Source organism: Pan troglodytes, chromosome 13 (assembly GCF_028858775.2).
Source record: "Pan troglodytes isolate AG18354 chromosome 13, NHGRI_mPanTro3-v2.0_pri, whole genome shotgun sequence".
Taxonomy (NCBI): domain Eukaryota; kingdom Metazoa; phylum Chordata; class Mammalia; order Primates; family Hominidae; genus Pan; species Pan troglodytes.
Window position 1 is genome coordinate 106,058,414 of NC_072411.2, and position 72,089 is coordinate 106,130,502.

General features: G+C 41.1%; 1 protein-coding gene and 1 long non-coding RNA gene across 3 annotated transcripts; both read left to right on the plus strand.

Moving 5' to 3' along the window:
• Positions 1 to 15,493: 15,493 nt before the first annotated feature.
• Positions 15,494 to 36,452, plus strand: LOC107973895 (uncharacterized). The gene is made up of 4 exons (XR_001716405.3): positions 15,494 to 16,072; positions 18,437 to 18,610; positions 20,131 to 20,257; positions 33,683 to 36,452. It is a non-coding gene; the product is annotated as an uncharacterized LOC107973895 (long non-coding RNA).
• A 1,432-nt stretch (positions 36,453 to 37,884) lies between these two features.
• On the plus strand, positions 37,885 to 45,116 carry CTLA4 (cytotoxic T-lymphocyte associated protein 4). Of its 2 annotated transcripts, XM_526000.8 has the most exons (4): positions 37,885 to 39,248; positions 41,783 to 42,130; positions 42,570 to 42,679; positions 43,903 to 45,116. In XM_526000.8, the coding sequence occupies exons 1-4, from the start codon at positions 39,140 to 39,142 to the stop codon at positions 44,005 to 44,007; spliced, it is 672 nt and encodes a 223-aa protein (XP_526000.1). In that variant the 5' UTR covers positions 37,885 to 39,139; the 3' UTR covers positions 44,008 to 45,116. The 2 variants fall into 2 exon arrangements, with proteins under 2 accessions (XP_526000.1, XP_001173441.1); XM_001173441.6 differs by lacking the exon at positions 42,570 to 42,679 and having other exon boundaries at positions 43,903 to 44,058.
• Positions 45,117 to 72,089: the final 26,973 nt, after the last annotated feature.

Sequence of the window (72,089 nt, forward strand, 5' to 3'; positions counted from 1 at the left end):
TAGTCCCAGCTACTCAGGAGATTGAGGCAGAATTGCTTGAACTCGGGCAGTGGATGTTGCAGTGAGCCAAGATTGCACCACTGCACTCCAGCCTGGGCGACAGAGCAAGACTCAGTCTCAAAAATAAATAAATAAATAAATAAGTCTTATTTTTATATCTTAAAATCTTATCTTAATTACATCTGCAAAGTCCCTTTGCCATGAAACGTAACATATTCAGAGGTTGCAGGGATTAGAGCATGAATATCTTTGAAGGGTCATTATTCTGCCTACCACAAGGATTGCTGGTTGTTCTAAGCCCTGAACTCATCCTGGGTCTGATATGAGTGAAGTCCACCCTAAATCAGCATGTTGGCACTATTCTGGCAGCCCAATACTGCATGAATCCATGAAAGAAAAATCCCACTGGTCAGCAAGAGCAATCTACTTGCCAGAACACCCTCTTGGAATGAGATCTGACTAGGATGCCTGGGACCCCCACATGGGCATGAATCCCAGAATCCCTTAGGCAATGTGGTCCACTCTACAAGTGGTATAGGGTTTGAGAACATCCCTAAAGGAAGAAACAGGAACTGAGGCCAACATAGGTCCCTGTCTAGGCTCCTGCTTGGATGGAATTGCTGATTCTGGGTGTTCCCAGGCATGGGAGAGGGATCCAGAGAAGACATTCCACTTGCAGAGGTTCCCTGAGGGGTCAGAATTGCAGCCCTGCTTGCCTGGGTCTAAGGGCAAGGTGGTACTGCTTCCAGCAACTAAGCTGGTAGGAGCTATTTTAATTTTCATGCAATGTCTCTGTAGGGTTCAATTGGCGTTGTCGGGTAGAGTGTGGGGTTTCACTCCAGCCAGCCTTGATACAAGTCCTTGATATTCTCCATAAGCTTTATACAAGTCCTGGATATTCCCCATATTGGCTGGATGATCTTGGACAAGTTACTTAATCTTGTGGAGCCTCAGTCTCTTCATCTGTACGGCAAAATGAAGACAATAACAATTAACCCTGGCCCTGAAAGGGGTGAGATATATCATAGACATTTTATACTCACATCTGCCGGTTATAATTTCCACCTTTCAATGTTGTGATGATCAAGTGAGATGGCATATCTCACTTAAAGATGGCATAAAACCACCTGGAATACAATAGGCACACCATACATTTCAACCATAAACAGTGATTGAGCCCAATGTCAGGCTGATAAATGTGAAATCACAGGTTCTCCAGGAGAGGAGGGGAGGACAACTTGTAGTGTTTGCTGATTTCCATGGTGTACATACTCCCAATGGCTCATTTCAAACAACCAGTCTGTTGTCAGTGGATGTGGAGTTGGGAAGAGCTGACAGTCAGCTCTTCCAACAGGCACGGTGTTCAGTGCTGGAGATACAGTGACAAATTTGCATGAAGCTTAAAGTAGTTCTCTTCTCTGTGCTATTTTTCCCCCAACCCAAAGTATGAGCCTCCAGAATATTTTGCAAATTAAGATGTAGTTCTAGGTAGAAAAGCGTGAACTCAGTAACCTCTCAAGGTGTCTCTCAGCATTTGCCTCAACCAGTAGAGGAAATGTTATTTCTGGCTTCTTGGCAAGCCAGCAGTCTTGTTTCCACAGAGCTGAGTTGGGTATGAATAAGGCCAGAAATGCTGCTCCTCTCATTGGTTTGGGGTTTGGTGTTGGTGGAGACATTTCATTTCCTGGAGGCCCACTCGGCAACACTAGGAGAGGAGGGTGCTGGCTCATCCATTCACGATCATGGGGACTGAATGACCCGGTGAGAACAATAGTCATTTCCCAGTTGTATGAGGTCACATGCCCTGACCATGCCCACGCTTCACTGTCCCAGAGCATTTCGATGGCGGGGATTCCATTATGACTGACATCTGGTATTCTTAATAGGAAAGCAATCTCACTGTTCTCAAAGTAGGAAAACTGTTTTTGGAAGGTTTTAGAATGAAGCAGGTTGAAAACATCTATGCAGAGTACTTGGAAATGTATGAACTGGTAAATCTAAAGAGCACGGAGATGTAGGTTGTCTCTCTCTCACTCTCTTGAGTCACTGAACACCCGTACTGTAAATTGCTTTATATCATTTCTCAGAAGGCAATCTCTTTTCTCAGGGTAAGTTTCCATGTAAGGTGATATTAAGGGTAAAAAAAAAAGCACAATGCAAGCACTGTGGTTACTGGTGTTTAAAAAGGGCCATTAAAAATAAAATTAATATCTACCATGCTTAATATTGTATCCAATTGGAATTTGATATAAAAACTGGGACCCCAGTGGAAATTTTTTTTTAGCGAATAAACATACAATTTATTTGGGAAGGTTGAGATTATTTTATTTATTCATTTTTAAAAACCACATTTGGAAAATTAAAATATGTATTAAAGTCAAGCTATATGCCCAAGCTTTGGAATAAAGAACAGACTCTCAGAATTTCAAAATGGCTCTACAATAAAAATAGAACAAATTAACACTTAAGGATAACAGAAAGACAACTGCAGTTTATTTTTGGAGCCAGCATGGGTATGGGTGAAGAGGGCTTTCGTTTCACTAATGCATAGGTGACTGGTGGCTTGTTTCTAGGTTTTTCCATTCTGGAAAACTCTAGTTAATGTCTCATGTGTCCAAGATTTAGCACTGTTAGCTGGTTTCTGCAATAACTTTTACATTTATTATAGAATAATATATCATTTTATATTATTGGAGCTTGGAGCTCTTGGGTTCCATATAGTAAATGTGCAGTAAGAATCAGATCAATTCTTTTCTGCAATTTTTCTCTTGTCCACTTTCTTTTTTTCATGAAGTCTCCACACTGTTGATAATTATAATGATAAAATTATAATAAAAGCAAACATTTATTGAGTGCTTTCTGTATAGGCATTATTACTCTCTTTCTGATGTGGACCTTTAAGGATGAAAATATATTCTAGAAGTTGGTATATTAAGTTAAAATGCCAAGATGGCATTTCTATTTTAATTTTTTTTGAGATGGAGTCTCGCTCTCTCTCCCAGTCTGGAGTGCAGTGGCGCGATCTCGGCTCACTGAAAGCTCCGCCTCCCAGGTTCACGCCATTCTCCTGCCTCAGCCTCCTGAGTAGCTGGGACTACAGGCGCCCGCCACCACGCCCAGCTAATTTTTTGTATTTTTAGTAGAGACGGGGTTTCACCGTGTTAGCCAGGATGGTCTCGATCTCCTGGCCTCATGATCCACCCGCCTCGGCCTCCCAATGTGCTGGGATTACAGGCGTGAGCCACCACACCCGGCCCTAGATGGCATTTTAAGAGGATATTATGATAGGCTTAAATACTAAGGTAAAGTGCTTATATTTAAAAATCTTCAATCATTTCCCTTTGCCTGAAAAATTAAAAGCATGGACAGGGTGGTAGTGATGGTGTGGTATGATCGTAAGTTTGTATTTTAGATATATGTAGAAACATATGAAAGGTGGATTGAAACAAGGAGAGGATAAAGACATGAGTTAGGAGTTAGGATTGCAAGATAAAATATGGGAAGCCAAGTTAAACTGAATTTCAGATAAACAAGAATTTTTTTTAGTATAAATATGTTCCATGCAATATTTGGAAAATATTTGGAACATACTTATACTAGAAAAGTATTTGTAGTTTATCTGAATAAATTCATATTTAATTGAATTTCTTGTATTTTTATTTGCTAAAACCGGCAACTCTATTTAGGAGGTTACTACAGTAGTCCAAGTAAGGGGAAACAAAGAACTAAAAAGGGTGGTGGAAGAGGAAATTGATAGGAGAGTACGGATGTGAAAGAATTGAGAAGGTAAAATTGATAGGACTTGGCAACTGATAAGAGAAAATGATGTGGCTTTAGATACCATAATGTGGAAAGAGGAGCCAGGATCTAATAGGCTAATTTTCTAATAGAAAATTTATATATTTCAAGGGAAAACAATGGGTGAACTGAACATAGAGTAGTGGTTCTGTGAATTGAGAGCCTTGATTAGTGAAATGAACATTGAAAGACATTATTGCAAGTTTAAATTAAACTAAAAATTTAATAAAAGTTACCTTCTTTAAAAATAGTTAACATTTTTGTAGATGTATTGAGCAGTTTAAATATGTTATTAATAGCATTGAGGATATCAGTCTGCCTTTTAATAACCCAGATAAATGAAAGCTCATAACTTTTATTCTTCTAAAACGTTTAAAGTTGTGTCCTAAAATCAGACAATAGCTGTTTCATTTTTGCTTAGAAAATAGTATATTAAAATTAATCTTTTATCAAGCTGGGCAGAATAACTTTTGCCTCATATCAACCAGTAGGATTAAAGGGTGTTTTATAAAATTCTGCATTAAAATTATTCGATGTTACCCCCATGCTATTTTAGCACAATAAAATAGCATGGGAGTATTTTACTGTATTTTATATGTACAGGGTACATATCCTGTATATAGTATTTTATTGTGCTAAAATAGCATGGGAGTATTTTACTGTGCTAAAATACATTTAGCATGGGCCGTTATATCTTATGACTTTGATCTCTAGATATACCTATTTCTAAACATATATGGGTATATATTTCAAGATGGTAGAATAAATTAGAAATTGTAAAGATGTCTGTTGAGACCCTTTAAACTTTTATAAAGCCTATTCTAATTTATTCAATAAATATTTATTAGATATCTATTATGGACCCAGTTTTTTACCAATAGCTTGAAAGAAAGTCCCTTTCCTCATAATCTTAAAAAACAAATCAATTATGGAGTAATCAAGTTGGGATGGAAACTTCAGATAAAAAATGATATTTTCCCATTTTACCTGCCACCTTTATCCCTGTTTGTTTCAGAGCTGCAGTAGCCACCTGTATCTGCTAGGGTCCAGGCAGAAGACAGAAACCACATCAACTATTTAAACAGAGAGAATTTTACATAAAGAGTTGTTGGCTGGGCTTGGTGGCTCATGCCTGTAATCCCAGCACTTTGGGAGGCCGAGGCAGGCGGCTCACGAGGTTAGGAGATCCAGACCATCCTGGCCAACCTGGTGAAATCCCATCTCTACTAAAAATACAAAAATTAGCTGGGTGTGGTGGTGTGCACCTGTAATCTCAGCTACTTGGGACTGAGACACGAGAATCGCTTGAACCCAGGAGGCAGAGGTTGCAGTGAGCCGAGATCGCACCACTGCACTCCAGCCTGGCCACAGAGCGAGACTCCGTCAAAAAAAAAAAAAAAAAAAAAAAGCTGTTAACCAGGCATAATGCAGTTAACTAGGTAATTGAGAAGCAAAAGGAGAATGCTAATGTATCTCGGAGGAAGCAGCTGCAGCTACTATTCCTAGGGTTGGAGGAACAAGAGGAAAAGGTTAGAATTACTAAAACTTAGAAATTTACAGGAGTCTTATAACCTGGGACCCAGACCTCCGAGGGGGGTCTCCAGTTGGCTAGTGTTGATGTCTCTGGGGAGTAGGATAAGGGGCAGTGAAGCTGGTTCCGCAAGTCTTGAAAAAATTGCAAAGTGGATTCAGCTGCTGCTAATGGACACACCTGCTGCTGCTGCTGGGGTGAAGAAGTGAGCCTAGGGTGACATCCACACAAACATGGAGCAAGTCCCTGCTTCCTGCTTCAGCCTTGCAGTTCTCCCTCTAACACCTTCTATTGACAGAGTCTAACACAGATCCAGAATACTATGCTGCTATAAAAAGGAATGAGATCATGTCCTTTGCAGGGACTTGGATGGAGCTGGAACCCGTTATCCTCAGCAAATAACACAGAAACAGAAAACTAAACACCATATGTTCTCACTTATAACTGGGAGCTGAATAATGAGAACACATGGACACAAGGGGCATGGGAACAATACACACTGGGGCGTGTTGCGTGGTGGAGGCAGGAGGGAGAGCATCAAGAAGGATAGCTAATGAATGTTGGTCTTAATACCTAGGTGATGGGTTAACCTGTGCAGCAAACCACCATGGCACACATTTACCAATGTAACAAACCTGTACCTCTTGCACTTGTACCCCAGAACTTAAAAGTTGAAGGAAAAAAAAAAAAAGCAGAAATGTAGTTTGCAGACTCCCAGGCTCAGCATCACAAATCATAGTAGTGTCTCTGTGAGCTGAGGGACCATAACTTGCTAATTGGTACACCTCCTAAATACTTCTTCTGGATTACCTCTTGCCTTCTCAAATAGGAGCTCTGCCCTGAACCAGAGTGATCTTCCCAAATCCCTTCAAAATTTCTCATGGTTCTCAGAATAAGGGCAAAGATCCTTAACATGACCCACGGGCCTGTGTGATTTGACCCCTGAACATTTCCATCCTCATCCTGGACCTCAGTCTCCCTCCGTAGCCTGGCTGGCCTGCAGTCCTTGAGGATGTCATGTTCTCTTCTCCTTCAGGACTTCCATACATACTACTCCCTGTGCCTGAAATGTTCTTCCCCTCCTCTTTGCCTAGTTTAGTTCCATTTGTTGTTGAGATTTCAGCTTAAGAACAACGACTTCTTCAGGATGGCCTCCTTCATGCCTTAGATGGGGCGATGCCTCTCTATTAAATGTTTCCATGGCTTTTGCGCACTCTTCATGGTTTGTAATTGGATTGTTGTATTTGATACTTGTTTCCCCACTATTATGAGATACATGAGTGTAGGAATAATGTCTGTTTTGTTCACCACTGTTTTCTCAGTGCCTACAAGGTGTGTGGCATGTAGTAGGTACTCAACAAATATTTATCATGTGACCAAAGAGCCAAACCAAATTATTTTGTAAGAGGAAGCGTTTATTACCATAATTTAGGATGCTGTTGTTGGTTGTAAGTACTGTCATTTTATTATGAAGAAAAGCAGTTGGTAAGGAGCACTCTGAAAACATGTCAGAGCCAAGACAGTGAGAGCAGCTGTATGCATTTATTTATTTAAACCTTTCTCAAAGCGTTTGTTGCTCCGGCTTCAATACTAACACAGATAGGGGTATCGTAGCAGAGTCCTGATTGTGTGCCACTCAGCCCGGGTCAGTCCGCTTTTACATGAAGTGAAATAAAATCTGTACATCCTATATTTTCAAGGCCTCAGCAACAGATCTGCCCATGAGTGCAGAAAACAGTGCCCCATGAGAACCAGAGCAAGTGGGCAGGCACAGCACCATCCAAGTTCATTCTTAGAAAAGAAGTGTTTCTTCAGAGGAAGCGTAGTCTGCCCACCCTACAGACAACCTTTTACATTCTCAGAAGAGCAGTTCGCTTCCTGCTGTGACATTGTCTCAGGCATCTGTATGTATGATTAGGGTCTCTGCTCTACGAATAAAAGGCCTGCTCCAGTGATTTTCCGAGAACGACAGATTGGTCTGTACCAAAGGTTTGTTTGAGTCTCTGCCTCACAAGCCAGAAAAGTGCTTACAGCCTCGAAACGATGGTTCCAGTTTTTACCCTTCCCATCAATGCTTCAAAGATGTGAAGACCAAGTTACGGGCAGGGCTTATGCTTAAAGTACCATGAGTAACATCCCCCCAGCAGTGCAAGAAGAAAGTTTCTTACACATGTGTTTATCCATTCAGTCATCCACCCATTTAGCTCTCATTTACGAGTGTTTACTATGTATGAAGTGTTGTTCCCGGCACTGGAGCTATTGAGTTGGCAGAGAAAGACCGATCACAGTTAACAAGATAATTTCAGGCAATGATAAGCGGCATGATGAAAATAGGGAGTGACTTGTGGCGCTACCGTTCGGATGCGTGATCATTGATGTGATTGATAAGATGACATTTAAGCAGAAATCTGAATGGCCAGAAGGGACCCGTCTTACTAAGATACGGGGAAAGAACATTTCAGACAGAGGGGACAAATTGTGCCAAAGCTCTGGAGTAGGGATGAATTTGGACAAGTGTGGCTGGGGTATAGGGAGCAAGGGATCTGGGAAGAGGAACCCAGTTCTGAGACAATGCATAGAAGAGTGACCTACCTCTTTCATGCTCTGTACCATGTTGCCTTTTCTGTATGTAGGGGCGAATTGCATTTTGTTATGTCCATGCACAATTTCTGCTTAGGTTCAGTTGGAGCATTCAGTTGCTCTACTACGATACACCAACAGTTAAACTTCAAATATAGATTGGGAAAATGATACAATGATGAGCTTATCCTTGGATATTTTATAAAGCAACTGCTACATTATATTCTTAGGGATGTTGGAAAATCAAATAAAATGTGGGGTCATATGTTTTGTTAGATAACACCCTCCCTAACTTAGACTGAGTTGCCTCACGTGTAGATGTTGAAAAAACCTAAATAGCAGTGAGATATCACTACATACCAATTATGGTGGCTAAGATAAAATATACTGATATCAAGTGCTGGTGAAGAGTCAAAACAACCAGAGCTCTTAGACATTGCTGGTGGGAAAGCAAAAATGGTATAGCCACTTTGACGGTTTCTTATGAAGCTAGACATACACTTACCATAAGACCCAGCAATCCCACTTCTGCACATTTACCCTAGAGAAATGAAAACTTATGTTCACACAAAACTTGTACATAAATATTTGTAAAAGCTCTATTCATAATCACCAAAACCAGAAGCAACTTAAATGCCCTTCAACAGCTGAATAGATAAACTATGAGACATCCATCCAATGGAATACTACTCATCAGCAAAAAGGAAGAAACTACTGATGCGCATAACTTGGATGAATCTCAGAAGCATTATGCTGAGTGAAAGAAGCCCATGTGAAAAGGCCGCATAGTATATGATACCATTTATTTGGCATTCTCCAAAAGACAAAACTATAGTGATGGGGAAAGACATGGGGACAGTGGCTAGGGCTGGGAGCAAGTGTGACTAAAAAAGAATAGTATGAGAGAGGTTTCGGGAATGATGGAATTGTTCAGTATTCTGATAGTGATTGTTATACGAATCTATACATGTGTTAAATTTCATGGAACTGTATACCCATTTTTAAAAGTCGATTTTGCTGTGTGTTAATTTAAAAATTAAAGCTAAAACCTAACAACAATCAAGAAATATATTGGTGTGTCTGAAGATAAAAAGGAACTGTTTAAATTGATAATAAAGAAGAGCCTTAAATTTTTGGTTGTGATTTCTGCATGTAGTAAGTTGAATTTTTCCAAACTGAGGTTATCGCATTGAATATGAATTCAGAAAGTACTAATTACTCTGTCACCAAGAAATTCTAATCCATTAGTAGAATATAATCAGATTCACATAAATTAAAAAATAAAATATAGTCAAACTTCTTTGAGCAGTCCAATTGACTGACTGCCATATGCTGTGAAATGAAGATAGTGCTGCAAGGAATGAAAAACAAGATATTGCCTTGGGCTCCTAAGGAACATACAATCTCATAGGGAGGATAAGAGAAGGAGAAAAACAATAATAATACCAAACAATTGAGAAAAGTGATTACACAAACATGCTAAGAGAAGCTCACAGTATCTCTGCATGTGGAAAGGAAGGAGAGAGGTCATATCAGATTGAGGATCACAAGTCCAACTGCACTCTTGACTTACTGATCTGATCTTTTGCAGTCTGCTTTTGAGAGAAAGAGATAAACGAGGAGAAAACAAGTTAATTTCAGAAATTTTATTAAAAAGTAAAACAGAATTATTCATACATTGTCTTGGAGTCCTTATGGAGTAAACCCCTTTTCCAGGGAAGATTGTTTTTCATGGAATACCTGATAGGCTTAAGCACACTTTGGGAAATGTTGTGCAGGGCTCAGAGAACTCTCAAAAGTGGTTTTCTGAAGGTTTGAATCCTGGTCTAGTGTCAGGAGATGAGGAGGAAGTTTGGGCTAATGCTGAGTATTGGTCCTTGTTAGAGTGAGGCTTCAGGAGAGGGAAAGGGCCGGTGGATTGCCAGCCCATAGACAGGAGAGAGGGTCCCAGAAAAGCCCATGCTCTTTGCCAACTTCCACTTCTGTTTTGGTACATGGGCTGTAGGTTACTAATCCTCTGCTAGATTTCTACAACTCGTTTCATTGTTGGATAGCTCTAGTTATTAATACAAAGAGCATCTTTCTAAATTGCACTCTGCCTCCCCTGTGGCTTCCACCCTGTGGGTCTGATTACAACCCCAGGGTCCTCACAGATGTCTGTTTCTTCCTATGTGACCATGAGTGAATAACCTAATTTCTTGAGCCTACTTCTTCTTCCTCTGTAAAACCAGGGCAATAATAACTACTCCTTAAGAATGTTGTGAGTATTGGCTGGGCACGGTGGCTCATGCCTGTAATCCCAGCACTTTGGGAGGTTGAGGTGGGCGGATCACCTGAGGTCAGGAGTTCGAGACCAGCTTGGCCAATATGGTGAAACCACATCTCCGCTAAAAATACAAAATTAGCCAGGTGTGGTTGCAGGCGCCTGTAGTCCTAGCTACTCAGGAGGCTGAGGTGGGAGAATCACTTGAACCCAGGAGGCAGAGATTGCAGTAAGCCAAGAGATTGCACCATTGCACTCTAGCCTGGGTGACAAGAGCAAAACTCTGTCTCAAAAAAAAATGTTGTATTAATGAGATAATGGACATTAGTCATCTGGCATAGTGGCTGATACAGTAGACATTCAATACATTTGTATTTCCTCTCCCTCTCTAAATAACAGCCTTTCAAATAATAGTTATTAGGTATCCCTGTTTTATTGCTCTAAGCAAAGCTTTCCCTGTGCATGCATGCATTCATTCCATTATTCATTCATCCATCTATTGATTCTACGGTTACTTATTGAGCCTCTCCTGTGTGAAAGGCCCTGTGCTGGGCACTGAGGATACCGTGGGGATCAGAGCAGACAGTGCTCCTAATTCTAATCTCGTGGAGTCTGAAATCAAGTAAATAGGTGATAATAGTTCAGTGCTGTAAGTACCCTGGGAAAAGAGGGAAAGAGAACTCTTCCAGGTTGGAGGGCATATTAGTTTCTTGAGGCTGTTGTAACCAATTACTACAAACTTGGTGGCTTAAAGCAACAAAAGTTTATTCTCTCAAGGTCCTGGAGGCTAGAAATCTGGCAGGACCACACTCCATTTGGGGACTCTAGGGGAGAATCAGTGCCTTGTTTCTTCCAGCTTCTGGTGGCTCCCCGGCATTTCTGGGTTTGTGGCTGCATCATTCCAGTCTCTGCCTCTGACTTCACATCACCTTCTGCCTTGTATGTTTCTATATGATCTTCAATTTCCTCTTTTTTATAAGGACATTTATGATGGCATCTACGATCCACCCAAATAATCCAGGGTAATCTTCTCATCTCAAGATCCTTAACTCAGTTATATCTGCAAAGACACTTTCTCCAAGTAAGGTAACATTTTCAAGTTCCAGGGATTAGGACATAATATCTCTGGGTAGCCATTATTCAACCTACTACCACTACAAGGGATAAGGATGAAAGAAGGCTTCCTGGGGGAACAGTGTATAAAATAGGACCTAAAAAATTAGGCAGAATTTTGTCAGGAGGAGAAGCAGCAAGAGTGATAGAGAATATTCCAAGCAGAGAAATCAGTGTGTGGCAAAGGCCCTGAGTTGAGGGAGTGTGGTGAATCAGAGAATCTGCACGGAGTGTGGTTATGGCTGGAGCACATAGTAGGTGTGTGTGTCAATGCATGAGGGGAGGGCTGTGGGAGGAGAGACAGGAGGTGAGTCTGGAGAGAGAAAAGCACTGGCTAGATCTTGAGGGACTTTGATAGCTATGCTAAAGTGTTTGGATTCTATGCCAGATGTCATGGAGAGTCATGGAAGGGTTTTAAGAAGACATCTTACGTGCTCAGATTTGCACCAGCCTCTGGAGAAGAGGTGAGGGGACTCATAGGAGGCAAAGACATCAATCAGAGGGCTGCTGCGGCCATTCTGGGGAGAGATGATGGCAGCCAGAGCTGGCTGATTTCTGCTTCTGCTAGAACATGATTCCAGCTCCATTGCGTTCCTTGTTACAGGGATCAGACCTCATTTCCCACTGCTATTACGGTTCCTACCCATGCTTGTCAATTAATGCGGTAATTGATTGGTCACAGGATTTATTATTTGGCTTCCAATAAGCCTTGGGTTTCCAAGTCTGACTGTGGAAAAGGAGCTTACTCAACTGAAACACTTTGTAAGTGACACTTCTCCATCCCCCTTCCTGTGGCACCCCTTCCCAGCACAAAGCCACAGACCAGGGTGAGAGGCAGTGGTGGAGGGGCAGGAAGGTGGGAGGACAAATCAGTGAGACAAATGATAAAGGAGGTTCCCAGTATGCTTTCTGATCTTTCTGGACTTTTTTTGTGGGCTAATTGAAGGAAAGGTTTAATTAACCGAACACACACATATCCAAAGCCTCTGTAAAATTGGAATTAGGTTAGAATTTTATCAGCGGACAAAATTTTCTCACAACCTGGGAGGTGTCCCTCTGTCACTGATTTGTCTCAAATGCTTGCTTGTTTTCAGAAGCAGCAGATGTGATAAGACCTGCATGTTTCTGACTGACTGTATATGTTGGCCTGTTCTATGGTTAAGAATCCGTAAGCATCAAGTCCTTTATTTTGCATCTCTTGGGTCTGGAAGTGGATTTTTATATATTTCTCTCAAAATTGGGTCAGGGCTTCCAGAGGGTGGAGGGTTGCAAATAATGAAAAGGAGTGGAAATATGCCTATAGTATTCTGTAGCTTGACCAAATGGTGATTCTCACAGTGTGGTCTTCCCACCCTCTTGTGGATGAATCACTTAGGATCTTCTAAAAAATACAGTTTCCCATGATCCCCTTTAGTCAAATGAATTCAGATTTCCAGGGATGGAGCTCAGGAGTCTGAATTTTTAACAAGTTCTTCAGGAAACCAAAACGCGTATGAAAGCGTGAGATTAACTATTAGAGCTCACGGAAAAGGAGGGACAAAGAAATGAACTATAAAAAGGAGGAAATGCCTCCAACCAGTGGGCTCAGACAGAAAAGGAATCAGTCATGTAAATTATGGTACCTCCATGTCATAAAACACAGCAATCAAATACGGTAGATGGAAATATACTGACATGGAGATAATTCGACATGGAACTATGTCTGTCATATACTGTCAAGTGCAAAATAGTGTGTATGGGATAACTCCATTTTATATGTATATATGCATAGAAAAAACATCTTAAATTCATTCATCCAAAGGATATCCACTGAGTTATCAGCTGTGAACAAGACAGCTAGGGTCCTTTGCTCATGGTTTAGTATGCATACATATATCATTGCTAACACATTATTTATGGGTATAGGAATTCTCTTGTTTATATGAGTTTCTTAAAAATTTTCTGTACTTAACATGCATAGATTTTGTAATAAAAATAACAAAAAATGAATATAAATAATCTCCTCATGGATCCATTTGGTTTTATGAGTCACATTCCTTGCGGGTATATAACTTTGTAACAGAGTGCTTTTCTGCCCTCATCTTCTTTTACACTGGTTTCTTTTGATCATGATCTAATCTTTCTTTTCTACATCCAAAGCATCAGTCTTATTCCACTATCTTTGTGTGAACGAAAATCAAAATCATTTAATTCATTACCCATATACTATGTATGGGCATATAAATACCTGCTTTCATAAGTTTTGTTCACAACCATCTTTCTTGTCTCCTCTTGTAAACATTATGGGTAATGTCTTCCATTATGGTACTTTCTTCTAGTTCAGATTACATGGTGCACAGGTGAGTAATAATTCCTGGTAAAGAAAGTAGGAGTCAATGACAACACTTATCAGTTTGTTTTAGGTAGGTCTAGAGTCTGTGAGTACCCCCTGTGATTTTATGTTCGATTCTGATTAGTCCATCTTCCAGGACCAAACAAAACTGAACAGGAACTCAAGTCACTCAAGTAACTTAAATAAGGAGGTGCCTTGAACTCAACTGTACTTGCTGACGGAGGGGCTGTAGGGTGAAAGGAGAGAAGCAGGGATTTTGTTAGGCAGCCTTTCTGGCTTCCTTTTCTCTCCTGACCAGACTTTGCTTCAAGACTCTCTTCTGTTTTATAGATGTAATTCCACTCACCCTCATAACTTTATAAGTTGTAGGAAAAATGAGCAGGTGCAAATTCTTTTAAATTCAACTTTATTGGAGCCTGAGACCCAAGGAAGTCTCTTGGGCATATATTCAGTTACTCCAGATGATGCAAATCTAGAAATGAGAAGTATGTTTTCTTTCCTTTTTTTTCCCCTCTTTTGGCTTAGCAAAGCCACAGAAACTCTAGGTTATTATGTTTTAAAATGTTTTTAACATATTTTCAGCTTACAAATGTTTTTATGTGATTTCCTCCAAGCAGATCCAATTCCTCATGCATTTTTAGGGTTAAAGTAATGGTCCACATTCAAGTACGTGACAAGATTTAGTTTTCTTCTGGACCAGTGTTAGGGCTTAGAACTGTGGAGAATAGAGGTGGTAAAAGGGATGAAGGCCTTCTCCTTGGGACTTCCCTTTTACACTCCATGCTCTTTGTTAAGCTACTTTTACTCTGGGAATGAGAGAGAAAGAGCATTGCTGCACTGTCTGCTGGAGATGGCCAGGGTTGTGTATATGTTCATGAAAGTTATAACTTCACTTCAGGTTGCTTTCACCTAAAGCTAAAAAGGCTGTGATATATGAATCTTAAAAATGGCATTCTATTATTGTTTAATCAATTTCAATCCCATTGGAAGTCTCTTTTCCATGGACATCAGGAAACCATTTAAAGCCTCCTCTTCATGCACAGCAGAGGCTCAGCAAGTGCTGTCAACTCTAATACAATTTAGAAGTTACAGATTCATAAGAGCAGCTTTGAGTCTTAGCAGCATTCCTGCTAGCATCCTAGTAAAAGTAGGGCTGTGTGTCTAGATTAAAATGGAAAGTTCTGATTTGGCATCTATATGTTTTTCAATCTAACACTGTATATCTGCATTTAAAAAAACATTTTGGTGCCTGATTATTTGAGTTTTCATTGTGATTTTTTGATACCTGCCTGGAACCTCCAAAACATGTGAACTCAGACTATTTAGGCTTTTAGGAAACCTTTTAGGCTTAGACCGTTTAATCTTTTAGGAGGGTTTTGTTGTTGCCTTATAGAAGCTAACATAAGATGGGTAGACACTTGAGTGTGCTGATTGGCCAAAGAAAAGAAATGCAAAGAGGGCAGACAAAGAAAAAAAAAAACACATGAATGTAAAGCTATGCCACTTTTTTTCCCCTCTCATAGATAATTCTGAAACACTTTATTTATTATATCTACTGTGTGCACACTTACTGTTCAAAATCCTGATGGCATAACAATAAAACCAAGGTGGTTCCTGACTTTAAGGAATAGAATATGGGGAGAAGATCTGCAAATTAACAAGGGCAATGGAATGTTGTTGATGTTGACAGAAGTAACTATAAGATACAGTCATGGCAGAAGAGTGGTTGGTAATCTACCGGGGTGGAGATGAGGGAAAAGGAAGAGGGGAAAGACTGCATGGAAAAAGTAGATCTTCATCAGGTTAATGAAAAACAGGGCAGCTCAGGCAGAAGGAGAAAATCAAAGTTTCAGAGAGCCTCGTAGGTTCACAGGATTGGTCTGACCAAAGAGCAGGGTGCAAGTGGTGGAAGATTCAAGAGGTGGACAGCAACCTTCAGAGAAACTGGGTCTTCATCCTGACCATTCTGTGGACTATTATTAAACAGTCCTCAGGTCAGCACCTCAGGTCACTGTTGTTCTTTGGTCATTTAATGCTCAGTTTTATGACCCAAAATCAATGAATAAAAACAGAATAAAACAATGAGAAAATTTTCACCTTTATTTAATTAGCAGTTTTTTTTTAAAAGATAGGTATGTTAGAAAAGTTGCAAAATCTGTAGGCTGCTGATGGGCATGTAAACTGATGCATTTTGCCTAATACTTTCTACATATATATCAAAAGCCATAACATTCTTTGACTCATGGTCCCGTTGCTGGAAATTAATCTTTTAAATATTTATTTATTTATTTAGTAGAAACGGGGTCTTGCTTTGTTTTGTTTTGTTTTTGAGACGGAGTTTCACTCTTGTTGCCCAGGCTGGAGTGCAATGGCACGATCTCAACTCACAGCAATCTCTGCCTCCCAGGTTCAAGTGATTCACCTGGCTCAGCCTCCCGAGTAGCTGGGATTAAAGGTATGTGCCACCACACCCAGCTAATTTTGTATTTTTAGTAGAGATGGGGTTTCTCCATGTTGGTCAGGCTGGTCTTGAACTCCCAACCTCAGGTGATCCACATGCCTCGGCCTCCCAAAGAGCTGGGATTACAGGTATGAGCTACTGCTCCTGGCCGGGGTCTTACTTTGTTGCCCAGCCTGGTCTCGAACTCTAGGCCTCAAGCAATCCTCCCGCCTCGGCCTCCCAAAGTACTGAGATTACAGATGTAAGCCACCAAGGCTGGCCTGAAAATTAATATTAAGATAAAACCTGGGACCAGTTTCTTTTTTAAAATTTTAAAATTTTTAATTGTGATGGATACATACTAGTTTTACATAGTTAGGGGTACATGTGATATTTTGATAGAAGCATACAACATGTAATGATCAAATCAGAGTAATTGGGATACTCATCACCTCAATAATTTATCATTTCTTTTTTTAGGAACATTCCAGTTTCACTTTTAGTTATTTGGAAATACGGAATTTCATTTCTTGCATACACATAGGAACCATGAATGACTGTGGTGCATACCCATGAAGCAGAGATTAGAAAAACTCTGTCTTGTTTGGGGAGGCTGCAAGGAAGCCTACTACAAAAGTCCACGGGGTTTGAATTAGAACTCCCTGCACAGAGTAGGTAAGCCAAACCAAGGAAATGACATTAAAAGTAGTCTATTGGCCAGGCATGGTGGCTCACGCCTGTAATCCCAGCACTTTGGGAAGCTGAGGTGGGTGGATCACGAGGTCACGAGATTGAGACCATCCTGGCTAACACGGTGAAACCCCGTCTCTACTAAAAATACAAAAAACTAACCAGCCGTGGTGGCGGGCGCCTGTAGTCCCAGCTACTCGGGAGGCTGAGGCAGGAGAATGGCATGAACCCAGGAGGCAGAGCTTGCAGTGAGCCGAGATGGCGCCACTGCACTCCAGCCTGGGCGACAGAGCGAGACTCCGTCTCAAAAAAAAAAAAAAGAAAAAGAAAAAAAGTAGTCTTTATCTGGTAAAACACATAGTGCTCCAACAGAAGCAAACTAGAAACTGCCTGATAAGAACATCTCCATACCCGAATGTCCTGGAATGTCAACAGTAAACAACTCCAGTAAGATGAGCTCACAGTAAAAAAGTCACAAACTTCCAGGCTTCCAGACCTCCAACTACAAGGAGCATAACTGACCAAAGTCCCCAGATGCTGTGTTCTGACGTCCATCCCTGTATTCGTGGTGCAGTTAAAAACTTTCTTTTCTTTTTTTTTTTTTTTTGAGGCGGAGTCTCGCTCTGTCGCCCAGGCTGGAGTGCAGTGGCGCCATCTCGGCTCACTGCAAGCTCCGCCTCCCAGGTTCACGCCATTCTCCTGCCTCAGCCTCCCGAGTAGCTGGGACTACAGGCGCCCGCCACCACGCCCAGCTGATTTTTTGTATTTTTAGTAGAGATGGGGTTTCACCATGTTAGCCAGGGTGGGTTAAAAACTTTCAAGCTTGCCATGGGCTGTTCCTAGCCAATGACTGAATGAGTCAGGGATACTGAGGCAGCCCCTTCCTGGGAGATGCAGGACTCCGTGGATAGCTGTTTTTAGCATGATAATTCTCTGGAGGCTTTTCTGAACCTTCCTCTACTACGTGGCAGTTGGGGGTGGTTCCACCCAGCCTTCCTTCCGTCTCTCGATCAGGCCTATTCTTGCATAACGGTCTGATGTCTCTCCCAGCCTTTTCCAGCTCCCTCCTCATTTTATCTCACAGACATTTCCCCTAATACAATCCTTGCATGTTTAATCCCATTTTGGCACTTGTTTTTCAGAGGAAACAGGCTGTAAGCTGGGAATTTGGGACTGGCTTTTCCACCAAACAGCAGGTGAAAAGGACACAGTCTTGGCTAGCAGGCGACTACAGATTGTCCCTGGCACAAATTGCTAAATGTTTCACCACTGGTGGCCCGTGAAAATGTTCAGGTGGAGGGTAGTAGTGAGTAAGGTGCAGCGATCCAAGATATTAAAAAATATGGAGGGAATAATGCATACAGAGACAGTTTCTTTAATGCCCCACAAAAGGATGTTGGCAGACTAAGGAGTGGAGGCAGTTTATTGCTAAGTTTGTGAGCCAGAAAACCTCTGTGATCACCCTCAAAGTGGCCCAGATCCCCAGCAGTAGGATAGATGTAGCTGAGGGGCAGAATGAAGACTCAATTGTTAGAGTCACAGAGCTTCAGAGATGTTTGAATGCTCAACCAAAGCAGGTATATTATGCAAAGGTCAGGGACCTGGTGGGACCCTGTTGCAGAATACTGCAACATGGGATGGGGACATCTGGATGGCACCCTGAGGATGTTCATTCTTCAACCCCCTCAGATCCTCTGGGCTTGCAGATGTGGCTCACCTTCCATAGTAAAGGCTAGCAGTTCTACAGTGCTGGAAGATGCTATAGAAATCTCACCCCTGTAAGAGGTGCCACTTCAGAATCTGCCCCCACCTCCTCTCTTGCCTGCCAAGCCAATAACTAGGATTGAGGTCATGCTGGGCCTGGTAAGTTAAGAAAGAGACTCTATGCCTAAGGAATTGCAATAGTTTGCCAGCATTAATTGGCAGAAGCCAGGGGAATACTCCTAGGATTTGATTTTGAGGGTGCTTGATCAAAGAAGCTAAAATGTAAGACTAGATAAGCAAGAATTCATTGACCTAAGGGCACTTTCTTGAGACCTGATATTTAACACCCTAGAAAAGTTGTTGGGTGATAGGGCAAACTTATTGCTGGGTGGCTCTTAGAAGGCTGGATAAAAAAATAGCCAACTCTCATGAAGTGGAAGTGCCTGAATTACCGTGGCAGATGGTAGACGAATAAAGGGACTGAAGAGGTAGACATGCTGGAATGGATATATTATGTGAGACCAGAATACCCACCAAGAGGAGGTTGATGTTCCATGACAGGGACCAGAGGGAAAATCATTCACTAGGGTTATAAGGAATATGCTGGTGAGAGGGGCACGAGCACCACAGTGGTTTCCTCCTTTGCAGGTAAGGGATTATGGCAAGAGAGGTAGTCACAGAGTTGAGTTTGTTGACATCTATGAGGATGATGGAGCTCTGGGAAGCCAGGAGGCTGACTGTAAAAAGAAAAAAAAAATACAGGTAAAAGCAGAGGATCAGGAGACTGAGAACAACTGCTCCAATAAAAAGCCACAATCCTTCGTGCAGTTCCTGAACTTGAGCCAATTTTCAGATTTGTAACCCATTGACTGAAGAAGTGGCCTGGTACTAGGAGGAAAGACCCTTCAGCACTATGGCAAGAATATACTGAGATAATTCCCTCAGTCCTTCCCCAAGGGACTTATGATCCCTTACACGGATGAGGAAGAGGGGAACAACCACTCATGTTTGGGATTAATGGACACAGGGTCTGAGCTGACATCAGTACTTGGAGACCTAAAGTGTCATCATGGCACCCCTTGTTAGAATGACAGCCTGTGGGGGTCATGTAATAGATAGAATCCTAAGAACCCATCCAGAGGTGGTTGTTTTCCCTGTCCCTAAATGTACAATTGGAGTTGATATATTTGGAAATTGTAGTAACCCCCACATAGGTTTCCTGGTCTGTAGAATATGAGCTATTAAAGTAGGCTAAATTGAAACTTTTCAAATTGTCCAACATCTTTCTCACTTCATTCAAGATAATAAATCCAAAATATCATATATTTTGGAGTGAGAGGATGGTGAAGATAAATGCCATCATTAAAGGTCTAGAGGATGCAGGGGTGGTGGTTCCTACTTTATCTCTATTTAATTCACCAATCTCGTTCCTTAGAAACTGAACAGATTCTGGCGGTCCTCTAGACTGCCATAGACTTAATCAAGCATCAGCCCAAAGAGCAGTTGCTATCCCAGGTGTGGTATCATTCCTAGAGCATTTTAATAAGGCCTCAGGTTCACGGTATGCAGACACTGATTTGGTGAATATGTTCTTTTTCATTCCCATTAGAAAAGACGATCAGAAACAGTTTGCATTCGTGTGGGAGGGACAACAATATTCATTTACAATTTTGTCTCAGGTCTATGTTTCTGCCACCCTCTGTGATGGTGAGTCTGAAGGAACTGGACTGCCTGAACACCCCACAGAACATCACTCTGATCTATTACATTGACAACATCACGATGATTGGACAAGTTGAGCAAGAGGTGACTAGTGTGTGGTGTCTTGGGAAAACATATGTGCTCTAGTGGTTGGGAAGTTTCAGTGAAGACTTTTAGAGGTTCAGTAGTCATGCGCATGCTGGGATATCCCCTCCAAAGCAAAAGAAAAATTGCTGCATCTTATATCCCCTATCACAAATAAAACAACATCTGGTAGGACTCTTTGAGTTCTGGAGGCAACACATCCCACATCTAGGGATATTGCTTCCACCCATGCTCCAGATGATATGGAAGGCTGCTAGCTTTGAGTACTGTTCAGAGCAGGAAAGGGCACCACAGCAGGTCCAGGCTGTGGTGCAGCACCCTGTGCTATTTGGGTCATGTAATCTGGCAGATCCTATTGTGTCAAAGGCATCAGTGGTAGAAAAGATGCAGTGTGGAGTATATGGTAAGCTCCAGCAGGAGAATCATAATGAAGACCTTTGGGATTCTGGAGTCAGGCCCTTTTCAACAGGGAATAATATGTCCTTGGAGAAAAAGCTCTTGATTTGTTACTGGACCATGATAGAGGTAGAACCCTTGACCACAGGACTCCAAGTCACTGTGCATCTGGGACTTCTCATTATAAACTGGGTTCTATTGGCTTCACCAAGCCATAAAGTCATATGGACCCAGAAACAGTCCATCATAAGGTGGAAATACTAAATCTGAGATGGATCCAAGAAGAATGAGAGGATATGAGCAAGCTAAACAAACAGGTGGCCCAGACTCCCACATCACCCACCACAATTGCACCAGGGCCCCTCCCTCAGCTTGCGCCTATGGCCAAATTTGGGATTATAATTGGTGTTTCAGCTGACCAACTGAAAGAGGAGGAAAAAGCCGTAGTTTTGTTTACAGGTGGCTTGGCTTGGTACTTGGGTACAAACTGAACATTGACAGTAGCTGCATTATAGCCTAATTCAGGGGCGGCCCTGAAGGCAGTCAGGTGGAAAAGTGTTCCCAATGGACATAGACATGAGCCATGTACCCGATCATCCATTTGTGTGGAAGGAGAAGTGGCCTGAAATGAGAATATAGATCCTGGAAGGTGACCAATGGCCTGGCCATCTGGTCAAGAACCTGGAAGGAAGGTTAGAGAAAAGGAGGTCTTTGGAATCTTACGGCTAGACATATGGAAGTGGGCACAAAGTGCAAAGATTTTGTATCTTACATTAATGCCCACCAGAAAGCATCCACTATGGAAAAGGCGCTGAACAACCAAATGAACAAAGTGATTTGGTCATTTGACATTAGCCAGCCTTCATTACTGGTCACCCCAGAACTGATATGCTGGACATATGAATACAGTAGAAGAGATGGAAATGACATTTTGGCTCAGTAGTATGAATTTTCACTTACCAAAGTAGATTTAGTGACTTATTTTAATGAGTGTACAAATTGTTAGCAACACCAAGCTTCTCATATGGCACAATTGGGTGACAGGTTGATTACACTGAGACCTTTCAATTTTGAAAGGGCCAGTGGTTCATCTTCACAGGGAATGATAACTATTTTGAGGGTGGATTTGCTTTTTCTGCCTTTGGGGCATCATATCAACACTATTATCCTGGGACTTATTGAATGCCTGGTCCGTGTACATAGAACTTCACTCTTAATATCATCTGACCAATGGACCCACTTTACATCAAAGGAGGTTTGAAATGGACTCATGTCCATGGGATCCACTGGTCATATCACATTGTGTACCCAATAGGCAGCTGGCATCATAGGATTCTGCAATGGCCTTCAAAAGTTGCAGCTAAAATGTTAGTATGGAGGAAACACTTAGAAAGAATGGGCTATTATCCTTAAGGATGCAATGCATTTATTAAATCAGAGACTCCTATATAATACCATATCCTCAGTAAGAGGAGAACTTGAGTTCAGAAGTGAAGAGGTGGAAGCAGAGTGGGTCCATCTACCATAGCTTCCAATAACCCATTTGGGGATTTTGTGCTTCCTGCCTTTGCTACTTTGGTCCCCCAAGGGTGCACATTCTTGCTAGAAGGCACAAGTGTCCCACTAAACCACACATTACAGAGGCCGGTAGGACACTTTGGAGTCCTGTTTCCAAGGACCAACAGGCAGGAATCAGAGTTAAAATACAGGCAGGGATAATAGGTCCCAATCAAGGAGACCAAGGCTGGTTCTATACAATGGTGACAGGGAGGAATACAGGTGGAAAACAGGTGATCCACTTAGGTGTTTCCTGGTATTCTTGTCCCATTATAACTGTGAACAACCGTGTAACAACTCCAAACAGTGAAGGGTATGATTCTTAAGGGCACACACTCCTCAGGTATTAAGGCTTGGATCACATGACCAGGTAAACCACCAAGACCTGCCGAGATGATAGCTGAGAATGAGGGAAAGGCATTTAGAATGGTTTGGGGAGGAGGGAGAGAGGAGGACCAGTTGTGGCCTTGATCAATCGCAGTGATGGGAGTTGTCCATCCCATTAATCTCCCTCTTCTGAGTTTTTTTCTGAAGAAGAAAGGCTCACAGGAATCACTAAAGAAGAGCTGCCTGAACTTTTGTGGACAAGCGGATCAACATGGCATAAGGGATGGACTATGGCATCCATGAGAATAAGCCTTACAGACCCTCTCCTATAAGCAGTGTAATGGACCAAAGGCCCAAGCCGCTTCACTGTGGCATCCATTGCCCTGTGTCTTAGTCCATTCAGGCTGCTATAACAATACCATAAACGGAGTGGTTTATAAACTACAATTCATTTCTTGTTTTTCTAGAGCCTGGGAAGTTCAAGAGCAAGGCAATTGTCATTTTGGTGTCTGGTGAGAGAAGATAACTTCCTGGTTCATAACAGCTATCTTCTCTCTTTGTGTTCACATGGTGGGAGAAAGAGAGAGGGAACTCTCTGGGGTCTCTGTTATGAAGGCACTAATTCCATTCATGAGAGTTTTGCTCTCATGATCTAGTCACCACCCAAAGATTCCACCTCCAAATACGATCCAATTGATTAGGATTTAAAGTCTGAAATTTGGTGGGACAGAAACATTCAGTCTATGGTGCTCTGTTTATGCTGAGGTCTTGCTTCCTATAAGCTGCTTCCAGCCAGTGACTGAGCAGGGCGGGAATGCTAAAGCAAGCCTGTTCCAGGTGCTCACCTCAGATCAAGATGCCCTGACAGTCTTGTCAGGAACCTTTTAGATTTCACTAGGTTCTAGACCCCTTCCACCCAACTTCTCTTCCTTCTATCCTTCACTTAGGGGTCAAATTTTCATCATGATCTGATGGTTCTTCTAGATTTTCTCATCTCCCTCCCCATATTTTTTTAGAGACATTCCTCTAACAAAATTCGTGCTTGTTTAATCCAATTTTGGTCCAAAATATCAACAGTTCTGAGGTTAGGGAATCTTGGCTTAGAGAAATGATGACAGTGGACATTGGATATCAATATCGATCCCATTATTTTGTGACAGAGCTCTCTGGGATTGATCCAAATGTCAGATGTCACACCAAGAAAAATGATGTTTCTGAGAAGCATTCAGAATAAGACTAATAGTGTCTTATTTCCAAGGGTCAAAGTAACTTGCTCTGAGAATGCATGAACTTAATTCTTGCCTTTCCTTCTTTCCTTCTTTTCCTTCCCTCCTTCCTTCCTTCCTTCCTTCTTTCCTTCCTTCCTTCCTTCCTTCCTTCCTTCCTTCCTTCCTTCCTTCCTTCCTCCCCCCTCCCTCCCTTCCTCCCTCTTCCCTCCTCTCTTTCTCGCCCTTTCTCTCTCTCTCCCCCTTTCTCTCTCTCTCCCCCTTTCTCTCTCTCTCTCCTCTCCCTTTCTTTCTTTTTTGGCCCCATTGACTCTGTCTCAAGATTGTAATTAGTAACTGACAATGATTACACTATAGTTCCATCATGAAAACATAATTCTCATGCCAGGAGTTTATGATGACTTTTAGTTTGAAATTTCTCAAGGTTCAGTTTCAGATCAAGGGTGAATGTTCTTGGAAAGTTTGAACTTAATCAGAAACATTATTTTAGAATTATGATCTTAGAGTAATTTCTGGGTTTTTAGATTTGGAAATATATATATATATATATATATATTTTTACCAGTTGTCCACTCATTGCTCAGAGATCTGGGTTAATATATTTATCATTTAATAATAATTTTTTCCTCCTCTTCAGTTCTTACACATTTGCACAAATTTAGTTTCACTTCTACTGTCAGCACTGCACCCCAAATTAAAACTGAATTCACTCCAGCTTCAAGTTCTAACTGGGTCAGGTTTGCTAAGAATTAAGACCAGTTTTATCAACCCTTTTTATAAAATTGACTTGGGTTTCAAGAGCGTAATGAAACCAGAAGGTGGGGGAGTTTAGAATGTAGTCTGGTCTCAATTCGTCTGCTGTTTGAAAACCACGGTCTAGTTTCAACCCTACTAACCTTGGATAGTTGAATTAAAAAAAGAAAAAAAGTAACTGGCAAATCCCAGCAATCCATGGAATACAATAGCATCTTTTGAAGGACAATAAACTCAGAAAGGAAAGGAAACATGGAATTTTTCATGTGAGGTTTGCCAATAGAGTAAAATAATCGTATCAGAATTTAAATTAGTTTTTGTCTCTTCGGAGAGAGACCTTGAGCCTCCCTCTGATGCTCCTTAGATGCTTGGGCATCTAAGCAGACTTTATTTATGTCTTTTATCTCTATCTTGATCAATTTCTTTCATCTGTGTTCCTAATATCTCAGCTCCCCCATCTGTCTCACCTCACTCTGGGCTCTGTTTCACCTCAGTCCTAATTGAAGTTATAAAGGTTTTACGTCTCAGTACTTCGTTGAAAGAGCCTTAGCCCTAGTCATTATCTAAGACTTGGATTCATTGAATTTCACATCGCTGAGCTCTCACATGGCTCCTGGTCTTGGAAATGGCCACTGGACTGCCTCCATAGTCAGGTAAGGCCCAGCTTTTCCACGGTCCCTTTTGCTTGGATCTGAGAGGACTGAGTTTCTGCTTTGGCTCTCTTGGCTGCCTTGCTCTGACCAGTTCTTTTCGCTGAGGCCAGAAGCCCTGACCCAAACTCTTATCTTTCTATCCTGGGAGCTGGGGCTCACCCATCTGTGGGCCGACCTTCCCAATGAAGACGTATCCAGCTGCCTGCCTGGTTTCCTTCTTGTGCTCTATATGCCTGCCTGTATGCGTTATCTTTTCTTTAGGTTCTAGTGCGGTTATTCGAATTATGCCTGGTAAAAGTTTGTCATCACACCTGCTCTGATCCCCCAGGGGGGCCTGATACTCGGCTGCAGTCCTGCACAAGTGGTAGGTAAGGAGGAAATCTCCTTCCTCTCCATCTCTACTTGCCTTGTACGGTTGTAAGGCAGGAACATGCCTTCTCCTCAATTCTCAAAATGTAATAGCTCATTTCTTTTTCTAGTGGTACACTGCCATAACTGAAAATGTTTCTGGTATTCAAAGACCTGTAGCACAATCTTTGCAATATCTTGAAAGGCAGCGCTTATTTATTGTTTGAATGTGAATTTGATTTTTCCCCCAACAATTATCTCATTAACTAAGGACAGTTGGTGACCAAACCAGGTGTTTTCCACTTTGTAGCAAAACGAAGACACGATCACAAAGTAATAACACACTGCATTTTTTCTCCCCTGTAAAAGTGAGAATAATTCCAAGAGGTATCCCAGAGATGTTCTGAACAAGGACAGCATCACTGGAAAATTATAGCCTTCTAAACTGACATATTTGAAGGGTTACAGTCACTTGGACTGGCAGTTTTATATTCACCTTCCTGTAAAGATGAAACAATTGACCTTTCATTACTGAGAGTTTCTTGAAGCTATGATGAGCTGTGGGGAGCCAGCCATGCTTACATTTCCCTGGGATTCTCCTTGTTACTGGTGGAGATGTCTCCTTAAATATTATACTATTGTATTAAACTTAGGTAAATAAAAGGGCTCCACGTGCTAAAGAAAGATGAGCCTCTTTTCGTTCTTTTGCCTCCTTCTGCCAGAGAAGAGGCTGGCATGGTCGGGAGCCTTGGACTATACTCCTATAGCTCAGACAGAAAAGTATCTTTAAGTAGGAATATTATTCTGACAGAGAGGAATCAGCCAGAGAATTATTCTAAAATTGCATAAGATTGGTCCCTTAATTTTCTGCCCATGGTATGCTCAAGGTCATGTCTAATTTATTATACGGAATGTGGAATTTCTGGGAATTATCTGATACCTGATTCTGACAGTTTTAACCCTTGACATCTGAAGTCCACTGTAAACTGAAGGTAATCTGCCTGACCTGCTTGGTGTATCTTGTATGATTTCTGTAAAGTTAGAAACTGAGGACATGCACTCAGAAAATGCAAAGTCAGCAGTTGATGTGGAGCCAGGCTTAGCTCTCTGCCTTTGAGGGTCACAACCAGTAAGTGATGAACCTTAAAGTTCTGATTCCCATATTCAAGGTCTCAATGAGTTTGGGCCCAGATAGCTCAGGTAAATATTAAACAAATTTACCTCTTTCTAAAATTTACCTATGATGGATGTCTTTAATACCTTGGTTGTGGTTTCAAAAGCTTAAAAAAATTTTGCTCCACTAAAGTGTCACTCTTATATAGGTCACATAATCCACTTATTTGCATGTCCGATGGACCATATCCAATAATGTAATTTATCTTTGGGGAAAAGAATGTGTTTCTTAATGTGTACAGTATCTTTTATAGCATTTCAGGAAAGTTAACACAAGAAGTGCTTTACGGTTATTGTGATGATGATGGAGTAAAAAAAGTGGAGAAGCCGATGGTATAATACATTGTGCTAGAGAAATTGCTTCTTTGGTGTATATTCTAGAAGCTAGAGTTCTCGTAAAGACTAATCTTGGATTTCAAATCTCTGCATGAAAGAGAAGAAGCTAAATCCATCTCTTATCTCCTTTCAACTTCTCCAAAAACCAGAATGCCAAAGTTCTGATGACCTGACATATACTTAGTGTTATGTAAACATTAAAAGGACTTAATTTTTGTTGTTTGTAGTATCTTTTTTTCTAACCACAAAATAACACCTATACATTCATAAAAATGGAAAATACAGATAGGTAAAATAAGAAAATAAAAATTTTATGTAAAAATTATGTAAGCATCACTAAGATGTTACTATATATAATTCTGCATATATTTTTGGTTTAATTTTACAAAGCAGATCATACTCTAAATATGATTTTCTAATCTGATTTTAAAATTTATGTATCATGAAGGGAAAATACACTTTTAATTAAAAATTGTTGAGAGTTGAAAGTAAGAGATCCTTCCTAATAGTGCCTCCTTATCTCTCAGGTGAGAAAAACTCTGATGCAATTATATAACTGAAATAATTCACATTTAGGCAGCATCAGAGCCAGGCCTATAACTAAAACCTCTTAAATCTTGGGTAACTACTTTATGCATTTTACAGGTGTCCTTTCTTACTTTTCATATGCTATGACTAAATCCAGTGTGATTAATTGGAATTAGAGAGCATGAGAAATTCTTATCTTCCTCTTATGTCCTTTAGCTTGGCTAAATGTTTGCTGGAAAACTGTGGGTAGGATCGATTAACACAGAATTTATTGAAAATATTTTATAGAAATAATTTGTACATTTTGTGATGAGTTTTCAAACTTTAAAGCTTCAAATTGAGGTCTCTCTGCAGGAACGACACGATTTGAGGCAGTGAATCTTGGTAACATCTCAAACTGCTATAAATTTCTAAAAAGTTGTTATCTAACTCAGTGTCAACAGAAACATGATTAAATCTAAGTAAGAATTTCCTTTTAGGTTTGCAACTTCAAAAAACCATTTATGCTGAAGAAATTTGAGTTAAAGGCTCTAAAATAGATTCAATGAATCTTATCAATCAATCAATTTTATTTGCTAAATTTAGTACTAGAGTGACATTATCTGTACATTCTTTGTATAAAAACATCTAGCAGAGCACTTTTTTGGGGTTTTGTGATATCAAGAGGTTTTGGGAATTTTAGGAAAGTTCCACCCACAATAAAAACCAATGTTCTCTTATTGCTGATTAATTCTGTCAGATGGGTCAGAATCGATGCTTCTTTGAATACATGCAAATTATCCTTCATTTAAAGTTTCTGTTTTGTCTTTCTTCCTTTGTTTCATTTGTTTGTCATTTCTCTTATTCTTCTCATTTTCTTCTTTACTCTCATTCTCTTAAAATAAAAATCTTAAGGATTTCACTTTTTTTTTCAGTTTTTCTTTGCTACAGGAGATAGTGAAATCAGTGAGTAAAATCAGGTTATACAAATGGCATTCACTTACATAGACATTTTATGATGTTAAACTAAAAAAAAATGCCTGGTTATTTGGAGGGAGATTCAGATAATTTGGAAGTGATTTATTTTCTCAAATGGAAATAGTGATTACAAATGATGAGAAAAAGAATTGCATTTATTTGGCAACATGATCATAAACTTGCTTACTGAATTTATCCTATAAATCAGGATAATAAATTCCAGTGGCAAACATTTAATTTTTAAACATCATAACTTCCTTTAGCTCCTTTTTTTTGTGTGTGAGCTTAAAATTCCAAATAAACTTACTTGTTCTCATGCTCACAATTGTCTATCTTATCCAAAGGATGAAATGCAGGAGATGCATTTGATGGAAGCTTCTTGACCTGCTTATATTTTAAGAGCACAGGAAACACGTTTCTGGTGTTTTCTACTTGTCAGCATTTCTTAACCGATGGAACAGAAATGTCCAGAACTACAAAGTTCAAACTTTGCATGTGGCAAGAACTTTATGTGATCAGACTGAATCTAAATAATGTTGAGAAATAACAAAAATATAAGCAATGGATTTCTAAGCAGACAATGTCATTGCCATGACATGGTCCTATTAGGTGCATACAGAAACTGAGCTCTATGCGTGTGCCAGACAAAAACCAAAGAGCTTCGGTTTTAATTACAGTGCATTACTCTTATTACCCTCAACAGGTTCTGACGTGACCATGTAAATACAATTATTTAGTTTCTTCCTTATGGCTGAAGTGTTGGGCCAGAGATTTTCCTCTTAGAACATAATCTGTGAAATGGGTCTACTAAGGAAAGCTACTTAATGTAACCAGCTCCTTCTAAATCATATTCTCCTAAAGCACACCGGAATAATACAGTTCATTGGGCCAAAGTTTTCTAACATGGCTTCCCTCCATCTCATTTAGTTAGTCCACAGCTGAGTAACCTGTTAGAAAATTATGCCCAGGAGAGGGCAGAGCCAGTGATCCATATCTCAGATTCTGGCTGGTGATGGTTCAGTGTGATGTGGGATCAGAATTGCAGATTATGAGAAATAGCCAGAATCTTTCTTCCTTGCCTCAGCCCATGAAGGATGTGTCCACCAGTTCATTCTTTTGACACTTGGAAAGAAGTGGAACGTGGATTCAGATTTGGCCAGATTACATTCAGAGGAGAGTAAAACATGGCCAATAACACTGTAAGACCAATGGTGTTCTTTCTGAGACGGTGAATGCCTATAGAATCTGTCAATATGACCGTATTTTTGTGTGTGTGTTGTAAAGTGCATATAACATAAAATCGACTATTTTAACCGTTTCAAAGTGTACAATTCAGTGGCATTTAGTATATTCACAACATCATGTGACAGTTACCACTATGCTGCTCCAGAGCGTTTTCATTACCCGAAAAGGAAATCTCATACCGCCAAGCAGTCATTCCCCATTCTCCCCTCTCACATTCCCTAGCAATCAATAATCTGCTTTCTGGCTCTACAGACTTGCTTATTCTAGATATTTCATATAAGTGGAATCGTACAATACGTGTCCTTTTGTGTCTGGCTTATTTCACTCAGCATAATGTTTTCAAAGTTTACCCATGTTGTAGCATGCACCTTCATTCCTTTTTATGGCTGAATAATATTCCATGGTGTAGATAGAGTACATTTTGCTTATCCATTCATCAGTTGATGGACACTTGGGATGTTTCCACTTTGGCTGTTGTGATTAATGCTGCTATGAGACCATATGTATATGTTTTTTTACTTAAATCATTTGCTGATTTGTGTTTGTGGGTACCCAAGACCTAGCAGGAAGTTTGGTGGGGCTGGGTTTGAAGATGCAAACTGGGCAGAAAACTAGAGCCAGAAGCCATGCCAGTTCAAGAGGTTCTGGGGAAGATGGTGAATGATGGTAAAGGCAGTGAGAAGAAAATCACATTAGAGTCAAGGGCCCTTGGACTCTCATCTTGGTTCTGCCACCAGCAGGCTGTGTGGGTGATTTGGGTAAATCATTTCACCTTCCTGGGCCTTCATATTCTCTCTTTAAAATGAGACAGCAGAACTCACTAACATTTCTTCTAGCTCTAGGAGTCAGTGCCTGCCACAGACTGTGCAAACACCCTGTATTTCTTGTCACCTAACACACCCTTTTCCACCATCACAGCTGCTATCACTCACACTGTAAACAGTATAGGTACTCTTTTTCTATATTTTCTGTGCTCAAGGTTTGGGCTTAACCATTTCCTCTGAACTGGAAGTATGAAGAGGGTTAGGGCCTGGCATCATTGAAACGTGGCAGTCACAGCAGGGCCCAAAATAACACAGCTCAAAATATGAAAGCAATGTCTCTGTAACCAAGAAACTGAAATAAATGCTCGAGGCTGAGATTATATCAGCCACAAATATCATGCAAGAAATGGGTTCCATCAAATGTTTGGCACTTCCAACGTTACTCTTTATAGATAGCTAGCAAGTTTTGGGGTGTAGATGGGTGGTTCATTCAGCATTAAAGATGATTTGTAGTCCATGTCCAAGATTTCCTTCTCCTTGCACTAAGACAAGAAAATATTAGTGATTTGTGAAGTTTCTTCTTTTGTAAAATGGAAATGGTACTGGGTAATCTCAGCTCATTCTAAATAGAAATAAGGTACACTCCTGAATGTACCATTCAGGTGGGGTACATTGCGGGGAGGGTGTCGTGGGTCAAATATGGGACTATTTACCCTTCCCTTTCTGTTTATTTCTCCTTGACAATGAAAGAATAAGATCTGAATATGTGACCCTGGGCAAGTCAATTACCTTCTCAATATCAGTTTCCTGATCTGTAAAATAAGAAGCTTACCTATTTTGAAAGCATCTATTTTTGGCTTTTGATAAAGCCACTTACTTAAATTTATTTGTGGCTGGCTGTGTTACAACAGGGCTGAGGGATTAAGAAAAAAGACAAAATCCAACTTTAATTTTACTTTTAGGAGTGAGAAGCTAAGGACATTGACAGACAATCAGAGATGATAATGTCTAAAATTCGAAATATAATAACAGAACATTATCCGTAAGTGGAGATAAGATATTCAAAAGATGTAATCATGTAAAGTAAAGAGCTTAGGCAATTAGAACACAGATTCCCTGTACAAATTGCTTTGTGACCACAGTTAACATTATTATTATTATTATTATTTTTGAGACGTCTCGCTCTGTTGCCCAGGCTGGAGTGCAGTGGTGTGATCTCAGCTCACTGCAACCTCTGCCTATTATTATTATTATTTTTGAGACGTCTCGCTCTGTTGCCCAGGCTGGAGTGCAGTGGTGTGATCTCAGCTCACTGCAACCTCTGCCTCCCAGCTTCAAGCGATTCTTATGCCTCAGCCTCCCGAGTAGCTAGGACTACAGGCACGCACCACCATGCCCAGCTAATTTTTGTATTTTTAGTAGTGATGAGGTTTCACCATGTTGGCCAGGCTGGTCTCGAACTCCGGACCTCAAGTGATCTGCCCGCCTCAGCCTCCCAAAGTGCTGGGATTACAGGCATGAGCCACCATGCCCAGCCGACTTATTATTTATTCATTCAAAAATATTTGTTTTCATCTCTATATAATTAAATCTGTGACAGGCAAAGATTACCCTTCAACTGAAGCAGGCTCTGCATTTCATTGTCATCCAAATCAGCAAATACAACTTTGCTTCCCTGACAACCCTGTTCACAATGTAAACTGAAAAGCCAGGAGGAACCTACTCTGTTTCCCCACTAAAGGACTGACAAAGTCCACAGCTCAGAAGCATCCATTTTTAACCTGATTTTATGATTGACTTATAGTTCCCTAGGGACTGAAAATTAATCTACCACATTTATTTAACTGGGTTCTTGCCCAGCCCATATTTTCACCCTTTAATGGTAATGAAGCTAAAATTTCTTTCCAGTCACTTTGCATATCATTTCCTTTCTCTTTAATTCTCTTTCGAAGTGAGATGATTGATAGATTCTTCTTCAGCAGTCACTTACTTTGGTAGATGATTTTCTTTTTCCTTTGAAGTCAATTTTGAAAGGAGCTCTGTGTGATGAGCTAATTAGCACAAACACACAGAGTATATAACCTTAATTAGGCATGATTATAGGCTCAACGTAATGGGATGTCCTGAAACTGCACACTATGCAAATATTAGACTTTTCATTCTTCCCATTACATCGGAAACCATCAAGCAAAGGATGTTTTGCAGTAGGTACCACAGTCAATGCCAGGTGCAACTCTTTCAATAAAAGGTTGATTTTTTTTTTTTTTTTTTTTTTGGTATACTAGTTGGGTAAAGGATAATTGGAGGAGGTTTAGGGAAAAAGTTCAAAAATCTGAAAAGCTGAATTAAGTTCAGAATGAGCTATACAAGCTGAGGAATTTTACAATTAAGTAAACAACCCAGTTACTCTTTAAACTCTACCTCTTTTGGAATTCTGAAGATACTTCACCATAGGCACCACTATGAATTATGCAAATCTTGAGAGATCTTTCAAACCCAGTAACCACTAAGAGTACTACAAAACCAATCTGGGGTTTACTCAAGCTATTAGGATATAAGAAGATAGTGAGTATAAATGAAATCACAGTGAATCCCCAAGTCCTAATTTTAGCCGATTATTTTCATTTCCTTTACCACCAACCCCCCCACCTTTTTTTCTTCTATAATTGGAGTGGTAAAAATAATTAGCAAATTGACTTTCCCCTTCCTAACCTGAAATGAAAATATCCAAGGATGTGGTACCCTTAGACATTTGAATATTCGGCCACTGAATAATTGAGAGCTTATAATACATAATTCTTAGATTATGTGTAGAGTTGTGAGTTTTTAGACTCAATCAGGTAAAAAATAATAAGCTGTTTGGTTCCAGACAGTCATGGAAATACTGACAGGGCAGAAATTCAATATGTGAGTATTAGAATAATTAGTATCTGATTTTAATCTAAAATACCATCTATTCAGTAGAAATGATAATGAAAGAGGGTTTATATAACAGCTGAAATTTAAAATCCGTAGCGTTCTCTGTGTTTAATATGTAAACTAATTTTTCCTGAGAACATAGTATATGATAGGCACAGTGTTCAATAACTTATTGGTATAGGCTCATTGAATCATCACAATAATGATATAAGATAATTCCTGTAAATTACCCATATTTTACAGATGAGGAAGCTGAGGATCAGAGAAGTTAAAAAATGTCATCCAAGATCACATATCCAGAAGCTGCAGAGCCAGGACTTGAACTCATGTCTGTCTGACTCCAGCCATGCTTTTAATCACTCTGCTGGGCTCATTAGTACCTATCAGGCCTATGATTGTGTCCTTAGTGATTAGCACTTTCCCCAGAGCTGGAAATGAGATGCAAGAGAAATAAAAACGCTTGAGATCTAAACTGAAATGCAGAAATTCTCTGTTATCTACTAGGTACAAAGGAGGCCTTGACTAGGTGCTTTGTGTGTGTTGAGGTTGTAAGTGCTGTGGAAATAGAATTTGGAGGAAGACAGACAGAATTACACATGATTGACAATAATAAATACAAACCTATATGATACAACATGTTATTGCTCTACATAAGATAACTGGGGAAAAATAAGTACTGAATGAGAATGAGAAGATGAAGATTTCAATCCAGTTTTTGCCACATACCAAATGTAGCACTAGATCAATGAGGGTCTCAACAGGCAACAGGGGGTTCAAATAAAAGATTCAATGAAAGAACTACTTTGAGAAATATTAAGAAGGGTTAGGGGTGGAGGTTGGTAATGCACCCAGACACTAGCAACAGTGGAAGCTGATAGCACCCCTAGGATGGAAAGATTCTTACTCTTTCTTTAAGATTCTTTAAGAATCTAGGGTAAGATTCTTACTCTTACCCTAGGGGAGGTAAGAGTAAGAATGGGCATCATAGAACAAGGGCCACCAAACAAGAGCTGTACTTGTGGAGAGGTACTGTTACTACCAGACACATGGCCCTGAACCTGGGAGAGGGCAGGGAAGAAAGACCTGGACTTCCACCTTGTGCTTTCTGATGTGCTGGGAACTTCCAATGCTAAGCCCTCAGAAGCCACCCTGACAAGGAACTAATGAGACATTTTCTACAGGGGTCTGTCCCAGTTGGAGCTTGGATCTGAGGAAAGGGGATGGAAAATCACCTTCGGCAAGTCACTTTTCCTCTCTAAATTTCAGTTTGCTCATCCCTTGTTTATTGCCTACCATATTATCAATAATATAAATAGTTGGCCTTATAATTTTTACTTCGAATTTTTTTGAAAAACCTCAAATTTACAAAGAATTTGTAAGAATAGTACCATGAATACACACATATTCTTTCACCTAGATTCACCAATTGTTAAAATTCCATCACTGCTGTTTAATTCTTTTTATCTTTCTCTGCTAACACAGACACATATTTTTGCTGAACCTTCTGAGAGTACTTGCTGACATTCTGACACTTAAACCTCGAATACCTAAGTATTATCTATAAACAAGGATGGTTCTCTACATAACCCCAGTACGATGATCACATTCAGGAAATTAAACATTAAGGCAATGCTATTATGAAATATAGGCTATACTCAAATTTCCCCAGTTTCTCAGTAATCTGCTTTGTATTATTTTTTTCAATCAATAATAACACATTAAATTCTGTCATCATGTCTCTATTTTCTCCTTTAATCTAGAATGGTTTTCCAGGCTTTTCCCTTTTTAATCTTTTGTGATGTTAACATTTTTGAAGAATCTAGACCAGTTATTTTGCAGAATATGGATTTGTCTGATTATTTCTTCATGCTTAGATTCAGTTAAAACAATTTTGGCAATAACTACACAAAGTTGTTGTGTCCTTCTCAGTGTATTGTATCTGGAGGTACCCTATGTCAGAACACTCCATCACAGTAATCTTCAGTTGGGATCACTTGGTTAAAGCAGTATCTGCTAGATTTATCAATTATCTTTTCCCTATTATAATTATCAAGTAATCTGTGGGGTGGTATATGTGAATATATCTTTTCTCACCAAGATTCTTTTACCCAGCATTTTTTTTACAACCATTTGAATTTTCTTGCTATGACAGAATTAGTTTCATAAGAGCATAATTAAGGAATCTGGTAAGACGTCTTTGAAAGTTCTAATTACAACCCTCATCTCTTCTTATGTTAAACTGTCTTCATTCATTTACCTACTTATTTAACAAATGTTTAAAGAATGCTCGTTTTGTGGCTTGGCCTGTGACATTTTCATCAGTGGCTTCATAGTTGCCTAAACTAATGTCTCTTCCTGTGCTCCAGAATCCTATTGGCAACTATTTTCCATGGATGCCATAAACTCAACATACTCAGATGAAAGCTGTCATTTCACTTTCTCACCTGCTCTTCCTGTTATTTATTCCAGTAAATTGCACCTCTGTCTTCTCATTGACCCTATAATAAGAAAGTCCTATTTATTGAGTGGCTATCTGTTACAATAGGCCTTTTATACATGTTACATGCATTATCTCATTTAATCTTTTCAATAATCTTGAGAATTAGATGCCATTATCTGGAGGACATTGGGCTTTGAGCCCCAGGTCAACAGTAAGCAAGTCCTCATGCTAGGATACAAATCCAGTTATCTTGGGCTTCAAAATCTTTGCTTTAGCATAGTGATAAAGGTATCACTGGCTTCAAATCCTGGCTCTGCCACTTCCTACGGGTGATTGGGTAAGTCACCTTAACTTTCAATGCCTTGATTTCCTTCTTTATAAAATGGGAAAAATGATAACTCTTGTCTTGTAGGGTTGTTATGGACTTGAAAGAAACAAAACTTGCTGGGCGTGGTGGCTCACGCCTGTAATCCCAGCGCTTTGGGAGGCCGAGGCGGGTAGGTCACCTGAGGTCAGGAATTTGAGACTAGCCTGGTCAACATGGCGAAACCCCATCTCTACTAAAATAATACAAAAAATTAGCTAGGCGTGGTGGTGGGTGCCTGCAATCCCAGCTACTTGGGAGGCTGAGGCAGGAGAATCACTTGAACCCAGGAGGCAGAGGTTGCAGTGAGCCGAGATCGCGCCACTGCACTCCAACCTGGGAAACAAGAGTGAAACTCTGTCTCAAAAAAATAAAAATAAAAGAAAGAAAACTTGACATTTGAATAATTTCTGCAGCACCACAGTACTTCTCAAACCATAATTCTGGTGTCATTCATTCTAAACTTCTCCCTCCACTCACTGATTGTGGACTAGTCCCATAGGGACCTCGTCTTCACAGCTGTCATTACCTTAGTTTAGACCAGGGGTTGGCAAACCATGGCCCACAGGCCAAATCCAGACTTCACCTATTTTCGTAAATGAAGTTTTATTGGAATGCACACACACCCATTTGTTTACATATAATATATGGCTTCTTTCATTCTAAAATGACAGAGTTGAGTAGTGGCAACAGAGACCCCACCGTTTGCAAATCGTAACATATTTACTATTTTGCCCCCTTCAGAAAGCTTTCCAAATCCTGGTGCCTGGCGTATTCCAATAGTCTTCTTCCCAGTCTTCCTGGTTACATTTCTCCCTAAACCCATCCTCCCCATCCCTAAAATTTCCCCCAAATGTGAACTCAGTCATACCAGTTTGCTCCTTATGTTTCATTGGCCCTTGCTGCTAAGAGCATCCGCTTGCACCTTCTGCTCATCCCCAGACAAGCTTTGTCCTGTGACCATAATGAACTCTTCATGCCGTTTCCAACTTTAGCCCATGTTATTCTTCTTGTCTGAATATCCACCCTTTTCTCTGTTCTCAATAATAAGTTCAGGCTTTTCTTCTTCTGAGAAGCCCTTTCTGACTTCCACAGGCTGAACCACTGGCTTCTGCTTCTCTACATAATACTTCAATTCCAGCATTGATCTCACTCTATCATGATCATGGGTTTAGCTGTCTGTCCCTGCCACTGCTGTGTGTTCCTCTTGAGGGCAGGAACATTTGTTTTTCACTTTTAAAAAAACCTCTGTTGCCCAGTCTGGCATTAGGAAGTGCCCATTAGGTTGTTATTGCTTGTTGGCACTTGAGCTGGGGCTTGAAGGTTTCTATAATGTGTAGCAGTGTATGGAAAACAGGCAGGTCAGAAAAGGCTTCTGTGCAGCACACCAACATGGCACATGTATACATATGTAACAAATCTGCATGTTGTGCACATGTACCCTAAAACTTAAAGTATAATAATAATAAAATTAAAAAAAAAAGAAGAGGCTTCCTGGAGGAGATGACAGCTGAGCTAAGTCCTGGAGGATGAGAAGGAGTATAAAATAAGATAATAGGAGAAAAAAGGCAGTAGGAACAGCATGGGTAAAGGTGATGAGGCCTGAAAGAGGCACGTGGAAGGAAAGACAAATGCAGGAAGGGGGAATGGGAGGGAATGCTGGGGCACAGGCCAAAGAGGGAGGCATTTGGTGAGTATTCTGCAGAGTCTCCTCTGCTGTGCTGAGGTGTGGACAATGGGAAACCATGGACGGACTGGAGTAGGCAAATGCCATATTCCCTGTTGCAACTGTCTGTTTGCATGTCAGCCTTCTAGAAGCCCCTTAAGGTATCAACTATGTTTTTGTTTTGTCATCATTCAATCCTAAGTGCACAGAATTCCTGGCATATTACAGGTTCCCCATAAATGTTTCTTTCTTTATTAAAATGTATGAAAACTCTCCAGATTTAAGGAAGGTCCTCAATGTTTCAAATTCTTTTTGTTAGATCGTTGGTCCTGTCTGCAGCTGTCACAAATTTAAGGACTCTGGTTATATTTAATCTTCACTTTTGAATTTTCTGCTTGAAAAATTTGTATTAGAAAAAAAGTCTATCCTTTTATGGAAGGCTCTAATCTCTTGAATCATTTGGGTTGGCTTTTCTTTGGACCTTCTTCAACTCTGTTTTGTCTCTGTTGAGTTAAGGCTTTTAAGAACATCTGAATTCTTTCCTTCTGCAAAACCAGAGGCAGCTTCTTTTCCACCTATTTTCAGTTTATTTCTTGTGATTTTGGTTTTTTTCTCTTAACCAAATGCTAAATGGATTTAGGAGAAATAAACTTATTTGTAAAGCTGTCAAGGGACCATTAGAAGGATGGTGCTTCACAGATAGAATACAGTTTTTATTAATGATGCCTAGACAAATCCTGCCATTAGCCCAAGGGCTCAGAAAGTTAGCAGCCTAGTAGTTTTGGAGATGTCAATGAAATGAATTGGACTGGATGGTTAAGGATGCCCAGAAGATTGAATAAAATTGGGATTTAGGAGGACCCTTGTACTCCAGGAAATTCTCCAAGTCTCCACTTAGTTATCCAGATCCTCAAAGTGAACATGAAGCTTCAGTTTCAAATTGAATACATTTTCCATCCATGGATTGGCTTGTTTTGTTCAGTTGAGTGCTTGAGGTTGTCTTTTCGACGTAACAGCTAAACCCACGGCTTCCTTTCTCGTAAAACCAAAACAAAAAGGCTTTCTATTCAAGTGCCTTCTGTGTGTGCACATGTGTAATACATATCTGGGATCAAAGCTATCTATATAAAGTCCTTGATTCTGTGTGGGTTCAAACACATTTCAAAGCTTCAGGATCCTGAAAGGTTTTGCTCTACTTCCTGAAGACCTGAACACCGCTCCCATAAAGCCATGGCTTGCCTTGGATTTCAGCGGCACAAGGCTCAGCTGAACCTGGCTACCAGGACCTGGCCCTGCACTCTCCTGTTTTTTCTTCTCTTCATCCCTGTCTTCTGCAAAGGTGAGTGAGACTTTTGGAGCATGAAGATGGAGGAGGTGTTTCTCCCACCTGGGTTTCATTTGTTTCAGCAGTCAAGGGCAGTGATTTATAGCAAAGCCAGAAGTTAAAGGTAAAACTCCAGTCTGGCTTGGCTGGCTCTGTATTCCAGGGCCAGCAGGGAGCAGTTGGGCGGCAGCAAATAAGGCAAAGAGATAGCTCAGAACAGAGTGCCAGGTATTTAGTAGGGGCTTCATGAATGCATGTGAGTTGGTTCAGTAGAGAGACACAGGCAATTTCAGACCCTTCTATGAGACTGGAAGTGATTTAAGAGGGAAAGGATAGCCATAGTCCTGAATACATTTGAGCTGGGTTTCAGGATGAGCTCACAAGTTCCTTTAAAAAAAATTGACTTAAGAAAATCCTGGGAAGAGTTTTTTTGCTATACAATTCAAGGTTTTAAGGTCCTCGGATTCATATACTTTATAAATGAATTAGCCAGCTTGTTTAAAATGTAGGGAAATTGTGGGAAGAATGCCTTCTTTACTTAATTCAAGGTTTTAAGGTTCTCAATCAATTCTACAAGCTAATTAGCCAATTATTTAAAAATAAAAGTTTGAAATTGCCAAAAAAAAAAAAAAAAAGGAAAGAAAGAAAGCCACCAGTCTGTTTGGCATACGATACTTAATTGTTGCCTGACCTACGTGTGGGTTTCAGATGCAGATCCTCAGTTTTCAGCTCTTCAGAGACTGACACCATGTTTGTTACACAGCTTAAAATGATGAGTATATCCATTGAATCTCAACCTTATCTCTCTCTAGACCTTCTTGGTTAAGAAACCATGTAGTCTGTATGAAGTAGGTACTCAAAAGATATTTGATGATTTAATTTTTACTGGAGAAGAAATATTCACATATGTTTTCTTATTTTTACATGTTTTAAATATGTAAAGATTAAATAAACACTCTTAGAAGTATTTAAATTTCCTAAAGTAAATTTATCTCAACCAGTAACAGGACCCTCCCATGACAGATACTGGAAAGTTGAGTGTGACCGCATTTAGTGGTGATAAGTGTGAGCTTGCTTGGGGAGAGGGCAGGACATTTAGGATTTCTTAAGCTTAGAGTCAATACAATAAAGATTATTGAGTGCTCACTTGAGCAGGCTATAATCACTGCTCACAAGAGTTCATGAACCACAAGTAAAAGAGTGAGGAGATATGATTAGCTCACAAATAACTTTAATACAGAGCAGAAAGTAATGAACTACTGCAATGGAGTTATCACAGTGCTAAGGATGCTCAGAGGGCATCTCTGATAGGCAGAGGTGAGGGTTAGGGAAGGAAACTGTAGTCTAGCTAGCTAGAGCTGCTGGAATAGACATGACAATGGCTGCTGCCAAACTGTTTTCTCTTCTGAGGACAGATGTCCAGTGCAAGTGGCTTGGTGGAAGGGACTAGTGTCTCTAATATAGGGTGATTTATAAGCAGGAAAGTGTGTCCTAGAAATTCAGACCAGAGTGATAGATTGGAATTGGATCATGGGGGACTCATTGAATGTTATTTATTGTATTTGTTTTTGCGATCAGTGTTAGTAAAGTGTCAAAGGGATTGAGCAGATGAGTGACATCATGCAACACAAGTTTTGAGTTTCACTTGTCAGACTGACTGGAGAGGGGCCTGGTTAGTTACAGGAAGGTAATTTGGCATGTAGCCACTATTTTTGAGTTGATGCAAGCCTCTCTGTATGGAGAGCTGGTCTCCTTTATCCTGTGGGAAAAGAGAACAAAGGAGCATGGGAGTGTTCAAGGGAAGGAGAAGTAAAGGGCAGAGAGGCAGCGGTGGTGTCAGGGGAAGCCCACAGGAGTTAACAGCAGGGTTGCCTCAACCTAGAGAGGAAGCGACCTGGTGCCCTCGGCTCTGTGGCTTCCTTCATCTAACAACATCTTCCACTCTACAACAATGCCAGGGAAGGCGGAGGCTGGTACAGTGCATCAAGACACAGCTACTCCTGGGTGACAGAGGTTCAGGGCCAGCTCAATAAGTAGGCAGAAGTTTTTGACATATACTTTGAGAGATAAAGCAAGATTCTGTACCTCAACCTTCAGAATTTCCCCTACCACTCATTATAGTTCCAGAGCTATATTAGCTCCTATCATTCTATCATAACCTTAGAATACCAGAGAACATATCATCTCATCTAATTATCTCTTACTATATGTGAAAAAAATGAAGGACATGGGGGAAGTGTGACTTGCCCCAAATCACATATTTCATGGTAGAGCCAGGTCTTCTGTTTGTCATATCAGTGTTCTTCCTGCCACAACCATCTTGAAGAATCTATTTCTCAGTAAGAAAATATCTTTATGGAGAGTAGCTGGAAAACAGTTGAGAGATGGAGGGGAGGCTGGGGGTGTGGAGAGGGGAAGGGGTAAGTGATAGATTCGTTGAAGGGGGAGAGAAGGCCGTGGGGATGAAGCTAGAAGGCAGAAGGGCTTGCCTGGGCTTGGCCATGAAGGAGCATGAGTTCACTGAGTTCCCTTTGGCTTTTCCATGCTAGCAATGCACGTGGCCCAGCCTGCTGTGGTGCTGGCCAGCAGCCGAGGCATCGCCAGCTTTGTGTGTGAGTATGCATCTCCAGGCAAAGCCACTGAGGTCCGGGTGACAGTGCTTCGGCAGGCCGACAGCCAGGTGACTGAAGTCTGTGCGGCAACCTACATGATGGGGAATGAGTTGACCTTCCTAGATGATTCCATCTGCACGGGCACCTCCAGTGGAAATCAAGTGAACCTCACTATCCAAGGACTGAGGGCCATGGACACGGGACTCTACATCTGCAAGGTGGAGCTCATGTACCCACCGCCATACTACCTGGGCATAGGCAACGGAACCCAGATTTATGTAATTGGTGAGCAAAGCCATTTCACTGAGTTGACACCTGTTGCATTGCAGTCATCTATGCACAAAAACAGTTTTGTTCCTTAATTTCAGGAGGTTTACTTTTAGGACTGTGGATATTCTCTTTAAGAGTTCTGTACCACATGGTAGCCTTGCTTATTGTGGGTGGCAACCTTAATAGCATTCTGACTGTAAAATGATTTGGGGAAGTTGGGGCTCTCGCTCTGGAGTGCTAACCATCATGACGTTTGATCTGTGCTTTTGATATGATATGATGCTCCTGGGGAAGTAGTCCCAAATAGCCAAACCTATTGGTGGGCTACCCATGCAATTTAGGGGTGGACCTCAAGGCCTGGAAGCTCTAATGTCCTTTTTTCACCAATGTTGGGGAGTAGAGCCCTAGAGTTTAAAACTGTCTCAGGGAGGCTCTGCTTTGTTTTCTGTTGCAGATCCAGAACCGTGCCCAGATTCTGACTTCCTCCTCTGGATCCTTGCAGCAGTTAGTTCGGGGTTGTTTTTTTATAGCTTTCTCCTCACAGCTGTTTCTTTGAGCAAAATGGTGAGTGTGGTGCTGATGGTGCACCATGTCTGATGGGGATACCTTTAGTGGTATCAACTGGCCAAAAGATGATGTTGAGTTTAGTGTTCTTGAGATGAGATGAGGCAATAAATGAAGAGGAAGAAGGACAGTGGTAAAGAACGCACTAGAACCGTAGGCATTGGCATTTGAGGTTTCAGAATGACTGATATTTTAGATGAATTTGTTTGACATTGAATGTTCATGTGCTTCTGAGCAGGGTTTCAATTTGAGTAACCGTTGCAATAACATGGGGCAGCTGTTTTGCTCTTTGTCTTCATGACAACTGTACTTAAGCTAACAGCCCTGAAACATGAGATTAGGCTGGGCAGAATGCTGCTAGAGAGGACCACCTGGATGGTCTTTATTCTCCTTCTCCATGTCCCTCTCCATCACCTGGAAGTCACCTCTGGGTGCCACTCTGGTGCCTTCCTTGTCGAAGCTGTAGCTGCTCACATGACACCTATCCCTATTATCCAGTTTGCTTGACTGGGACGTTTTGCCTTCCCCTTCAGCCAGGAAGTGAAAGTCCCAGTTTTTATTTATCACAGATGTTGGTATTGGTGGTAGAAGAGGTAGAAGTATGGAATCAGGCCTCCTGTCAGGATTTCTTTTTGACAGTCCCTCTCAGACACCTCTGCCTAAGGCTGGCTTTGCCATTACAAACTCACCCTTCTCCCTCTCTCCCTTCTTCTCTTCCTCTTCCTTCTTCTCGCTCTTTCTCTCTCTCTCTTTCTCCCTTTCTGTCTCTTATACACATACACAAAGATATACTCTATTCCAACATCCTCTAACCAACCTGACAGAGATGTCCTTTGCTGTAGGTTCAGCAGTGGGGATGAGAAATACAGCTCTCAAACAGGATAACTAAAGCTTATTACCTTATCAAGCTTGTTCCCTTGCAGACAAGATTGATCAATTATCATAGGCTTTCTGGGTGTTCTTTCTGAAGCTTTCTCAAAGTCTCTTTCTCCTATCTTCCATTCAAGGCAAATGATTGCCATTTAACATCAAAATCACAGTTATTTATCTAAAATAAATTTTAATAGCTGAATCAAGAAAATCTCCTGAGGTTTATAATTCTGTATGCTGTGAACATTCATTTTTAACCAGCTAGGGACCCAATATGTGTTGAGTTCTATTATGGTTAGAAGTGGCTTCCGTATTCCTCAGTAGTAATTACTGTTTCTTTTTGTGTTTGACAGCTAAAGAAAAGAAGCCCTCTTACAACAGGGGTCTATGTGAAAATGCCCCCAACAGAGCCAGAATGTGAAAAGCAATTTCAGCCTTATTTTATTCCCATCAATTGAGAAACCATTATGAAGAAGAGAGTCCATATTTCAATTTCCAAGAGCTGAGGCAATTCTAACTTTTTTGCTATCCAGCTATTTTTATTTGTTTGTGCATTTGGGGGGAATTCATCTCTCTTTAATATAAAGTTGGATGCGGAACCCAAATTACGTGTACTACAATTGAAAGCAAAGGAGTAGAAAGACAGAGCTGGGATGTTTCTGTCACATCAGCTCCACTTTCAGTGAAAGCATCACTTGGGATTAATATGGGGATGCAGCATTATGATGTGGGTCAAGGAATTAAGTTAGGGAATGGCACAGCCCAAAGAAGGAAAAGGCAGGGAGCGAGGGAGAAGACTATATTGTACACACCTTATATTTACGTATGAGACGTTTATAGCCGAAATGATCTTTTCAAGTTCAATTTTATGCCTTTTATTTCTTAAACAAATGTATGATTACATCAAGGCTTCAAAAATACTCACATGGCTATGTTTTAGCCAGTGATGCTAAAGGTTGTATTGCATATATACATATATATATATATATTTTTTAATTTGATAGTATTGTGCATAGAGCCACGTATGTTTTTGTGTATTTGTTAATGGTTTGAATATAAACACTATATGGCAGTGTCTTTCCACCTTGGGTCCCAGGGAAGTTTTGTGGAGGAGCTCAGGACACTAATACACCAGGTAGAACACAAGGTCATTTGCTAACTGGCTTGGAAACTGGATGAGGTCATAGCAGTGCTTGATTGCGTGGAATTGTGCTGAGTTGGTGTTGACATGTGCTTTGGGGCTTTTACACCAGTTCCTTTCAATGGTTTGCAAAGAAGCCACAGCTGGTGGTATCTGAGTTGACTTGACAGAACACTCTCTTGAAGACAATGGCTTACTCCAGGAGACCCATAGGTATGACCTTCTAGGAAGCTCCAGTTCGATGGGCCCAATTCTTACAAACATGTGGTTAATGCCATGGACAGAAGAAGGCAGCAGGTGGCAGAATGGGGTGCATGAAGGTTTCTGAAAATTAACACTGCTTGTGTTTTTAACTCAATATTTTCCATGAAAATGCAACAACATGTATAATATTTTTAATTAAATAAAAATCTGTGGTGGTCGTTTTCCGGAGTTGTCTTTATCATCCTTGCATTTGAATATTGTGTTTAAATTTTTGATTGATTCATTCAGTATCTGGTGGAGTCTCCAATATTAGAAATACTGGAAACAAACTGAAAAACCACAAAAGGACAAATAATGCTTCATGAGTCAGCTTTGCACCAGCCATTACCTGCAAGTCATTCTTGGAAAGTATCCATCCTCTTTCCTTTTGATTTCTTCACCACTATTTGGGATATAACGTGGGTTAACACAGACATAGCAGTCCTTTATAAATCAATTGGCATGCTGTTTAACACAGGTTCTTCACCTCCCCTTTCTTACCGCCTGCTTTCTCAGCTCAACTATCACAGGCATTACAGTTGTCATGGCAACCCCAATGTTGGCAACCACGTCCCTTGCAGCCATTTTGATCTGCCTTCCTGAAATATAGAGCTTTTCCCTGTGGCTTCCAAATGAACTATTTTGCAAATGTGGGGAAAACACACACCTGTGGTCCTATGTTGCTATCAGCTGGCACACCTAGGCCTGGCACACTAAGCCCTCTGTGATTCTTGCTTAACCAATGTATAGTCTCAGCACATTTGGTTTCCACTTAAGGTTTCCTATTTTTGACCTCCACATCCTGTTATTGTCTTTTGCAGTGATTCTCAGTGTGGTCGGGGACCACCTGTAACTGAATCCACTGGGTCACTTACTAAAAACAACAATTCACACTTATTCCCAGATGCGTTGAATCAGAATCTTTGAGTGGTGGGGCCAGGAGTTTGTATTTCCAAAAATCTTCCCAGTGCTTCTTATACCCATCAAGTTTTGAGAATCACTGCTTAGGCAACTCTGTCTGTGTCTCTTCCTCTGTCTCTCCCCCTTGCTCATTCTCTTGCTTGCTCTTGCTCTCTTTCTCTCTCTCTTTCTTGCCCCAGCAAGTGCTAACAAACACACAAGACAGCACATAGTAAGCATTTCAAAAGGGGTTGTTAAATAAAAACGAATAGGTCTTTCAAAGTAAGGTAATGATTATTACCTAGAATGAGCTCCTTTTCTGTGGAAGACTGTGCTTCTTGCTCTCTAGGCCTTTGGATGGTAGCCATGAAGAAAAACACCAATCAGGAGCCTCAGTGGATAGTATATCATTTCCACTCCTCTAAACATCTTTAGAGAGATTACTCTTTTTCATAGTTGATGGGCAGATCTGAGTGACAGAGAGTGCCTTACACAAGTGATGCCCTCCAGGTACCTTTCAGACACCCTTAGATAATGGACTACTTTATATAAGCTTAATATTTCCTCTGCTATTGCCTAAAATTCTACCATTTGTTGTTCACTGAGATAAGACTTGCCCTCTTCATTCAGTCTCAATCTTATAAAAATAAAATACCCTTTAGCTCAAAAAAGCTTCCCCTATGGCAGAAGAATTGTACAACAAAGACTATGACCTGGGGTTCCGCTGAAAGGGGAGAAAGCAAATATGAGGGTAAGGGAGTGCATCTGGGCACCAAATGAAAGCCTCTTCTAATTCCCATGTCATTTATGAGAGAAGATTCTATGTCTGTAGTACTCAGAGAGGTGAACTGCCCCCAAATCAGAGGACCAACTGTCACATGGGATTCCAACCTTCATCATCATCTCCATTTCTGGGATCAGGGTCCTGGGGCAGCTCCAAGCCCAAATAATCCATGAACCCAAAAGGGGCTTGGCCTACCATGCAGGGGGAGCCTGGGCATTGCAACCCTCCTCCTTGGAACCACTTGTCACAGGCAAGACTGTGGATGACAAGGGAGCCGGATAGAGTGGCCAGGGGCTCCAGAGTCAGTTCCTCCTCCAACATGGCTCCTAGCACACGCCTCTGCTCATGTCTCTTCTTTAGCATGGTACTCGCATTCCTGCTACTTCCCATTTCTTCATTTCTCACCTCCAAATAATATAATCCTTCATTGTCACACCCATCAAGACTAATCCCAAATTTTGCCTCCACCGTCAGATTTGCTGACACTTTAAGCTCGTGGATTTCTCCTCTTTTGTTTCATAGCTATACTTGGTTTCACCTCTAATAATTTCAAGCATGCATGTCTTTTCTGCCTAGTTAGATCAGGAACTTCTCCAAGACAGGGATAATCACAACTTTAGGCACACAGTACATGCTCCAATAAATGAATTGAGGAGTTGGGGAACTAGGACATCCAGGACCATTTTCCATACAGAACCCATCTGTGTTTTCTTAGGCAGTCCCAGCTTAATCTCTTTCCCATTTGATCAGCAGAACTTTGTGCAGGTCTACTCATCTTTTGGCTTAAACCTTAAAGACTCTGGACTGTGAGTTCCAGCTGCCTACTCTGTCCCACTCATTCTACTTTGATCTTAATCCAGTCTTACTTCCAATCTTTTTCTTTCTTTGGTGAATTCTTATTTTTATTCTTTTTCTCTTTTGAATTGTTGGTTGTTGCTAAAATTGACTATATTTTTATACCCAGTCTGAGCCTTCTTCCGTATCCACAGTTAATAGTTCATTCAACTTAGTTGGGACTGAGCTTGTGAAACATTGATGTCACTGTGTTGTTAACTGGAGCAAAGCCAGTTGAGAAGTTCAAGACTTTATAAATTTAGTTATTGTTTTGGGAGGTCTCAAAGCAAAGGAGAACATGGCTTTCTCCGGAAAGTTATTCCCATTGCCTTACTTGTTGTTTGCACCTGGTTAGAGCCATGACTCAGGCTCCTTAGAAACCTTGTTTTATTTCATATATATATATTTTTTCTCATCTCAGGTCAATTTCTTCTTTTCAGTCCAGAAACATGACACACCCTATTGTAAAAAGGGAGGAAAATTTATTCTTTCCTCTTTTATGTTTCCTTGGCTACATGCTGGGATAGGGGCTCATAGTAAGTTTGCCAGATTCAACCAAAAAACCCCACAAAAACAAGAAAACAGGATGCCCTGTATTTTATCTGACAACGCTATCAGCAGGAAAGCTTATGCTTCTAATGCAGTGTGAATAAAAAGTGTACTAGAGGCTGGGTGCAGTGGCTCACACCTGTAATCCCAGCACTTTAAGAGCTGAGGTGGACAAATCACTTGAGGTCAGGAGTTTGAGACCAGCCTGGCCAACATGGTGAAACCCTGTGTCTACTAAAAATATGAAAATTAGCTGGGTATGGTGGCAGGTGCCTGTAGTCCCAGCTATTCGGGAGGCTGAGGCAGGAGAATCGCTTGAACCGGGAGGCAGAGGTTGCAGTGAGCAAGATCACACCACTGTACTCCAGCCTGGGTGACAGGGCAAGGCTCCATCTCAGAAAAAAAAAAAAAAGAAAAAAGAAAAAGAAAAGAAAAGTGTACTAGAGACCCCTCTTCAGAAGTTTCTGAGCAAGAACAACTTGAGACTGTGACCACTGTTCCAACTGTAACACAATCTCCTGTTCTCACTTCCAGGCACATCTGGGATTGATGCTATGTCACTGGAAGCTAATGAGACCTGCAGAAGAGGTAGCTATTTCTCTTCTAAGCAATTTTCTTAGAGGAAGTTAACCCATCCTGCTGCATATTGCAAGGAACTTGACATTCATACCCTTCTTGGAAATCTGCTTTCATGGGCACACTATGTTCTTGCATTTATTTTGTACAATAATCATCTGAAGCATTTGGAAAAAGTGCAGATTGAAGTTCCTCTGAACCAGAACTTCTCACTTATAAGGTCTGAGGCAGGGCCTGGGGATTTTAATTCTTCAGAGAGCCTTTAGGCCATAGTTCATAAGCTCTGATCTAACTCAGGATTCTACCATCATAGATGATTAGCAAAGGATATTGGAAATGATCCTCAGATTTTAGAAGAACATAAGGCTCGGAGACATTAGGGACCTTGTCCAAGGTCCTATGGCGAGGCAGGACTTGAACTAGGCTAAGAAGTCAGATCTCCAGGTTTTCACATGAGGGCTCTGCAGAGGGTGGCACTGTGCACCTTTCTGACCAGGGGCTGTCCTTTCCAGGCTGCTTCTAGGACGTCCCTGCTACCACTCCAGGCCACCCACAGAAAACCCGCTTTTCCATCCATCTCCATCCCAAGTACTCCTGTTACATCTCGGTGTGATTATCACCACTGTTGCTGCTCCAATGTTGGCTCCATCTTTTCTCTTTCTCTTGTACCCTTCCAGAGGACTTAGGAGAAGCATCTCGGGTGACCCAGCCTGTTCTTAGCAATCCTACAGAAGAATGCTGCAGGGGGACAACACAAAGCAAAACGCTGCCGATAAACAGTCTGTCAGCAAAGCCTGCAGTACACCGAGAAAGCTCCTATTGCCGCTGGAAGTCGTGGAACAACCCATTGAGATGATACATGCTCTTTTAATCACACACAGTCAAGTTACCATAGCAACCAACAGTGTTTCAGAAACATGGTATTAGTCACACAAAGTAATACTATCTATTTGGACAAAAAGAAGCAGCTTTCTCTGAGAGGAATTGTAAGAAATATATTTCAGGGGATGATCGCAAATTTTAGAAGATAACACAGATGTCTTCTCATGAGCAGCACTTTCCTGAAGGACATCATCACCTTTTTCTTCCTGCTTGTCATTTTCTTCCTGCTTCCACCTTGTCATGTTAGCCATGCAGCATGCATCCCACTGGTAGCTTTTCTCTTCACCTTGCTGAAAATGAGTTTTTCTGGCCAGGTGCGGTGGCTCATGCCTGTAATCCCAGCACTTTGGGAGGCCCAGGCGGGCAGATCTCTTGAGGTCAGGAGTTCGAGACCAGCCTGGCCAACATGGTGAAACCCTGTCTCTACTAAAAAAAAAAAAAAAAAAAAAAAAAAAAAAAATTACCTGGGCGTGGTGGTGGGCTCCTGTAATCCCCGCTACTTGGGTGGCTGAGGCAGGAGAATCACTTGAACCTGGGAGGCAGAGGTTGCAGTGAGCCAAGATCATGCCACTGCACTCCCACCTGGGCAACAGAGTGAGACTCTGTCTCCTTCTTTGTAGTTAGCGTGCAACTCAAACATAGTCTCTACTCTCCTGTGAGCACCTTTTTGCCCCTGGCATTATGGTAAACCATAGCAGTATGTCAAGGACAGGAAATATGGATTTGTAAATGAAGACTAGCCTTGTATTCCTTTCCTATTGAGGAAGCTGATTCACTAAGATATAGTTCATGAATTCCTTGTCCTGAATGAAGAGGGAAAGGAAACCAACTTATGAAGCCTCAAATACTGCACAAATGGATGTACATTAGCTAAAGCAATTCCCACAGTAACTGTGGAAGAGGTTCTGCCATCGTCTCCATTTTACAAACGAGGAAATTAAGTTCCGAAAGGTTTAATTACTTGCCCAAAGCGAAACAGCTAGTAAGTGGCAGAATCAGGATTAGGACACATGTTTAATTCCAAAGCCCATGTTCTTTTCGAATGACCATATCTGACTTCTGGGGGTTACTGGCAAAAGGAAAAGAGCAAAATGGAAGGTGAATGAGGATAGAAGTATTGGAGAAGTAATGCATGTATTACAGGGGTTACAAATGGGTGTTGATATCAGCCAATATTTTTTTGGACAAATATTTTAAAAAGCTTTCTGAAGGTGCTTATTTTGAGATTGTCACCAGCAGCAGCTCTCTCATGTAACCAGAGAGGAAAACAGGAAGTTGAAGACATTCAAAGATGGACCACTGGCTCCAATCCACAGTTTTAGCAGTAACTAGCTGCTTTCCCATTTACTGGCGCTGAAGTCAGCGCTGCAATATTGCTGGCTTGCATGCCTTTCTGGCCCTAAGGTATCATAGGTTCTCTCACACTGATGCTTGGCTCAGAGATGGGGGAAAATGGAAATCATTAACACAGCCAGTGAGAAGCTCTGATCTTCATGACACCTGCAGCATGCTCCTTGCGAAGAGGGTGATTCTCCATTTGAAACAGGCTAGAGATACAGGACATAATGAACAATGGAAGTCAGTGGGAGTTACCTTGCATTCATATTTGTGAACTTTGGAATGGGGCTAGTTTCTAAAAGGGTAATAACCAGCCTGGAGCAGAAGCTGAGGGTGGGGTGTTGGGGGTGAAGAGGAGGGAGGGTCTCTGAGTTCAGGTTGAGGGATGCTGGGAAAAGGCAATGAATCCCTTTGAGGAAAAAAAATAGAGGGCAAAAGCAGACTCCAGGGCCTGAAGATGCCCCCAAATGGCAAATTAAGTGAACTGGTATACGGTGAAAAAAGTTATAGAGCTGGGTCCAATGCCACAGGCCACATAGAAGATTGAGAGAGGCTCTAGGCAGAAGCAGGGAGCTGGTCAGCCGAGATTGTGATGGAGGTAGCTATGCATAAGTAATTTCTATCAGAAGTTGAAGTGTAGGAATATCTGGGGTCAAAGCAAAAAAAGACTTTCCCTGCTGGGAATGGAAGTTAAAAGTAATGATTCCACTCTGAATCGCTGGGGATGGAGGCAGGTGTGTGTGTGGTGTGTGTGTGGTGTGTGTGTGGGCACTAAGCAGGGGTGAAAGCTGATTATGGAGGGGCGGTGTCAGGAAACATCACAAAGGAACCCCTGAGTGCTTTAGGCCTAGGCGGAGCTGCGTAGCATGGACTGCACTTGTGCCAATTCGAGTGTTGATAGTGTTTGTAATTTGTGCCTGAGAAGACATGATTCAAGGATGGCATGAAAGTTGTGTGTAAGGTGTGAAGGGCTGTCACATGAAAAATAGATTAGATTTTCTTTGTGGGCTTCCTGGAGCACTCAGCGCTGGTGTTCCACAGAAGCACATGACGAAAGAGGGGGTTGGCATTATTTTTCTTCCTGTTTTAGGCTTGGATTCAGAGTCAGAGAGAGGGCATTGGACCCTGTCGTACTGCAGACTGGCCAGGGGCAGGCCTGTTGGATCCTCACTAACAGCAGCTGGTGGGTAAAGGAAGGCATCAGAGGACCTAGTTGGGCAGGGGGCTGGGGAAGTAGACCTGCTTGAATGACTAGCTCCTGCTGGCTTAGCTCCTCCTACGGCCTGCCTCTGAGACTTGTTACAGGTTCAGGCTCCATTCAGGCAGGCGTCACTGTGCACAGAGATCTACCTTAGCAGGAGGGTGCCACAGCAGGAAAAGATGTGGCAGGAAATGCCCAAAGCCAGATAGATGTTGACCTTCTGGTGGGTCAATCAGTTCACATTAGGATACCTGCCAACATTTGGAAGTACAGAGAATAGGATCCCACACTTATGGGGAGGCTAGGCAGGGTATCATGGAGAATTGGAATGCTGGGCCAGTAAACTGAGGCCAACAACTAGTTAAACCCCATAAACTGGGGAGGACTACCTCTTGGAGACTGAGATGGTTAATACTGAGTGTCAACTTGATTGGATTGAAGGATACAAAGTGTTGATCCTGGGCGTGTCTGTGAGGGTGTTGCCAAAGGAGATTAACATTTGAGTCAGTGTACTGGGAAAGGCAGACCCACCCTTAATCTGGGTAGGCACAATCTAATCAGCTGCCAGCATGGCAGAAAAATGTGAAAAGAGAGACTGGCCTAGCCTCCCAGCCTACATCTTTTTCCCGTGCTGGCTGCTCCCTGTCCTCCTACATCGGACTTGAAGTTCTTCAGTTTTGGAACTCAGGCTGGCTCTCTTTGCTCCTCAGCCTGTAGATGGCCTATTGTGGGACATTTTGATCATGCGGGTTAATACTTAATAAACACCCCTTTCTATCTATCTATCTATCTATCTATCTATCTATCTATCTATCTATCTATCCCATTCGTTCTGTCCCTCTAGAGAACCCTGACTAATACAGAGACGTTGCCTAGAGATATTGCCATAGGCTGGGTCACTGATCCAGGTTGTGTCCTAAAAATTCTTTTCAATGCAGTTCTCTAGGGAACCATGGATCATCATCACAGTTGGCACTCAAGATGTCATTGAGAATCCAGAGATTTTAAGCTACTTCCTGCCTTTTCTAAGACCCAGCTCACATGTCCCCTCTTCTGTAAAGCCTTCCTAAACCCTCATACATGGTTACTCTCACTTCATTTGGTCCTTTAATCATTTGGCTCTTACCACTCTGCGGTATCAACCTTTGTTTATGACCTTGTAGCTTCTCGAGATTGAGCTCACGGTGGGCAATGAGAGAGTGCTTACCATATTTGTCTACCCAAACCTTTAAAGAGGAAGATATTATTTCTATTTTTGTCAAATAATTTGCCCCAGATCTCATCGTAGTAAGTGGTAGAAATGGATTTGAATTCAAGTCAGTCTGATTTCAAACTCTGTGCTCTTTTCCTTAAATTTTGCACTCAATGTTGTACCCTTCAGCACATTGGCATGAGCTCAGGTGGCAGGAGAACAAAGCTGCATTTTTGAGCATAGACAGACATAGAAGGAATTTCGTGGCTGCTCTAGAAGTAAAGTTCTCCTGCTATACCCTCAGAAATTTCCATCTTCTAGGCTGCATACAGTGGCTCATGCCTGTAATCCCAGCAATTTGGGAGACCAAGGCAGGAAGACTGCTTGAGCTCAGGACATCAAGACCAACCTGGGCAACACGGCGAAACCCTGTCTCCATGAAAAATACAAAAATTAGCTAGGTGTGGGGGCATGCGCCAGCAACTCGGGAGGCTGAGGTGGGAGGATCTCTTGAGCCCAGGAGGTTGGGGCTGCAGTGAGCCATGACTGTGCTACTGCACTCCAGTCTGGGTGACAGAGTGAGACCCTGTCTCAGAAAAATAAAAAAATTCCATCTTCTGTGGTGCATTATATACACTGGGATCAAACTGGTCTTGATGAATCTGACTTTTGACAACCATCCTAACACTATTGGCTTTATTCAGTTGCAGCTGAACTATTTCTGTCTAACTTGGCTGCCTAACCTACAAACTGTTTCAAATCAGATGTCTTTTTTGTCTAGTGAAACTGAGAGAATTATTTTATAATCACACTCTCTGGAAAAAAAATAGTGAATGGAAATTTTTAATAAAAAAGAATGTGGTAGAAACAGAATTTTAAGTTACTAATTGGAAAACGTGTGGCAAAATCTTTATCCACTGGCCTACAGTATTCCGCGGCCATCTGTGGAAATTTATAGGTATTAAATTAGATATGGGCTGGTTTTTGTGTTTGTAGAACGCAACAGAAACCTAATTGAAAACCACATAGCAACATCATAAAACCAAATGCGATCTCTATTCCTTTCAGCGTCAAAATGCATACACATGTGAAGACAATTACTTTGGTCCTTAAACAAAAAGACCTCCATTAATATTTTTATTAAATACTGCACATTTCTAAGAGGGAGATAGTTAAGAAAGTAAATGTAAGCATCTGTCTCAGAGTCTAAATTATATTCAAGAGTGATTGTAATAAGGACAAATGTATAGCATACAAGGTTAGTCTTACTTTGCTTATATTCTGCTCTTTGAATGTTTTCCTGTGCATAGATTTACAAGTCTATGTTTTTGTTTGTTTGTTTGTTTGTTTGTTTTTGAGACAAAGTCTTGCTCTGTCACCCAGGCTGGAGTGCATCCTCCACTTCCCAGGTTCAAGTGATTCTCTTGCCTCAGCCTCCCAAGTAGCTGGGATTAGAGGAGTGTGCCACCACACCAGGATAATTTTTGTATTTTTGGTAGAGATGGGTTTTCAGCATATTGGCAAGGTTGCTCTCAAACTGATCACTGACCTCAAGTGATCTGCCTGCCTCAGCCTCCCAAAGTGCTGGGATTACGGATGTGAGCCACCATGCCCAACTTATGTTTAGTTATTTAAAAATTACTGGTCACTGGCCTTCCCGCAGAATCTAGAAAATGAGAGCAGAAGAGTTGCTTCATTTGACAAAAGAGCGTATAATATTTCCTGGGCTGAGGGAAGGAGGCTGGGCAAGGTGACCCTCTGGGATCCTGTTGGATGAGGTACCAGATCTGTGAATTGGAACTCTGTCCCTGAGAACACTTCTGTGAAGCCCTGCAAAGACAATTGTCAAGGGCAAGGGAACTAGTAATCCTTCCCTGGAGAACTAGGAGTCCTGGGTTCTGCTCTTGGCTCTGCCCCAGCAGCTCTGCCATTGCCTGGTGCTGTTTCTGGATTAGGCGCGTTTAATAATCACCTTTGTCTCTTCCCGGATTGCTCCAGCCCAAGCTGAACTCCCCACTCCAGACTCATTCGCATGCTGTCTTGTAATGATGCAAATTGTGATTGTTTAACTCTGACAATTAAGTTTTTGTGCATTAATGGTACTATCTCCCTAAATATCTAATGAATTCCCCAAGGGACTTTTTTACTTTAGAGAGGCAGTGTAGAGTAGTGGTGAAAGCACGGCCTTTCAGCAAAAGGATTAGGGCCTAACCTTCTCAATGCACTATGCCTCAGTTTCCTCATCTGTAAAATGAGGTTGCAGGTTAAATGAGTTACTATATATGAAGTGCTTAGAATGGGCCAGACACAGGGTAAATACTATATAATATTGATATATGTGGTAAGTATATTACTATAGTATATTTTTATTATTTCTTTTTGACCCCTCATAGTATTTGGTTCAGTGCTTGGCATAGGGTTGTTCTACGTTTTTCCTACTTGCCTGCATTTCTTTTACCTTTTCTTTATTTTCCCGTCAGTAAATATTTATTAGGCAAATAAGAGCCTTTGTAATGAGATGGATCCTGGTGAACATGGAGGCTAGGTGGTTGAATTCACTATATCTGTTGGTTGTTCTCCCTTTGCTCCTCTAAATTGATTCTCTATCCCTGCTCAGTTCTATGCCTGGGGGAGCTGACCTAAATGGGCCACATCCCCTGCCAGCCCTGCCCTGTGGAAATCCACCCCCAGAAGACACAGCAGGAGATGAGAGAGTGGGCAGAAGAGTGGTTGGGATATTTCTTCCATTCATCTCTGCTTTGACACAGCATCCAGGGCTGTAGTTGTGTCCTTTCTTGATTACATCTTGAGTGGTCCGGCGGCCCCTCCTATCTTCCTGCCCTCACTGGGCTTTGGTGGTTGTTTTCCCGTTTCGTCTTAGACCTTGTAGAAGTAGGAGTTTCTGCTGGTGCAGGTTGCTGGGGTGGGGGTGGAGGGGGGTCTCAGCATCCACTGTTTTGCCTTAATCCTGTCCACTCCTCTATAAGCAGTTTTTTAAATTCATATTTCATCAGTCAAATTATCTGAGACGAATTCCATTTTGTGCCGAAATCTTAACCAAGACATTACATATTCCTGGAAATGTCCTTTTATGCCTCTGGGTCTCCATTTCCTCCTCTAGAGCAGAAGGGGGTTGGTCAGAATCACTGTCTCCAAGGTTTATTCTAGGTCTGAGAGGCTACTGGGCTATCATTAGAATTTAGAGTGACTTTATGATAAACTGCAGAGGTTTTCAGTTACAAACAAGGTGAATTCCAATCAAGAACAAGTGTAGAGAAGTGGGCTTTGTGAAGAAAAGCAAATTACAGAAATACCAGGTAATAAACACCTGACTGTGCGCAAGTGCATCAGCAAAAGACCCAGGCATGAGTAAGCAGTGTGTGATGTTGCTTGGAGGGGGTACATCTGGGTATACTAAGCAAGGTGTTATCTGTGGGAAGTATAAGGCAATCCCCTGGAAACGCTTGTCACTGTGCACACCAGGCCTGGATACTGCGATTTGATTCAGCTCAGTAACTTAAAAGGCATGAATTTAAGAAAAAAGAAACCTAAAGTTAGATTGGAATTGGAAAATGGCTTTTAGAAAGGTCAATTTCTTCTTTCCTTCCTCCTCTCTCCTTTCGTTAAGAGCCTGAAAACAGAATTAAGCAGTCCTCATTCATATGAGGGAACATCTCAAGTCCCTGTGTCTTGGAAATGAACTATGTTGAGCAAGTTGCATTTTAGTTAATCATACATGTAATCGTGGACATAAATTACAATGATCAGTAATTTGTATATTGTTAATGGGTTTGTCACTGGCAGTATTGAGGGTTCTTGAAAATATTTTCTTTTCAGTTTGCCCATTTTTTCCACTGTGATGGCTTAGACACTGAGGAATGACTGGCATAGAACAGGTTTTCATTGAATATCTCTAGTGGAAAGAGTACCTGATTAGTTAGAAGATGGCCATTTGAATAGCTGTTCCATTTTTTGATGTTAAACTCTTTCAATTGCTTGTAGGTAATAAAGGCCTGAGTATAGCGCTTATTTCTAAGGCATGCCTTTTAAAGTGGCTATGTTGGTTTCACAAGAAGAAATTGTAAAAGTAACAAGGTCTGGAGAAGAAAGATATCTGGCTAGCAAATAAAAATGGCTAGCTCTGTGTCCCAGCCCCATCACCAATTAATTGCCGGTTTCATGCAAGTCATTTAATCCCCTGGGTTTGAATTTTCTCACTATCCTCCATTTGAGGAACACATTTCTGTTTTAAAAGCATGTTCACGTGTAGTGCTGAAATGTAGTAGTCAAAGGAAATGGTAGTTTCTTTGGCCATCATAACTGTCCTAGAACTATGTAGTGCCAGGCTGATCAGGATTTATAGATAAGAGGGTCAAGGCTTAGGGATGTTAATTAACTTTGTTAAGAAATAGAGTTGTATTAGGGTGTTTTTACTCACTCAATCTATTTTCAGCTTCATTTTATTGTGATAGTATCTCTGTGATATATTTAGTAAGGAACATAAATGTTAATAGAATGATTGACCTGTAAGTTTTGAAATGAGCAAGTAAAATTATTCAACACAGCCTGTGTTCCTAGGTCTTTCTTGCTAGAATGTTAATTTTTATTGCTGAATGAAAGGCAAGTCATTTGATTTTGTAATAGATGCCCTTCCTTCCCCACTCCACACAAACCGCAGAGCTTTGCTCTCTGGAAAGAACTCAATATATAAGCTCCACAACAAGTAAGACTTGAGATGGCACACTTGGAACAGTCAGAATGAGTTTGGTGAGGTATGCTAATCAAGAGAGGAAAGGAGCACAATTCATTTCTGAATTGGTTATCAAATTCTTCTTGTAAGTGACACGATTGAAACTGTCAATTGGCTTTGCAACCTGCTGAGTCCATATTTCTACATCTGTGAAAGCTCAGCAAATGAGACCTTCTCAGCAAAGGAAGAGAGTTTCACCAGCAAGAAATTTCATGAGGTGTCGCACCCTGTGGCCAACCATTTCTCAAGAGACCTGTTTCTGTTTCACCTATCAAATTACCTTATGATTGACAGGCAGCTTCACTCATTACTCAGATTTCCTATCTCCTTGGCAAATCTGGTCACCACAATACTCTTTAAAAAACACACTCATGTTATTAGTATGAAAACATTCAACACTAGAGCTTGTTGGGACTCAAAGAGTCCCCTTTCCCAAGAGCAGCCATTCAGTTTTCCCATGTTGAACCCTTATCAGGTAGGCCCAAGAACCCTTCTCTTCATCCCTGTTGAAATATTTTACAAAAGATTCTTCTCAATTGCATTCTATGCTGCCATTCAAAATCATAGGTTACCCGCACTACAAAATGATGCCTTAAATCAGACGCTGTACTAAAAATTATAACCGAGAAGCTCCATTTAAGTGACAGGGTTTATTTAGCCATTTTTAGCATTGTAAGATGGACAGAGGCATTTCTCTGTCTTCCATAAGGGAAGAGGCATCTCATGGAGGCCTATCAGTGTTTAAGCAATGTAGAGTTGAAGCTCATCCACTTACATTCAACCTTGAGATAGTTTTCTACTCTTTGAAGTCTTCTTCTATAAAGTCTCTATAGATGTCTTCTTCTATAAAGATGTTTTGAAGAGTATGATGTGTTTAATATATGTGTAGGGGGCAAAGGTCATTGAGAAAAAAATGATATGTGTTTAATTTTTTTCTTTTGGGTGTTTTCTTTCCTTCTAGACATTATGTCTGTTTCAAACACACACTCCTAGTAACAGAATAGCTACAGCTACATGAATAAACACATTGTCCAGCTGAAAGAACACTATTCAGACTGCTGAAAACAGAGCCAAGTTAAACAATAGGTGCATAGAAAGGGTAGAATGGCATTTTGCCACTTAATGAATTATAAGAAACAGATGTAAGTTGTTTAAAAGGACACATAGCCTGAATGTGGTCAATTTATCACAAATTTGAAGAAGGACTTAGATTCATGATTTAGGGAATAGTCACTAACTGATTTGTGTATATACATGTATTTGATGATCCTGTCATATGATTTCATGGCTTTTCTCATGCAAAGACCCACTTATTATTGGAGATACTTAATGCTTTTCCTGGACTGGGGTTGAGACAATTGAAAATTTCATTATCATCCACTTCTTACCACCATAGTACACATAACATTATTCTCCTTGCCTGAGATTTCCTAACTATTTTCTTAGAACATGGTGGAGTGGGGGCTGCTTGTACATTAGAGATGATTATTAATAATTATAAATTCCCTGAGGTCAAGTCTCTGCCTTATGTTCTGCTGTATCTCCTATAGTATGTAGCAAAGTGCCAACAGAGCAAGCACTTCAATATGCTTAATAATAACGTGTTGCACAACCATATTCTTAGTAACATCTTCCCCTGAAGAAGCTTGCACAGAATCTGATCATCTACCTCCACATAGCCATCAAGTAATGGCAGGTTTGGGACTGGGAAGCACAGAGAAAAAGCAAAGGCATGAGATGTTGTGATGAGTAAGAGAAGAACCAAGACAGGGGCTAGTAAAGTGAGGAATGTTGAAAGGAATAAGCAAGGGGAGATCACTTGGTAATTTGTGGCTGTTCAAGAAGAGGTCAGAATAAAGCAAATGATTATAGCCCTGAAGGACTGTATTTAGTGCAAGGCCTGAGCAAGAAGGTGAACTTTTCTGAAACTGTAAGTGGGGTGGGTGGCTCACAAAGTTTGCCCTGTCCAAGAAATTCAGGGGAAAATGATGGTGGGCTCACCAGACTAAAAGAAGACATGGACAAAATACATGTAATTAGCCTACTGGCTCTAGAATAGTCATGATATATCCATTAAAAATGACATTTCTGGCTGAGCATGGTGGCTCATGCCTATAATCTCAGCACTTTGGGAGGTCAAGATGGGAGGATAGCTGGAGGCCAGAAGTTTGAGAACAGCCTGTGCGACATAGTGAAACACCATCACTATGGGAAAAAAAAAAAAATTAGCTGGGAATCGTGGCACATGCCTGTAGTCCCAGCTACTTGGGAAGCTGAGGTGGGAGAATGGCATAACCCCAGGAAGTCGAGACTTCAGTGAGCCATGTTTGAGCCACTGCACATTAGCCTGGTGACACAGAAAGACCCTATCTCAAAAAAAGGGGCATTTCTATAATTTGGCAAGGGATATGTGTGTGTGCATAAGAAAAGACCTTCAGAGTCTCCAGGAATAATAATTACAAACATTTAGTGCTTGATATGCCCTCAAACTGTCTTAAACCCTTAAAATAGAATTTTAATCTGTCTTCATAAGAATATTATGAGGTGGAAACGATTATTACCTTCACTTGTAAGATGAAAAAATTAAGGCACAGATTGATTAAATAATTTGCCTATTATTGTCTTAGCCTGTTTTATGCTGGTGTAGCAGAATATTTGAGACTGAGTAATTTATAATGAACAGAAATCTATTGGCTCACAATTCAGAAGACTAAGAAGTCCAAGACGGAAGGACCGGTATCTGGTGAGGACCTTCTTACTATGTCCTGTCATGGTGGAAGGACAAAGATAGGGCAAGAGAGCAAGGAAGGCCCAAACGCACTTTTATACCAAACCCACTCTTGTGATAACAAACCCACTCCTGTTCTAATGACAGAGCCCTCATGACCTAATCATGTCTTAAAGGTCCTACCTCTCAATACTGCTGCATGTTAAGTTTCCAACACATGAACACATTCAAACCACAGGAACTGCCAACTGGCTAAGAAGAAGAAGAGCTAGGTAGGCTGGTTCCATGGTAGAAGTGATTCTAGGGATAGTCAGATAAACATATTGGGCAAGAGAAAAAGGTATGGAAGGATTTTTTCTTTTTTTTTTTTTTTTTCAAATCAAGTTCAGAACTGGGGATAGGTCTCACACAGACAGCTAAGACTTGTGTGACTCTCTAACCATTCTGGGAAAGGGGAATATTTCAGAGACAGGACAATTTAATTTCAAGTGACTTAACTAAGCTTGTGGAAGAGTATCTAGGCTGGGTAGCCTGAGAGCATTTCTATCCTCGCCCCATAATATATCTGCATGTTTCTAACTTGTTAGAAAACCTTGGGTTCACAGCTCCTCCTTTTCTAGTTGCTGTCTTTGAAAAAGAGAAACATGAGATTCTTATTAGTCATTTAATGTCTGCAGAGCCCTTGAAATTCTACTAGGAGTGCATAGTAAAAATTGATCTCACTCCTTTACTCTTTTTGCTTTGTGTTTAATGTATATAATAACCAATAAAGTTATCTATTCAGTTTACTAAATATAGGTAGAATTTGAAACATCAGAAAGGAAGGAATTCCCATAAGACATGAGGATTGACACTGAAGTAAGCTCCAATATCATAATTCTTCCATTTGTAATTGAGTAGTGAAATCATATCTCTTTCCTGTGTTCTTGCTTTATATCCCAAATCTTAAGCCCCATTAAAATATTTTTTAAGAGAAAGAGACAAAACAGGATTTGTAGGTGGGTAGTGACTTAGTACTTTTAAGCAGTGACTACTAACAATCTGAAATGTGAAATTATCTCACTTTCACACAAGAAGAGATGTAGAAGATTTTATTTGAAGTGTGTCTTAGCAGGGAGGAGAGAGACCTCACAGCAACAGACAGGATCCAATATGGCTGCTTCTCTGATGGAGTCCAATGCCTTCTCTAGGTTTATCCTGAACTTCCAGTAGGGAGGTGGTTATTATTCAGCTATTTCTCAATGTAATACCTCCCCTTCTGAATTATCAAAAGGCAGAGGTTTAGGAATATTTTTAGCAACATGAACTATAATATGAAAAAATAATTGAAGACCTAGGGCTGTTGAAAGGCTCTTTTCAATTTCAGTTAACACCCAGGCATGCCTGATTACAGCACAGCTGCCAAGGCAAACTTCTCGCTTCAAAACATAGCATCCCAGATTTCACAGTGGTCCTAGGGCTTCAAGACTGTTAACACCTTTACAGTCCTTGTAAAATCACATATAGCAGCTGTCTGCCTTCCAGGGTAAACTCTCTGGTGAAGAGGATTGAACTTTTTCAGGCTATATCTTTGGAGTGATCCAAGGAGATAGATCTGGAAGAAGTTATTATTAAGGGCCCACTCTTAGTTCACATTTTACTGATTTGAGTAGTTTCTATCTTTCTGTATTCAAACTAGCACATTAAAATAAAGGAAGGGAGTTGTTTTAGTGCTTCATCAAGTATTTTGGTCATTCAGCAACCAACCAGCCAGCAGTGTTCAGAAAGACTGCTATATGCCATGCATTGCTCTAGGTGCTTCATGGATACTTAACTTGCAAGGAATACTTAGTGAACAACCACTAGATTCCCTCATATTTTGAAGTAAATTCCAACTGGAGTTGCTCATGCCAAGTAATGCCAATACAACACCCTATGGATGTAGAGCAGACATGAGTCTTAGGGAGGAATTATGCATTTAACAATTTTCTTCATTTTAGTAACTCAGCTTGAGGTTTGAATTTCTGACTGCAAGCTTCATTCTGCTAGGTTAGTGGAAAGAAACCTTAACCTCAGTCCTTTCTGGGGTTTCCCCATGTCTCCCCAGGATTGTGTCACACTCTGGATCTTGTGCAATGTCAAGACACTGGGGTAGGGTGCTGGTCAGGTCCTCTCATGCCTGTCTGCTTACATTGTTTCTCTCTTCGCCACTCTTCAGGAATGATGACTCTCAGCTATTCCTGTGCTCCGCTTGGGGCCAGGAGATCTTGGGTGAGGTGTCTCTGGTTCTGTTGGTCTGTGTGCACCCTGTAGCCAATTCACTTCTTTCTCTGAGGTCTTGCTGTCTTCTAGGTGGTGACCCTAGGGATTGAGATATAGGTCCTCTCTGCTCCTTGACCTACCTCTCTCTCCCTCTGACCTCAGGAGGAGTCTTTTTAGGGCCTGAGGGAAATTATTCTCTGTTCAGGTTTCTTTGAGAGGCTTCCTTATCCTGAAGACTTTTGTTAAACAAATGGCTGAAAGACTAGTGAGGGTAGTTGAACCTTTTTCTCTGACACATTCTTCCCATGAGCCAATGAAGAATAGAGGCAAGTTATGAGAACATGGCAGGGATGGTGACAGGGAAGTGAAAAGAAACTATTTCAAATAACTATTTCAAAATATTAACCCTCAACAACCGTAATGGATATAAACGCATGTGCTCATCAAAATGGCAGCAAGGGGAGACGGTCAAGGGAATTAGAAGGAAGGGTGAATCTGACTCATATGGGACTGAGAGGGTCTCTGGTGTGTCAGGACATAGCTGTGCATTCTCAGTGGTGCCTCCTGAAGATTGCATGGCATACAAGTGTGCAGCTCTTATAAATGACTGGTTGGGATTGAATGGCCCCAGGGTAGAGTGGGCAATGATCAAATGTCCTGTGGAGCAGTTGGAATGTAGACTATTTGTGAGGGTGGGGGAAGGGGTATTAGAAGAAAGAGATAAAGTTTCTCCACAAGAATTTCTTCTACTTTGTAAAAGTAGAACCACTGACTCTGGATATTGGTTTTAGGAAAGATTGTCAGAGCATAGAGTCCCACCATCTCATTTTTTTTTTTTTTTTTAATGAGACAGAGTTTCTTTCTTGTTACCCAGGCTGGAGTACCATGGCACAATCTCAGCTCACTGCGACCTCCACCTCCCGGGTTCAAGTGATTCTCCTGCCTCAGCCTCCTGAGTAGCTGGGATTATAGGCATGCACCACCACACCTGGCTAGTTTTTGTATTTTTAGTAGAGACGGTGTTTCACCATTTTGGCCAGGCTGGTCTCAAACTCTTGACCTCAGGTGATCCACCCGCCTCGACCTCCCAAAGTGCTGGGATTCAGGCATGAGTGACCGCGCCTGGCCCATCTCATTTTTTAAAGGACAGAAAGATGCAATGCTTTGCCTCAAATTGTCTAGTCCATGGTGAGAGTGGAGCTAAACCCATTTTGGGGGTCCCTGTCCCTTGTGCTCTCTAGGATGTTCTGTATACTGCAAACATATTTAGCAATTTGGTTATTTTAAGAATAAGAACAAACTGAAAAAGATCATCTTTATCGATGCTAATACATTAACATATTTTTTTTGTTTGTTTTTGCAACAGGGTCTTGCTCTGTTGCCCAGTCTGGAGTACAGTGGCATAATCTAGGCTCATTGTAACCTCTGCCTTCTGGATTCAATTGATTCTCATGCCTCAGCCTCCTCAGTAGCTGGAATTACAGGAGTGCACCACCACACCTGGCTAATTTTTGTATTTTTAGTAGAGACGGGGTTTTGCCATATTGGCCAGGCTGGTCTTGAACTCCTGGCCTCAAGAGATCTGCCTGCCTCGGCCTCCCAAAGTGCTGGGATTACAGGCATGAGCCACCGTGACTGGCCCACTGACAAATTTTAACAGGTTTCAAAGACAAAAACCCTTTGTCTATGTAACTATTCCCTGGCAGTTTATTTCCTAGATGTCATCTAAGGACTTGGATTGCACAAAGTGAATCACCATTGTGTTCTCAGACTCAGAAGCTCAGGCCAGCTGCATGGCCAGATGGCCCAGTGGCCCCACAGACCCTATCCTTCTGGCTTGAGAGAAAGAGAAGCAAAGCAGAGAGAGAGAGAGAAAAATTATAGCCAGTGGCTGCTGCAAATCCAGCTGTTGATCCTATTCCAGACATGAGCACAATGACCATCTGGCTGCCAAAAGAATAACACATATTCTAGCCAGGGAGAACTGCCAAGGATCTGATGATGGTTTGCTGCCATACATGTGTATTGTCTCATGAGCATCCAGGAGATGGATGAAGCTCAGTTTACTTTTTTTCTTCAGTATTATTTGAAGAATACATTTTGTGATTTTGTTACGCCTTTGCTACTCCAAGTGTGATTTGTGGACGAGCGGCATCAGTGTCACTCACAGCAGGTTAGAATTGCAGAATCTTGGGACCCACTTCAAACCCAGTGACTCAGCTTCTGCATTTTAACAAGATCCCTGGGCGATTCGCATGCACCTTACGGTGGAGAAGCAGAGTGGAAAGCACACCATGACAGGTCATAGGACTGGGCCAATAGGAATTGGTTGGAAAACTCAGTGGTGGCCAGCATTGAGTGATGGCAAGAAGACCAGACTGAGATAGGAGACCTGGGTTCTAGACCCAATTCTACCACTTCCGTCTGTGTGACCCTGGGAAATCACTCCCTGTCTTGAAGCACTGATTTCCTCATCTTTAAAATGGGAAAAATATCTGACTTGCTTATTGCAGGGCTGTGGTAAGGATCAAATGAGATACTTCATCAGCAAAATGATCTGTGAGATATAATGCACTTTTCAAATGCAAGGGGCTGACAATTGTCATTGTTCAGGTCTACCTAAAATGGAATTTGGGCTTTTTGACTTGTGAAATGAGTCACTGAACCATTCTAAGTTAACTATGAAGAATATGTACGTGACATGCAAGAGCAGGAAACACCTCTGAGCCACTTTCCTCAGAGATGAGCACAGGATTCTAATTTTACAAATGGATACAGGGAGGCCCTATTTATGAAGTTAGCAGTGGTTCCCCACCTGAGCTGTTCATTACAACTACCTGGGGAATCTTCTCAAAAATACCCTTGCTTAGGGGTGGGTACAGGGGCTCACACCTGTAATTCCAGCACTTTGAGAGTCTGAAGCAGAGGCTTGCTTGAGCCCAGGAGTTCAAGACTAGCCTGGGCAAGAAAGTGAGACCCATCTCTACAAAAAAGTTAGAAATTAGCTGGGTGTAGTGGTGCGCACCTGTAGTCCCAGCTACTCGGGAGTCTGAGGCAGGAGGATTGCTTGAGCCTGGGAGTTCCAGGGTGCAATGAGCTATAATTGCATCATTGCACTCTTGTCTGGGTGACAGAGTGAGCCCCTGTCTGAAAACACACACACACACACACACACACATCCCCACAACAACAACACAAAAAACTGCTGCTTGGGTCCCAACATAGACCAGTTATAGACCAATTGAATTAGAACCACCAGTGCTGGGACATAAACGTTATTTTTTAAAAACTCCCCAGTTGATTCTAATGTGCAGCTAGAGTTGACCATTGCAGATAAAGCGCTACATCAGAACGAGTTTCTAGGTACAATTGAACCCTTCTTCTCGTTGCCAACTGTGGGATAAAATTAGGAAAGGGAAACACTTCTGCTTTCCCCCTTCATGTTTCAAGAATCCCTCTTAAGGTAATTCATTAGAATTTAGAATTTGAACTTGGTGAGTGTTTCTTCTTTGCCCTGTTCATCTGGCTGATGAACTTGGTGAATTTTAAAGCAAATAATAAGCCGGTTGTAGTGACATGTGCCTGTAGTCCCAGCTACTTGGGAGGCTGAGGCAGGTGGATTGCTTGAGCCCAGGAGTTTGAGGCTACAGTGAGCTATAATTGTGCCACTGCACTACAGCCTGGGTGACAGAATAAGATTCTGTCTCTAAAAAAAAAAAATAATAAAAGAAGATAATAATGAGCACTAGGAACTCTGAGCACAAGGACTTCTTTAAGTATTCTATTATGATGTGATTTGGTGGAGTGAGGCATTACAGTTCCAGTTTCCTAGGCTTTACAAATGGGACCTATCAAAAGAGGGATGCAGAGAATAAGGAATGAACACTTGGATTCAGGGGAAACCCAAGAAAAAAAAATTTATTGGTTAGGGGAAGTCTGATGACAGTGAGCCAGGAAAGAAAACTCAGGTACTTGAGTACTCAGGTGCTTCAAGGTTATTCAGAAAAAAAAAAGAGAGAGAGAAAACAGAAAAAAGAATAAAAAGCCTTTTTATGTTTTTCTATCTTTTTTTCTCTCTCTCCTCTCTGCTTTCTGAATGCTGAAGGAAAGTATTATGGTCACTGGTAAAAACAAACATTCTGACATATGCACACGTATGTTTATTGCAGCACTATTTACAATAGCAAAGACTTGGAATCAACCCAAATGCTCATCAATGATAGACTGGATAAAGAAAATATGGCACGTATACACCATGGAATACTATGCAGCCATAAAAAGAATGAGTTCATGTCCTTTGCAGGGACATGGATGAAGCTGGAGTCTATCATTCTCAGCAAACTAACACAGGAACAGAAAACCAACCACCGCATGTTCTCACTCATAAGTGGGAGCTGAACAATGAGAACACATGGACACAGGGAGGGGAACATCACACGCTGAGGCCTTTTGGGGGGACAAAGGGAGGGAGAGCACTAGAACAAACACCTAATGCATGTGGGGCTTAAAACTTAGATGATAAGTTGGTAGGTGGAGCAAACCACCATGGCACATGTATATCTATATAACAAACCTGCACATTTTGCACATGTATCCCAGAACTTTCTGCACATGTATCCCAGAACTTTCTGCACACGTATCCCAGAACTTAAAGTAAAAAAAAAAAAAAAGACAAACATTCTGAAATCAGAAGGACAGGCTTACCTCCCAGCCAGGCTTCTAAATTGCCGTCACCCACTTTGCTTTATTTCTATGAGTCCCACCTTCTTTTCTTATAAAAAGGATAGAAAGAAGATTAGTGTATCTATTACTCAATATTGCTGTGAGGTTTCACTATCTTTGGGCTTAGCAATTTAAAGAATTTTAAGCGGTTGTGGCACAAAAGATTTTTTTCCTCATATAGTATCTGTACAATCATGCCTCCAAATTCTGTAACATTTAATTCTTCTTGGAAAAAAAACAACAAACCAAACCCCCAAAACAAAAACCTTATTCTCTGAGGTTAAAATCTATAGTATATCTAGTTTCATGTAATAATCTGGCTTGGAAAACAATCAGCCAAGCTTCCTGATCTCCCTTTCCATTATCTCCTTTCCTTAGGGCCTATGGCTTGGTCCTGGTGGTCCCTAGAGGCGTGTGCCAGTTATGGAGGTGGAGAGAAGGTACTCCAGAGGAAGGAGCTTGAGAGAGGAAGCCTGTTGAGCTGATCATAATTCAGTTCCCTGATGATGGCCTGGACAGTAAGCAGATATAGAACATTTTTAGAATTTTTGTCTCTTTCATTTGATTTATAGCCCAATTCCAAATATTTTGCTCTCAATCTTTCTACTCCTTGCCCCAGTTCTGAAGGGGGTCAACAAAAAAGATGCCATTTTTGTGACCTTGAGAATCAGATCCTGTTTCTCCTTTCTTTAACCTGGCAGACGATGAAGGGATAAATTCTCAGGTAGGATGGGGGTCATATGCACGCTGTAGGAAGGTTTCCAGGTGGTAGTAAGAGGGTTGCCAGCTTAGATGGATGTAACCAGATTTGATCTACCAAGAATGATGGTGATTAACTGACTTCTCTTTAATTTTTTAAAAAACAGGATATTGCTGCCCAGATATGTTACACTTGTGGTATTTTGGGGTATTCTCCCTGATATTGGTGCCGGCATGAGCCATAGAATCACATTCTCAAATAGTAGCTAAGCCTCCTTCCTGCCTCTGATTGGACTTTCTAGGCTCTGTAATCCTGTTGATGGCCTGAAAATGTACTAAATATGCAGCCAGGGCAAAGAAATTGCAAAACGTGCTTTACCTAAAAATAATTATGTTTTTTCCCCTCAAAGGTCCAGAGAAAATGTTATTTAAGTCAATGAATAGAGCCATCATTTTCATGGGGCCTCTCTTAATTTCTTTCTTTCTTTTTTTTTCTTAATTTCTTGAAATAGTTATTTCCTTATCTGTCTTTCACTTCCCATTAGAAAGTGCTGACATTCTGATTTTCTGTAATCTTATTACTCTATGTGACTTCTATAGAGCTCTTTCTTATTTTTTCTTCCTGTTATTTTTACTTTTGAACATTTACAGGGTGTTAGCTGTCAATGACAATGAACCCCAACTATGGTCTTTAATCTTTTCACAGTGGGGCTCCAAGATCTTTATAACTACCAGCAAAGAGCTCTGTGATTTGCCAAAATTCAATCATAAGGAAGAGTAACCCCCTCCACACTGTTTTTATTATGGTCTTTTCCCTCCTTGCTCTACTACATTTGTGGGCATAAAGCTTTGGGGGAATGAAAAGTGGCTGCTTGTCACCAAAACTTGGGGACTCCTGCTTTCTAGAGAAATCTCAAGAGATAGTGCCATTCTCATAAACCTTTCTGTCTTTTCAAAATCCTCCTTATAGTTTAAGAGTAAAAATTTCTAAGCTCTATGTTACCTTTTTATTCTTTTTTCCATTTCATTCTAAAATATCAGGATTTACATTTCAAATACTACTGTCAATGAGGTTATCATATGTAGCTCTAATTTATCCGCCTTCTCGGCCAACTCCAAAAGAACAGGCTCAGCAACGAGGTCTTGATACCTCTTTTTCCCCCAGCGTCACAATCTTCCCTAGCTCCTGGGCAAAGTGATTATCAAAAGTAGATGCATTGGAGGCTGTGTGTGCAACTCTGCTTCTCTGTTGTTACCCAGACCCAGGAATCTAATAATAACAATTTGTGATGGTTAGTTTTATGTGTCAGCTTGACTGGGCCATAAGGTGCACAGATATTTGGTCAAACATTATTCTAAGTGTGTCTGTGAGGATGTTTCTTGAGGAGATTAACATTTAAATCAGTAGACTGAATAAAGCAGATGGCCCTCTCTAAACTTGGGTGGGTCTCATCCCATCAGTTAAAGGCCTGAATAGAACAAAAATACTGCCCTTTCAATGAGTCAAAGGGAACTCTTTCAATTCAAAGGCCGACTGTCTTTGAATTGGGAATAGGTTTTTGTTTTTGTTTTTGTTTCTGTTTTCCTGCTTCTGGATTCAAACTGAAACATCAGCTCTTCATGTGTCTTCAGCCTGCTGGTCTTCAGACAGAAATTACACCATTGGCTTTCCTGATTCTCAGGCCTTTGGACTCTAAGATTAGAATTATACCATTGGCTTTCCTGGGTCTGCAGTTTGTCAACTGCAGATCTTGGAAATTTTCAGCCTCCAAAAGTGTATGAGCCAATTCTGTATAATAAATCTGTCTCTCTCTTACTCCCTCTCTCTCGATTCTGTTTCCCCAAAGAACCCCGACTAATACATGGATATAATAATTTTACACTTGAACATCACAAAATCTCTTGATGTTGAAAGGGAGATCTTGATTTCCATGTTTTCATAATAAGCACTTTGGGAGACCATGAATCTTCATGTGTAGATCTTTTTGGATCACTTGGTCTAGTGTATAGACTTGAACCTGAGACCCAGTTTCTAATCCCATTTCTGTTACCAAGTGGCTGTGTGATTAGGGACAAATTGCTTCTCCTCTCTGTGCTCCATTTTCTCATCCCTATGAGAAGGATCACAGGGGATTATCCCCAGTGTTTTTTTGTACTTCTAAAATCCCAGGGATTTAAATTTTTTAAGTAGGAATGGGATCATGTCCTTTGCAGGGACATGGATGGATCTGGAAGCCATTATCCTCAGGAACAGAACACAGGAACAGAAAACCAAACGCTGCATGTTCTCACTTGTAAGTGGGAGCTGAACAATGAGAACACATGGACACAGGGAGAGGAACAACACACACTGGGGCCTGTTGGTGGGGCAGGGGAGGGAGAGCATCAGGAGAAATAGCTAATGCATGTGGAGCTTAATACCTAGGTGATGGGTTGACGGGTGCAGCAAACCACCATGGCACACAACACTACCTCTTCTTACCTTCTCCATTTCTCTAAGATATGGGAGGTAGGTCTACTTTGCCAAATCAAAACATTGGCAATGATCTGTCAAATATAAGCTCTGAAGATACCTTTTCTGAGAATCTAGGTTCCCAGAGGGGAAATATTTTTTTCTCCTGAGCATTCTGCTTTCTCTATTCACAGACAGATTTTCAGCTAATAGCTCTTCTTTTTCCCCAGGAGATCTGAGCAGAATATTTTCAGAACATAGACACAGACATACTTTCTTGGGCACGGACTTACATACACAAATAAGCACACTGACACATAGAAAGACACCTACACCAAGCTGCTCACTCAGAGACCAAGAGATTAAACTTGTGCATGCTATTAGCATGGCTTTTAAAGGGAAGAGCTTGTTGCAGTCCCTGGGCTCAGTTTTGGGTAAGCACAGGTTGTATTGGGACTAACTGAGCCTGCATTTAACCGATAATACTTCTAATTAGACACATGTGCTCTTTTCTGAGTGCCCTAGTATCTCACTGAGTATAATTGGTGGTTAACTACACCCAGAAACAAAGCAGACCCTGTAAACACCCTTTAAAAGTGCTGGTCTTTGAGGATTGTTTATGACCCTAAAAGAATCTGTATTGAGGATTAGAATTCACAGACATGAAGAACTGAATACTAATAAGCACTCATTTTCTTTAAGCCTGTTATTGACTTTGGCATATCTTTCCATATTCCGCAGTGCTATAAATTCTTCAAACCAACACAGAACATCGTCATCACCCTCTCTGCATAGCTGGCAAGAGCAGTGAGAGTGATACACAGCTTGTCTGTGCCCCCAGGAATTCAGAGTTGAAATTTATGCTGCATATGTTCAATATGCTAAGCAAGGATATGGGTTTTCCTTGCCCTCTAATAAAACTTACAAGGGGGAAAGTAAATATTAAGCTCTTTAAAGAGATCAGTTAGGAAGCAAAACAGATTGTAGTTACTTATTTATTCATTCCACAATTAGCTTACTTGCTGCACCTGCCTGTGGCAGGCCCAGTTCTAGGCACTGAAGATACAAAGCATCTCTGGGAAGAAGCAGACAAGGATCCCTGCCTTCAGAGGGTTTACACTGTAGTAGGTGGAACATAAGGTTTTGGAGTTGCACCTTCTGTATGATATTTAAAGATATGAAACTGTATATGATCACCAAGGAAGTGAATGCAGATAGGAAAGAGAGTTCTAGGAGCTGAGAAGCACTCTGTGCAGTAGTGGGGATGAGGAAAAGGCTAAAAAAGAACAGCTAGTGAGGATGGAGGGA

What these genes read in the sequence shown, in the direction of transcription:
- CTLA4 (XM_526000.8), top strand. Translation starts at nt 39,140, where the DNA reads ATGGCTTGCCTTGGATTTCAGCGGCACAAGGCTCAGCTGAACCTGGCT. An exon ending in CATCCCTGTCTTCTGCAAAG is followed by an intron (nt 39,249 to 41,782) that starts GTGAGTGAGACT and finishes TTTCCATGCTAG; the next exon opens with CAATGCACGTGGCCCAGCCT. An exon ending in CTGTTTCTTTGAGCAAAATG is followed by an intron (nt 42,680 to 43,902) that starts GTGAGTGTGGTG and finishes TGTGTTTGACAG; the next exon opens with CTAAAGAAAAGAAGCCCTCT.